General features: G+C 50.8%; 1 protein-coding gene across 1 annotated transcript; it reads left to right on the top strand.

Annotated features, from left to right (window-relative positions):
* The first annotated feature begins 26,390 nt into the window (after window positions 1-26,390).
* NCOA2 (nuclear receptor coactivator 2) lies at window positions 26,391-68,205 on the top strand. The gene is made up of 21 exons (XM_054394590.1): window positions 26,391-26,473; window positions 27,352-27,524; window positions 37,335-37,438; window positions 39,345-39,522; window positions 40,842-41,027; window positions 41,832-41,933; window positions 42,024-42,164; window positions 44,315-44,462; window positions 46,493-47,759; window positions 51,944-52,154; window positions 52,896-53,105; window positions 54,658-54,873; window positions 55,683-55,812; window positions 57,476-57,641; window positions 59,269-59,550; window positions 60,584-60,661; window positions 61,110-61,350; window positions 61,466-61,643; window positions 63,821-64,019; window positions 67,254-67,343; window positions 68,172-68,205. The coding sequence occupies exons 1-21, from the start codon at window positions 26,391-26,393 to the stop codon at window positions 68,181-68,183; spliced, it is 4,395 nt and encodes a 1,464-aa protein (XP_054250565.1). The 3' UTR covers window positions 68,184-68,205.
* Window positions 68,206-69,398: the final 1,193 nt, after the last annotated feature.

Below are 69,398 nucleotides of genomic sequence, written 5' to 3'. Positions count from 1 at the left end.
CAAAGCAGAGCCATGGGCATGGCTGGCAGCGGCAGGGAGGTGTGAAGCTTTCTATGCCCCCTGGCATTTCTGTGCAGCCAGAACTTGCCTGCAGCTTGCCTTGTAGCAGGGCATTGACTTGGTGAAGGTGTGGCCTGCGCTGCTCGAGGCTGGAGATGCAGCAGCTTTCCCCTTTGGTTCCACCTGCACTTTAGCAACACTTGAAACAGTTCAAATGTTTTCTCTCTTGTCATATGTAACTTACCCCACTGGTGTTCAGCAGGAACAAAAGCAGTTGCCTCATTTCTAGGGTTTCTGCAGAAAGATCCTCAAACCAAAGAAAGCAAATGAGTCATCAAATTTAGTCATAAAGTTGGAGCTGCTTTGAATTTCAGAAGTGAATAGCCTTTTGGGGGCAGCTTTTTTAGCCAGCATTAAAAATTCTAGATCAGGTCCCCGTGCCTGTATCTGTACAAATCCATATGCAGAGTGTGTGCTGCCCGAGTTCCTTGGGTTTTAGTAAATCAATCAGGATTATCTTATTTCAAACTGGTGTCTGAATGCTGTATGCTCTTTTTGACTCAGAAATCTATGGGATTAATATATAATAATTCTTTGTTTCTGTATTGTAACTGCCACTGGAGGTTAGTCTTAAACCATTTCACATTTAGGGAGATGATGTGATAAAGAATCTGTTCCTTCATCTGGGTTCCATAGTAAGTTCTGGTGAGCTGGCTTACAGGAAAAAGAAACAGGACGCTTGGCAAGAAACCCAAGAATAATAGAAACCAGGCAGCTCCACTGGAGCCAGAATACTGAAGTTACTGTTGTTGCTTTTCCCCTCTTTGCTGCAAGACTCACAAAGCCTCCATAACTGCTGCACTGTCCAGCCTGAAGTGTGTGGTACATGGTGTCCAGCTGGCCAGCCTGGAGAGTGAAGAGCCACTGAGGCTGTAGAGGAAGAGTGGGGCTTGCTCTGGCTGCACTGGGAGCTGCTTCTGTTCCTGCACCAGGGCCCAGGCTGGGCAGGCTCTTTCACCTGGCTCTTCTCTAAGCCACTGAGGCTGTTCCCCCTTTTTACTACATCTTCTCACTGGCTGGCTGCTGTAACACTGTGAAATGTGGGAAGGCTGGCATGTTGTGCCCTTGCCTTTGTGGCTGGAAATCCTGGCCCAGCCCGTGATGACTAATCCTGTTTGCTGATCTCCAGGAGAAAAGGGGAGAGTCTGATGGCAGGTGGGGGGTCTCAGAGGGTGTGCTGAAGGGTGGGATGACTGCAGGGAGAGGGATGGGAGCTCTTGGGATGGCTGAGAGCCCTGGTGTGAGAGCCTTGAGCATTTCTGTCTGGAGTACTGCAGTGCTGTTTGGGGTATTTCCACCAGAGGAAGGATTTGTGCTCAAGTAAGAGGTCTTGAAAAGGAGATTAAGTTTTACAGATGCAGCCCAGGGGGTAGAGGAGAAATCAGCACATTAGATCAGAGCTGTCTAAATTTGAGGCACCAAAACCATGGCTGCTCACAGGGTATCCATTAGAAACTATTCTCTCCTCCTTCTCATGATGGGTTTCAGGCTCAAACCCTACAGTTTCTGGAGCTAAGCACACTCCTGGCGTGGCCAGGTGCTGTAGAAGAGGACATTGTATTCAAAGAGGCTCACCAAAGGGCAGGTGGTGTGGGTGCTTCTTGTGTCAGCCTTGGCTCCCAAGACATGGATGTCTCTTTGTATGACTATGAGCCACAAAATCGAGGGTGCTGTGCCACAGCAGTGGGAAGCTGCAGGTGCTGTTGTCAGAGCTGGTAACTCAGATTTCTTTCTTTTCTTTTAAATAATATGCCTCAAGTCAATAAACCCCTTAGAATCCAGGTATAAAGTTGCTGTTCATTTTAATCTCTTTTCCAGCACAAGGACAAGCTGTGAGCAGCTCATACAGTGTACTGTGGAGCTGTAACCTCAACAGGGGAGCCTATTTATTTGCATAAGAACCATAATGTTTTATATTAGCTCACAGAGCTAATATAAACAGAGACGTTTTATTTGAACAGATTGAAATAAAAGAGCAGTGCCTGGAGGAGACATTGTGCTGCTGCTGGTGTCGCAGCACTTACAGGGATATTGCAGTTCTTGGGAATTAAAAAGGGAAGCATGATTTGGGGAGTTTGGATGATGGAAAGCTCTCGTATTGTGGGAAATTATGTTCCTAGGAGGAGATAAAGACCAGCTTCCCCAAGCAAGCTTGGTGATAGAGTTTGTGTTCCCATCCCTCATCAGCTGGGGCCAGCACAGTAATCGTAGCCAGCACACTGCTGGAATTCTGGTCTGGCTTTGGTAGGAACAGAATACTGCTGGAGGTGTCCAGGGAATCACTTGTACTGCAGAAGTGGAAAGTTAGAGAAACAGCAGAATGGAGTCTTACCTCACAGTGAATGAACGGGCTTGGGTGAGTCTCTGCTGCTGGGTGGATGTTCAGCTGGCTCCAGTCCTTCTGGGAACCTAATGGTGCTGGGAAGGTCAGGCCTGGTGATCAGCTCATACCCTGAGCCCCACCTTTTCCCTGAGGTGCAGCACTGATGGTGTCTGTGCTCACAAATCTCCCAGAACTGCTCCTGGAGCCTTCCCAGGCATTTCCCTGGTCAGTGCTGTTAGGGTTTTATTCCACCGAACTTGCTGCATGCTGCCATGGTGAGCCCCTGAGCGCTGCCACGAGGGTTGGGTTAGCTGCTGCCACACACAGAGTGGCTTTGGAGCTCTGCTGGCCTTCAGATGGATTTTGGTCTGCAGGAACTGAGTCTGTTACAGCTGCTTACAGCTGAGAGGCAGCTACCAGTGCCTGGCACTCCTCATCAGCTGGGCAATGCCATCTGAATGGAAATGTTCTTTTCCTTTTTCTTCATTGAAAAAAGTGCTTTGCTGACAGCAAGCGTGGTCCACTGCCAGGTGAAACAGTGCATGAAATTCTGCTCCCTTGCTTAAGGAAGGAGCTCTCCATAGTTTCCATGATCAGAGAGTTCAGTTTCATTCAGCCTAATAAAATATTTTCTCTAAGTTGTAGCTAGTGATCAAACCACTAGTCTGGTGCTTAGAAACAATAAGATAATCTAACTGTTGGAGCTTGATAGCCAGTTCTGTTACTTATTGAATTCAAGGTAGAATGGAATTATTTATTGGTCATTTCTGACAGTGGAAGAGTGCTTCTAATGCTTCCTTGTTTGACACTGATGGGGAAGCTTCTCGCTTGATGTTGGTGACAGTTGTGGGTGTTCTAGCAGTGTGCCTGTGGCTCATGGACAGGTTTGGCCACAGCTCATAGGTGCTCTTTGAAAACGAGGTGTGTCAGGTGTCTCTGGGCTGAATACAGCCTCACAGGAACAGGTGGCTGTTCCTTGGAAAGAATTATTTCTTACTGAAAAGCAAGCCTCAGAGTGCATCTCCTGCAGCCAGCTGTGAGCATGCAGAGCTGGTTTTCTCTTCCCTTGCTCTGCTCTTCTGGGCCAGGTTTGTATCCAAGTGTCTACAAGAGCCATCGAGCAGTTCTTGTCTTGTTTGTTCTTCAGAGCTGAATAAAAAGATCTGTAAATAGGATTTTGCTCTAAAAGAGAAAATTTCCTCCCTCTGTATGTTACTTGCCAGTGTGCTGCATTTGTTTTCCATGCTGAGATAAGTAACTGCTAAACAGAAAAAAGGAAAGAAGGTCCCCAGAGCTCCAGAAGGTCATTTCCCTGTGGCAGGGGCAGCAGCTCCTGGTGCAGCCACCCTGGAGAGCTGACACATAACCTTGGCTCACTTGGTACAAATGTGAGGGAGATTGAATGTGCTTAAATTGTCTCTGGGAGCCACGTGTGACCTTCACTGGGAGCCAGGCTAAACCATTTCACTCCAGGTTTTTGTGGCCTGGAAGTATTTTGTGAGCAGCTTTAGCTTTTTGAGCAAGCATTGGTGCCTCTGGGATGGAAAAAGGGGAGAGTGTGGCATTGCCAGCCTAGCCTGGGAGTCACCAGGCCAAGAAAGATGAGAAGCCTTGGGGAGTGGGGCTGAGATGTGGCAAGGGCACTGAAGGCAGGGATGAAGAACAGGGATCAGAGGATATGGCTTGAGGAAAAGGGGCAAAGGACCTTGTTCGGGAAAGTCTTCTTCTATAGAGGACTTTGAATATAAACAAACACTCCGACTCCACCAGAAGCTCCCTGAGAACACCTCTTCAGCCATCACCTGTGGCTAGCAGAGAATCGTTGTCCATTTGCAACCGGTCTCCTCCTTTGCCACAGGAGCTGCACGGTCTGTCACTGCAGGTGTTGGTGTGACCCCATCGGACCAGGCTGGGTGTCTCAGTGCCTCTTGTCCAGAAGCAGTGGATGCAGCGTGGCCAGGAACGTCACAATGAGCTCAGCTTTGCAAAGCCCTTTCCTGGCCCTGCACTGGCGCTCGATCGGCTGAGCGGCTGCCGCTCAGCTCGGCCCAGCTCGGCTCGCAGGGTGGAGCTGCTCCGGGCATGACTCGGCTGGAAGCGGTGTGGGAGGCTGTGCTCTGCGGTGCCTCCCTGCTGCCAGCTGTCAGGATCCCGGCCACTGGCAGGAGGTAGCAGCCGGTGTGGGGCTCAGCGCAGCTGCTGCCTGGGAGCAGGACCCCTCCCCGGCTCTGCTCCTTGCTCCCTGGGTGATGCTGGGTGAGTGGCTGGGCCGCGCTCTTCTCCCTTTGCTTGCTTTCTTGTGGATGACTTGAGATCCTTGGATCCAGTTTGGAAAAGTGCTGAGCACTGATAATGGCAGGCAAGGCAGCAGGGGCTGAGGGTTGGAAGTGCTAAATAAAGCACAACGTAGTGCTAACTGCTGTGAAAAATGAGGTCTGAGTTGTGCCAAGCTGCAGCCAAAGTTGCCTTCAGATTAGAGAATCGGTTTGACCTTAAAGCTGTCGCTGCCTTGGGAAGGAAGCTGGGAATCACAGAATCACTGGGAGTCAGGAGTAAGAACGTGGCTGTGGGCCTCTCTGTGGGGTTGTGAAGCTCTCTGCTACACACACAGGGAAGTGTCTGTGCCACTTCCCAGACAGTGGCAGGCTGCAGTAAGTAGGGCATTGTCCCACACACCAAAGAGCAGGAATGAAGCAGATTGCTGCTTGGGTGAGTGGTGGCTGTGTGGTGGATGAAGCTGAGGTGCCATGAAAGTGACACAGCTGTGGGGTGCCCCATGGCACAGAGACAAGCAGAGGTTTGTCCAGAGCTTCACTGCTGCCTGGCCCTGCTGTGGATGCTTCCCTCTGCACCTCAGGATCAGTGTAGGTGTTTGTATTGTGGGATGCTGTGGGGTGCAAGAAGCACAGTGGGTTTTGTTGTGCGTTTGATCAGCTTGGATCATCTCTGCACACCAAACACGACACCCAACCCCGGTGTTCCTCATGGCAGGAGCCCAAAGCCTGCTCCCTGCATCCAATACAGAGGGCTGCTGGTTTAGTGCCTGCTGCCAGAGCAGCTTGAGGGCAGCATTTCAGCTGCATCTCTTCAGGCTCAGGGGCTGCATTGTCCCAGTCAATGCCCAATGCTGTAATCAGTAGATAAGAGAGGGGTTTCTGGCTGAGGCAGGGTTTAGCTAAATACTCTTTTAGCTTGGCTAACCTGAGTGCAAAATCTATGACAGGAGGTCAGGTTTTATGAATTAACAAAGAGTGGCCTGGAAATGCTGCCAGCAAGTTTGCCAGGGTAGCTGCTGCCCTGGTGGGAGAGAGAGAGGCAGCAAGATCTGGGAGGCCTTGAGAGTGGCTAAATACTGTGTGAGATGCACAGAGAAAGGGTGCAGGTTCCCATCCAGCCTGCTCATGGGGCTCTTCTGCACGTGGCTGGGAGCAGTGTTTGGGAGTGCTGCTTTCGGGGAAAGCCCAAGGTGCTTTGGTTTGGCTGCTGCTGTGTAGTGTGGGCCCTTCCTGCAGGCTGGAAGTGCAAGAGGGGGCCAGGGAAAGCAAGCCAGGTTTCGAGCAGCAGCAAACAATAAAGTTCTGTGCCTTACCCAGGGTGCTGGGGCTGCAGTGCTGGGCAGCAGCACACCTTCCAAAAGCATCCCAGCTCACACAGCCCACTGCAGACAGGTGTGGGGCTGTGGATGGATGGGCTGATGTGGAGGGAGGAAGGGCAAGAGAACTTGTGCTGTTCCTAGATATCCCGTAGAACAGGACCAGCAGTAGGTGCCCACTTTATTGCAGTGACACATCTAATCCAGCATGGAAAATGTTCTCTGTTTCTATGAAGGGAGGAAGGATGTCAATGGAAGCTCATTCTGAGCTAAAGCATTTTGAAAGCTGCTAATAACAGTGGAGTTTCTACAACAGAGAAGTCAAATTCCTTTGGGTTAAGTGGAACATCTGTTGAACAAATTGGTTCAGTTTCATGAGGCTGTTGCTAACTGTGAGAGGTAGCTGCTGTTTTACAAACCCAGGGAGTCTGAACCTGACCAGATCCCTTCATGTCCTGTTGCTGGAGTAGCTCATTCTGAAGTGCTAGGATTTGGTGAGTGCAGCAGTGCTGTGGTAAATACTCACAGTTCAAACTTTACCGCTCCTTTAATGGAGCTTTGCCACTGGTTTTGATCAGTGTTATTCATATTCTTTAAGGCCCTGGCTGTCCAGCTTTTACCAAATTGGTAGTGATGAAGGATTTATTAAAAGCCTCTTTGGGTGTTTTTCTGCCTGCATTTCCTTGTGCCTGTAGGGTTTTTTCTACCTGGTTTCCTTAAGGATTTAGCATGTTAACCAAATTTTAATTGCTCCTACTGCTCTTTTCTTGTTTTGGACTAATTCTTCTTTGCAGTGTCACAGCTGTGGGAAGAACCTCGTAGGTGGCAAGTCTGTGATTTCATGTGGTGGACGTTTGGAGCATCTGAAGTCAGTGAGCTGATTTCAGAGGAATTCTTGAGAGAAAGGGAGAAATGAAAACCAGTTTCTGAGGTTCTGGTGCCATGCACCAGGAATCCTTTAGTTCAGTCTCCTGCACATAGAGCTCACAGCAGAGTGGTTTCTCAGGTGCATCTCCTGGCAATAGCATCAGTGGCAGGAAGTCACAAGCCAGGTAACCTTGAGCCATCAGACAGAGCTGTGGGAGCTTTGCTGCTGAGCAGTCAGTGCACAGAACGGGCTGTGCTGTGCTCACAGGGAAGAGCTGAGCTCAGAGGGCAGGGAACGTGGACTTCTTTGTATTCCATGTGTTACAAGGGGAGCACCAGGCTGGCACTCAGTGGGACTGTCAGCTGTGGCATCTTCAGTTCGTGGTCAGGCTGGGACTGCTGGAGTAGCTCAGTGTGTGAAGGATGGCAATGGAAGCTGGTGAAACTTTCCAATGTTACTTCAGCAGGTCAAGCAATTTTGAGGTATTTAAAGCTTCCAAAATAGCCGTAGTGTTAATGAATAGCCATCATGTTAATTAATAGCCATAATGTTAATTCTGTGGTGATTTGGTTTTCCTCTGTAAGGGAGAAGCTGGTGCCAGTATAAATGAGAGGGACAGCAGTGTGGGATGCCATTGCTTTGGGAGATTGCTGGGTTGAGCAGGAAGGGGATTGTGTAGTAGAGGCTTGTGCCCCACTGCTGGTGTGAGATGTTCAGAGTCCCCTTGGGTCAGCTCCGTCCTGGCTGCAGCTCACTGCAGTTCTGGATGATGTGCATGACATGAAGCGAGGGGGAAGTTCTGTGGCTGAAGTCCTGTGGCAAGGCCTTTTGAAGTCTTGTGCAGCAGCTGTGGTGAAGCTGCAGAAAGGCTCTTTGCCTCCATCGCATTTGTACGATCCCCAGCAGCAGAACTGTTCCACTGTGAGCTGTCATTCAGCTCATCTGGGCTGCTTTCCTTAAGACATTTTTCCTTTCCCATACTAGGAATGATCACATTCCTTTGGGAATAGGCTTGCAAAAGTCTGGCCTTGAGTGCTTCAATAGGAGGCTCCATTCAAAAGACAGCCAAAAGAGGAGGTCAGTGAAGCAGCTTTAGACTGCACCCCATGAGTTGGACTTTGTGTTCTTCCTTGTGTGGGGGACAGTGCAAATGCTGAGGCTTCTCTGCTAAGGACTTGGGTGATCTGGGGTGTGAGCAGTTGTCTGTAGGGTACTTGGCTCTCACACAGGATGCCACAAATGACAGCTGGAGAAATACAGTGGAAATGAAATGGGGGGCAGCGGGGAGAGGTTGTTGTAAGCAAGAATTATCCCATTTTATCATCAGGAATTACTGCTGGATGTGCTGCTGCTTTTCAGCTGAACACTGCTCAGGCCCTGCTGTAGTCCCTTAGGAGCATGCCTGTCAGTGGAAGAGCAGAGCACTGATTTATGCCACTGCAGAAGTTTGGGTTGTGAGATCCAATTAGCATAAACAAGCAAAGTGAAAAAAGGGCACAGGAAGCAGGGTGCTGCTTGTGAGGGTTGTTAAATGCTATTTTCAGAGTTATCTCCTGGTCACAGAGCCATTTCCTTTGCTCTCTGCCAGGAGGGCTGTGTGACTTCTCACGCTTGGTGTCCATGGAATGGGATGTTCCCTTGGCACACAGAGGAGTTCATGCCCTCCTGTGCTAAACAACAAAGCTCCATTGCCAACGCCTCGAAATGCTGTGCTGAGAGGACAAAGCTGGATCTGCTGGAGCCTGGCTGCTCGCTCTCAGCGTGACCATCACCATGTCACCGGGCACCCCCCATGCCCCAGGTGACAGCTGGGGCTTCCAGCCTCACATGTGGAAAACATCTGTGTCTGCTGGTGCCTGGGGAGGACATGCAGGTCCTGCAGACAGATGCTTGCCAGCAGCACTCCAGTTTATGCATTGTTTTGTCTGCAGGTTTATAAAGTGTCAGACAAGTTCATAAGGCCACCTCAAAGTTGAGCCTCTGAACAGCTCTGGTCCCAGCAGCAAAGCCTTGTCTTGGAACCAGGAACTGCCCAGGGTGATAGAAAGTTGCAGAGTTTCAGCTGTCATAAATGTGGTTTCAATGCAGTTGCAGGAGCAAAGCCCAGAGTAGTTACAAGCAGCTTACTTCCTCCTCCAGCCAAAGCACAAACAGCCATGTAATGAAGGATTCCTCAGGATTCTCATTCCTCATTCTGAGGAAGGATTCTCATTCCTCAGCTGGGTTTGGTGCTCTTGTTTGGTCACTCCACAGAGAGCTGGACTGGCTCAGGACTGTTCTCAGGTGTTCTTGGTCATGACCAGCCCTGCAGATGGACAAAGCAGGGTCTTTGGTCACTCCTCAAGACTGGCAGCAGTAACTCTGTGAGCATGGCTGGCGTGTGGCCAGGCTCCCTGGAGAGGAGTGAACCCTGCCAAGCTGGCTCCTGGCCACCACGAATTGCATGGGCAGCAGAACCTGCTGCAGAGCTGGGAGACAGCTCTTTTCTTTAGGGACTCCCCTCCTTACATTCCATTACAAATTGGCTTTATTCAAAGCCTTTTATCATTAATGTTTTGAGGCCTGATTGCTCAGCTTTTCTGGACAGCTTTTCTCTGAGTTAATTCACTCATCCTGCCTTTGCCTCTGCTCCTGCACTTAGCAGGAGTACAAAAGGTTTCACGTATGGCTGGGGCTGCTCAGGGCCTTTGAGTCAAGCCCTGACTTCCCACCCAGAAAGGGGCTGTCATCACTTTTATCTCTGCTGATATCAGGCACTTGAGTAGCAAATACCTCCTGAATATTGCCCACAATATTCTGCTTGCTGGGCAGAGCTGCTGAGGAGCCTTGCCAAGGAAAGCTGCCTCTCCTGTGCGAGCTTCTCCAGGGACTCTGCCTGGTTACTGAAGCTGAAGCACTTGTTGCATAGGATAATCCACAGTGGCGCTTTTCTTCTTCTCCACATGAGGGATGGCAGTGCAGTTGGTAAAGCCCTGAGAGAGACCTTTAGGCAGAGCTCAGCAAATGTGACTCTGCCCTGAAGCATTTCCCTTCCCCTCCCTCAATTTCCTCACCTCTCAGATGAGCAGGGGAGAGCCCTTACTGCAGACCATTGGAGTACCACACAATCATAGTGACCTTCTCTTGAGTTTGTGCAAGAAGGTGCATAGTCCTCAAAAGGACAGTTTCCTTCTGAGCTAGCCAAGGGTTTCCCTTCTTCAGGAAGGGAAGTAGGGGCAGTCAGCTCCGTGCCATGAATGGGCTGCTCTAATTCCTAAAGGAGTATAGTCCAAACAGTTTGGGCCAAGACCAACCTACAGGAAATTTCTATCTGCTCTGCTTACCAAAGGAGATGGAGAGCAGCTCTGCAGCAGCAGCTGCTGCCCAGTGACTGGACTGGCTTGCCACAATCCAGTCTGGAGGGCACTCTTGGGGAGTGGAGGACGGTGGTGTGGAAGGGGGTCAGATAAGGGGGTCACATAGAGAAGCCTCTCTTCTCAGCTGGTCCAATCTCATTTCCATGGTGACTGTGTGACAGCATTTCTGGGGTAGCTGCCTATGGCATTTGCAGGCTGGTCAGGTCAGTGACTACCCTGAGCACTAGGAAGTGAGATCTGTGAGAATGAGCTGGTGGAAGGTTCTGCACCCAACCTCCAGAACGTGAATGCAAACCCCTTGTAATAAGCAACTTCTTTTAATAGAAACCCACATCCTCCAGAGCAGCTTGTGAAAGGGCCCTTATCAGTCAGAAGCTCCTGGGCCGTAGGAGCAGCATCTTGATCTGCGAGAATCAGCAGCTGAGTTTAGGTGGAAGCACCTAAAGGTGCCCTGACAGAGGGAAAGGTTAGAGTATGAAATAATCTTACTATTTGCCTGGGAATCCTGGTAATGGGAAAAGAGAAGCTTTGACAAATGTCCCAGCTCTTTTCAAAGCTTTCACCTTTCTAGACTCCGAAGTCAACCGAGCAGATGTAAATCTGTGGGAGCTCAGGCTTCGTTAACTCTGTTGTTTGTGGGACTCCTTGCTCCTTAGATATTTTAATAACAGTAATATCAGCAGCATAAATGTCTCCAGCTGATACATTTTTGCATATTTAATTATGTAGAGATTTTCTTATGACAGTCTTAACTTCCAGAGACAGTTTTTGTTTCCCTGTGAACATTACTTTCAGTGTTTGCAGGGCACCTTCTCTCCCTGCTGGACAAACGGAGCAGTTGCTTCCCCTGCTTTCCAAAGCCAGGCCAGGCAGGGTGAGCTCCTTCCAGCCCTGTTTGCCCAGAGGTCTGCAGGGCAGCTTGCCAGAGATGCTGGAGGGTTCATGGCACTGTGGTTGCACACCAGAGGAGCTGACTGGGCAGAGCGAGGTGGATGCAGTGCGCTGCTGGGTGTGGAAGTGCCGCCAGTGGTGCAGCTCCCGACAAGGATGCGCCGAGGACCTGTGGGTTTCTGAGCTGCCTGCCTGAAACACAGGAACCGCTGCGAGCGGGGGCAGAAATGACGGAGCGCAGACTGCGATTGGCTGTGGAGAAGCGAAGCAGGACAAACTTTTGACCCTGCAGCAGCAGCTGGAGCCGCGCAGAGCTTGCAGCTGGCAGGGGCTGGCGCCCCCCGGCGGGGCTCCGGCGCCCCCCGCCCGCGTTCCCGGCGCGGGCAGCATCCCCAGCTCGCACACTGCGGCTCTCACCGCTCCGCCTCGGCAGGGCCTGCTTGATTTCTCCGGGACCATCCATTAGCTTAGCAAGAATAATTCCACTTTTGTTGCTTGTGTTTGACTCGCTGGGTTCCTGACCAGCGTGCCAAGTCCATTTGGAACAAAAAAATCATTTGAGCGGTCTGGATGATTTTGGTGGTTCAGACTGCAGCGGCTTTATTGCTGAGCTTGAAAGAGTCAGGGAATGTTTTACGGCGTGGTGCTGCTGATGCGGGGCTGAAGGGACAAGGGGATAGGGTCTGGGAACTGCCATTCCCAGGCTCAGCTCCTCGTGTAGGTGTATGCTGCTTCCCGGCTGAGTTTGCAGTCTTTAAACAGCAAAGAGACCAGGAGTTCAAGTGCTCATGTGACAATATTGTGGCATTTAGAGAGTTCAGTGGCTTTTGGGTTTGTTGGTACCTGTGAAATGCTTCAGGAATGGGGAAAAGTAAAAGTCCGTGAGTTCCAGAGCATGATTGCCCTTTCCCTGCCCGTTTTGTTGGCTAAGGAAATCAGTGCACTGTTGGCTCTGAGTGGCAGGTCTGGAGTCGGCCAGGTACATCTGGTACAACTGGCTGCCTTTGGGGGGCTGCCTGAAGCGGGGGTGTCTGTGTCTGTGCGAGGGGACTTCTCCTAGGGTTGGTTTTACTTAATCAAGCTCTGACGTCTCTGTTTGGGAGCAGCCCAGGGTTGCTCCTTGTGATCCAGCCGCTGTCGCCTTTCACTCTTGGCTTTGCCTCTCGGCTGTAACCCGATGCTGTGCCAGATGTGGGGAGGTGCAGCAGCAGCGCTCCCAGCTCTCGGAGCGTTGCATGGGGGGTGTGGTTATTTCATTATATCTGCGGTGTACAAAAATTTTCCTTTGGTTTTCCATAACGGCTGCTATGGAGAGCAGAAATTGCAAGCACGTGGGAATAAGCTAAAGGGGATGCTGGAAAAGGCTGCTGGGAGGAAAGCAGTATTTTCAAATACTGATAAAATAAAGAGTTAGGGTTTTTTTTCTTCTTAAATCATGCTGAAGCTTGCACTGCACATAGATTGCTGGTTTATTTCCATCCCTTTTTGGAGACAAGTTGTTCTCAATTTAGCCATGCCCGTACCTGCAGCATAGAGCTGCTGTTGCTGCAAGCTCTAGGGCACTTAAATGGCTCAGTGACTGCTACCACCCGAGTTTGGTGTGGGCACAGGAGAGTTTGAGACTTCCCTGGTTGTTAAAAGACAGTGAATGAAAACTTCCCCCATGCCATGCAGTGCACACTGTCAGACTTCATTCCTTCTTCAGTTTTCTAACCCTCCCTTCACATTAAAAACCTCACCACCAAAATAAACTTTGTCGTTTAAAACCATCAGCCACCTCCACCAGGGGTGGGGGTTGGCAGAGTCACCCAGCAGGTGTTCATCAAACATCACTAAGATGGTGTCCTTGTGCTGCTCAGGACTTGTGGGAGCTGGGCTGTGGCACGGCAGCTATTCCTCCTGCAGCCAGCAGCAGCCAGCTCTCTGCATCGTGGCTGCCAACCTCATGGAGGGCTTCTAGGGTTGTTTTACTCCGGAGATGCAAAACCCAAAAGCAGCTGTGTGGAGAAAATGTTCTTGATACATGGAGCAGAAAGGCAAATGAATTGATGTTTCATATTGGAGAAGGGAAGACATCCTGGCCAGTTATGTTCTTTTGTGGGTTTTGAGGTACAAAGAGGCATCAAAATATTGTTACTGAAAACTTATTGAAGCATTGTGGATAATTTCCATATTTTCACTAATTGAACAGAAATCTAACTGAAGGACAGGCACTTTCCACAGGCTTGGCTAGGTTTGCGTTCCAGGGGCTGAAGTATCTCCAACGATTACTTAATAAATACAATTTCCATCTGTATCAAGGCTTTATGAAGCGTGGCAGCACATCACCCAGACTGAGGGCTGTGTTCAGCTTGTACCACCCTGCTCCTTCTTCCCATTGCTATCTGCTGTGTGTGCAGAGTGCACTGCCAGTGACGTGCTGCATTTTGAAGTTCCTTGCTTCGTGCTGCAGCATCACACAGACACTCCTATTTCCTACTCATTGCTGGAAATAAAATGGTTAAAGTCACTCCTCTGGTATTGCTCCGAGATCAGTACGAAGGTTTCTGTGATGAGTGGCACACCAGGTTCTTATCTACCCTTGGTAAGTGGGTGAAACGCCTCCTGCAGAGCACCCAGCCGAGCTTCCTTCCAGCCTTATCTACATATCTGAGTCACTTTTCTTTGGTGTTCTCTCAGAGGGCTGACAGAAGCCAGCATTTCGTAGACTGCATCTCACAGACAGGTACAGGTAGAGTGTGATGGGGAGTTTGCTCCCAGGAGACACCTTTGCAACGCTGGTGGCATCTTGCCCCAGTGTCCCATGTCAAAGTGTTCCTCACCTGCAGCTAGACTTGCCTGGTCTAGCTCAGGGCTGGAGGCAGCAGAGCACCATCCGCCACACCATGAATATTGGGGTTACTGCCACAGGAACATCCTGGGTATTGAAATGGTTTTAACTCGTCATTAAACCATGATCTAATCATTACCAAGTAGCAGACAGATTGTAGGTGGAGTGTAACGCAGCTTTATCTGCATGCTGCTCTCCAGGCTAAGTGCTGGCTTTGGAACTGGAGAATAAAAGCAGTAATTTGCCCATCCAGATGTAGCTAAAGGGGCTGGTTGTCAAGGTAGATCTAACTGAGTGAACAAGATGCCCCAAAGTGCCAGGGCAGTGTTGAGCTTGGCACTGTGCTGCATGCCTGACACAGGTGCCCGGAAAATGACAGGAATGGAGGTACTCAGTACCTTCATGTTCCATGGGCATGAGGACTAGATTGATTCTGGGCTCTAGCAGAAGGAGGAGGGAGGAGAGGTGAGTTTGTACCCCTCATTGGCCAGGGTGCTGGTTCTGCCTCCTGGCAGCCAGTCCCAAGGCTCAGCTGGAGCACTGGTGGGATGCTTGCAGATATGACCACCTCTGGTTCATAAGCTTGTGATGAGTTGGTGAAGGTTATAGGGGAGAAAAGGTAAGGACCTCAGATCCAGAGGAGGGGTGGGGAGCTGCCTGCCAGGGGCTGAGACTGTCCCAGCCCTCCCTGCCCACGCTCCTGCTACACACCAGGCAGGGCAGTGGGGCTGAACCCACCCTCAGCATCCTGATTTCTCCCTGACTGTGATGCTGCTGCAGCTGGGTGGAAGTCTCCAGACTTGTGCTGGCTTCTTGTAAAGCCTGCCCAGGGATTTTTGATGACACATCACATTTGGTTTGCTGTCTGGAGGACTCACTGTGCACAGAGCAGTGTATTTCATTTGGCTTCTGTTCTGAAACTCCTCTCCTTTCACCGAGGCTGCTTGGCTGTGGATGACTTGGTTGGAAGATAGCACAGGCCCCTATCTGCCATGCATCTGGTACCTAAATGGAGTAAATTCATCTTGGAGAGGCTTGGGAAGAAGAGAGGGGTTTACAGTGCTTCCTCTTTAATTAATCTCAGGAAAATTCTGGCAAATCTGAGTTTTCTTGGTGCATGCTGCATATCCTTAACTCCACTTCATTCTGATTGCACAGACAGAAATCAGAGGGTTGATTTTTGTTGTTTTCTTTTTTCACAGTGATGCTTTGGTTTGTGAGTAGTCAGGTTTGGGGTTACCTCATTTTAGCACCTGCAGAGTGAGGAGTGTCTGTGGTTTGTGATTTTTCTGCCTTTCAAAAAGCTTGCTTTCTGCCAAGGAAACATTCTGGTGGTGGCTTTAGTAAAACCCAGCTTTGAAGTTCTGACCTGTTGTGAAAGTGGTTTGCTGCCAATGCTTGTAAAGCTCTGGTGATAACAGTGGTGATAATTTTTTTTTTCCCCTGTAAACCAGAAATTTTGACCTTGGCACTTGCAGAGAGCAAGGTCCCTCTGTGCTGGCTTAGAGCTACCTCCTTCTTTTGGGGAAACAAACACAAGCAAAGCAGGGAAGCAGCCTAAGCCTTACTTGTGTTAGTTTTTTGGCTAACGGGTAAAAGGAGCTTGGGACCGACTGTGTTCAGAGGGCAGCTGGACAGGGAATTTAGGTAACTTCTGTGCTTCTAAGTCCGTAGCAGCCTGAGACAATGTAAGGACTCTGTCCTGAAGAGTAAAGAATATTTTGATCTTACTCCAGGAATGCACATACCCATGATCTTTGCTGCTAGGGACATGAATGGAGCCTTGGACTTAAGTTTGGTGAGGCAGCTCAGAGAGTTGCAGTGTTGAATCCTCAGCATTACTGCCCTGTTAGCTACAGGCCAGCTGGGGCTTCACACTGCAGCATGAACATTTCCCGCTGGACTTGGAAGTAGCAGCAACTCACACAGATTGTGTGCAAGTGGCACACACCTTCCTGCTGGGATCTGCTGCTTGGATACCTGGGCTTCTCTCTGTCAGTTTTGGCCTCTGGAAAGCTTCGGGAATGGTCTTCAGCTGAGCTAAGTTAGAAGCAGTTTCCCAAATCCGAGTGGCTATCAGAGTGTCTGTGGGGACCTTCCAAAACAGCTTCCCAAACCCACAGATCCCACCACATGCAGTCAAGAGAAAAGCAGCTTCCAGTGTCCAGGACTCTCCATGGCCTTATCAGTCAAAATCATCTCTGCAGCATCATCTGTCTGTCAGGTGAGACAGATGCCTGGCATGGAACAAACCCAGGAGGTGGTCTCGCAGTGTTGCTCAGCCAGTGAGTCTGGTGGCTTGTCCATGGACAGCGGCAAAGGCTCTGTGCTTGGTGCTGCAGGTGGCCCCGGGGTCATGCTGCTGCTGGGGTACAGGCTGGAAGCACAGAGCTCATAGCTGCTCCCATACTGCCTTGGGTTGTCTGTTGGCTTGTGGTTGAATTTCTGAAAATGAAAGCCATAGATGACTTAACATCCAGATTATTTCTCGGATCATCTCTGGCTACCTTTGTCACGGTGCTGCTAAAGCTGCCAGCAGATGTTCTCCATCAGCCCTCTTTGGCTGGCTGTTCTGCTAGTCCTGCTGTTTCCTCTGTAATTTTGGGAAAGTGCCCAGGAGCAGGGACAGTTAAATTCAGGGCTTTGCTCCTCTCCTGGGGTGCCCTCTTTGCTCAAGGTAAATGGCCTAGACTCTATTCTTTATTATTAACTTGAAGCTTAAAAGTGTGGGTTCTTAAGAACCTGGGACAGGCAATTTGTAAGAACCTCAGTAACTGCTAAGGGTGATTGTCCAGGACTTCAGCAACTGGTCCTGTGAGCTGTGAAGTTCTGAGATGAGTCCTGCGAGCTGTGTATGTGAAAGGTGGAGGTGGAAGTCTCTCTGTAGAATCAAAGTGACCAGGGAGCCTTGGCTTCTCTGCCCCTTGTGTCATCTCCCGCTGCAGCACAGGTGCTCAAGCAGCAGCTTTGGGAGAAAGGAGGCCCTGTGGCTGATGCTGTTGTTGGGTCAGGGCAAGGCAATGCTCTTGTGGAGGGTTTGAAATGTGCAGTGTGGCCAGGGCTGCTGACTGTGTATGGAGGGAAGTTCTGCCAGCCCTGCCTGTTGCTGTTGGTACCACTTGTGCTGAGCCTGCCGTCTGTTTGCAGATTTTCCGTGTGGCCATACAATATCACACCAATAGATATGGGGGCTCCCAGGGAGGGACAGGGTTTGCTGTAGCTTCTTAGTATTTCAAAGCAGCAGGCTGAGCTCCTCCTGGGCTTTACCCTTCAGTCAGACCTACTTGGCACCTCACTGTATGGAAAACCTTGAAATAAAAATGAGGTTAAAAACTATATTTCTGGTTTGGACTTCAGTCTGTGGAACTTTGAAGAGTTAGCAGTAGGCCCAAGCCCTGAGATGTTTCCTAAGGTCCACTTCACTACTTAGTGCTGAGCACACAGGGGGCTGTGACTGGCCGCAGCTCTGCTCAGGTAGAGCTCTGGTAGAATCTTGCACCTGGTTTCCACTGCAGGGAATTCTCTGTGTACCTAAACTGTGCTGTTTGTGTCCTTGGAGGACATGAGTGTTGTCATCCATGGATGAGAGCTGCCACTGTCACTGCTGGTACTAGTGGCACACCTTGTGGCACACTTTGTGAGACAAGAGGTGAACAAAGCCCTGTTCTGCTGAGCTGTCCCTGCTCAGCTGCTCCTTGGTGCCCCACACTCTGTGCTTCCTGTTAGTACAGCAGGGGGATCTGTGACCCTCACCACGGAAAATTGGAAGTTCTTGGATTTTTACAATACTTGGGCTAAATCCCTATTTTGTGGCAACATCCTCGTTGTAAAGAGGAGCACAGAGCAGTTGTCGTAAAGCTGGCCTTTGTTTCTTATCAGAGTATCGAATGATTTGATTGTCATCAAATTAATTTCAGCTGCTGCTGCTTTTACTTTCACTTTTGTTTTACTTGGTAGACTGCAGGCTCTGCCTCTTGCTTTTTTCACAGGCGGTGTTCTCTCTGACAGCCTGTATGGTTTCCAGGAGTACTTGTGAAGGGTTCAGCTGAGCAGCATTTTTCTCATGGTTCTGTCAGATACGGATAGAAGTTAGCCCCATATGGTGGTGTAGCCCCAGCTGGCAACCCAACTCCTCGCAGCTGCTCCTTCAGGCCTCCTCCAGTGTGATGGAGAGGAGAATCGGGGGAAAAGAGTGCAACTCATGGGCTATGGTGAGAACCGTTTAGTATCTGAAGTCAAATATTATTATAATAATTAATAACAGCATTTGCTGCATGATCATCCCCTTCCTCCTCTGCAGTTGCATGTTTCCTTATCGCTGCTCAGACTGCTCTTTTTTCACCCCGTTCTGCGAGAGAGCTGGGCGCTGGTGGGAGCCGAGGCATGGGAAGAGTGTTTATTGTAGCAGAGCTGCGGTTATACAAAATATAAAGTAATCTGGTGGGAAAAGAGTGAGTCTAGCATGCCAGAGAGCCAGGATGAAGCATGGTCGATATGCAGTTTAGTCTGCCATGGGATGTTTTGGGCAGCACTTGTGCCCCGCGCCGGGCCCTGCCCGAAGCCTGGCAAGGCCTTGCTGCCGTGGCAGAAGCAGCGAGCGGCCGCGCTGCGCTCCTCCGCCAGCGGCAAGGCAAGGTGCAGGAGCTGCCGAGCGCCCCGCGGAGAGCCGGCGGCAGGGAGGCGGCCGGGGGGTGCCGGCTGCCCCCGGAGCGCAGCGCCGGCCCTGGCGCACGTGACTGCGGGAGCGGCGGTTCCTGAACGGGGAGGAAGCGGCGGAGAGCGGCGCGGTAGCGGCCGCAGGAATTTTCGAGCACTGCAGCGTGCTGGCTGTCACAGGGGCATCTCCCCGCTCAGCAGTTAGGGGATTAGCGGGGCCCGGCTGTCAGCTGTGGCCAGGAGCGGATCACAGGACCATAAGCTGCTGCGTGCGCCTCCGCGCCCCGCGTGTGCTGCGGTGTACAGCCACACGTAACCGCAGGCCTGCCTTGGGCTGAGAATTCACCAGTTCCTGGCTTTTGCTAGTGCTCTCCTTTCCCTTTTTTCTCCCTCTCCTCCTGTTTTTCACACAAAGCCATGTGATGGATAGGAAATGTATCCACGTCTTGATCTGAAGACACAGAGAAACTAAACTGGAGAGATCTGCCGCCAGCTGCAGGGGCTGCGAGCCCAGGAGGTGTGTTGGAAGTGACATCATTGTCCACGCTCTCCTTGCACGTAGGTGTGCTCCGGGATGCGGGGGGCAAGGCAGGGGTGCTGCTCTCGGGGCGTGTGGAAAGAGTTGGTTTCCTTAGAGCATTAAGGCTTTCAGGACGATATTTCTAAATAGCAAGTACAAAGAAATGATGATGTAGGTTTGCTTCTCCAGGCTTTGTAGTTTTCCTCCTTTTTAATGGCTACAGGTGTACTTGTTGTTGCCTGTGACAGTTTTATGGGTTTATGAGGCTAAATATATCTCCGTGCACAGGAAATGTTTTTATAAGCAAGTTTTCAGGCGTCCAGAATCCTGCACAAACCCAGCTAGAGTTTCCCACTGTCAAGACAAGGTGGAGCCCGAGGCTGCTTCTTTCTCTGCAGTCATTATTGGTCAATATTCAGTAGTTTCTGGACACATGAACAAGTACAGATAAGTCAGACGGAGAGGTTTGTACACTCAAACTTTCTCCTTCTGACCAGAGCTGAGGCAGACGAAGCAGTCGTTATGTAACTCCTCTGGGCTCTAATCTGAGCAGTTTTCCTTACGGGGCGTGATCCCTAAGCAGAGCCACACAGCTCATCTGCAGACCTTGCATTTATCTCGTGGCTGTGCATGCTGATGTCATTGGCTGTCTTGGCGCTATTTACCTTCCTTTTGACCTCGGGAGGGCAACATTTAATGCTGAAACTACTACTACTAATAATATGCTCTGGAAGATGTTCTAGCCGCTGGTATTAGGTGAAGATGTTGTGCTATGTCCCTTGCTCGGGAAGCCGTGGCAAGCTTGGTGGCTTTGATGCCACACACTGAGCCCAAGCCCACAGTTACAGCACTGAGCCCAAGCAGCAGCACCTGGTCCCAGACTACAAAGGAGAGCTAACCCCGGGTGTCTGGGTCTGTGTGGGAGCACTGGTGCCACTCCTGTGTGATGGTTTGAAACTGTCTTTTTAATTTTTCCTTGCAAAGTTCAGAACAGAGAAAGTGAAAGAATGTAAATAAGTCACTATTGGGTGTAAAAAAGCAAAATACTGATTGTTCTAAACACTTCCATTGGATAGATAGAAATGTTTAAGAACTATTACCCAAAACAAAGTAGGCATTCTGCACATTCTGCGTTCGGCAGTGGGGGCAGTTGCTGGGCTGTCTGGCTGCTGTTTCTTCTTCTCTTCTGGCTGAAGATAACACACTGACCTTGGCAGCTAAGTTGTTAACTTTCTGCTTAACTAACTCTGCTTCTCTGTCCAGGGGGGTGTGGGGGGGAAGCTCCTGGGAGAGAGAGGCCCCTTTGGGAGGGTCCCCTTGGGGGGAAGCAAAGGGAGATCGATTGTGCTCTTTCTGTTGATTGTATATATTTGTGAATTTTGTATATTTGTATATATTCATTGCATTTCATCGTAGATTTTAGACTCTGCTTGTAAATACAGCTTTTCATTTGCTTCCAGACTGGGCTAGCCTGGTTATTGTCGGTGGGGGGGGGAATTTCAGCTCACACTGACACATCCTGTGTCCTGCCCGAGGTGCTGGGCAGGATGGTGATGCTGGGTACTGCTGGTCACTCGCAGGGCACTGCAGCTTGCTCCCGGTGTGCTGGCCTGGGTTCATCTCAAGGTGCTGGTGGGGACTGCCCTGCTTGGAGCATGGCTGATAATTAACTAAATCCATACAGGAAATACCCTGGTTTATTTTATGTAGGACCTTGAAAAACTCGTGCTGCTTTGAGATAGGGGTGGGGAAGGAAGATGTTTTCCAGGGGAACGTGGTGTGTGTTTGAAGAGACTTGATGTCACACCGGGAAGGCAGAGCTAGGAGCCACAGCACCTCACTGCTATTTATTTGCTTGTTCTCTTTTGTCCTTCTTTGATTGTTTGGATTGCTGTGCACCCACATGGGGATGCGGAGGCCCGGGCGGGCGGTGCCGCGGGGCAAAGGCTGCAGCGCCCAAGCCGCGGCAACAATGAAACTTCCTCTGCTGCTGCTGTCCTCTTCCTTCACTTCATTGGGGAAGATCTAGAGAGATAGTGGGGCCCGAGGGTGGTCACTGAAGTGCTGTTGCCAAGGTTCTATAGGAAAAAGGGGGTTTTGCTGCCGCTGCAGACGCTCTCATTTGCCCTGTGTCTATGCAGTGTGAGGTCATGAGGAGCTCTTGCTCCTGTTCACATGTGGATGTATTAAGCTGTGAGGTTAGGGTGTGTAGGCTCCTATGCCCAGGTTGATCAGATGTCCCAGGTGTTTGCTAGGCACTGTTGTGTGGCTCTGACATGATTTCCTCTGCTGGGTTTGATTTGTGTGCTCACTAACACTGTGCTTGGTGCTCCCCACGGCTTCGCCAGGAGTTTTAACTGACACCTGACACATCTGTGCTCAGCATAGAGCTCCAGTTGTGCATCTGGGAGGTGGTGCAGGTATCATCTCTTCTCCTCGTCACTGTCTTCTCTCACAGATGTGTATGACCTGGGTTGTGCTTCAGACTTCAACGAGAAAAGAGCCCTAAGTGTCTGGGGTTTTGTGCTTCCCATCTCCTGCACTGCTCCAATAGAAATAGGGCTGAGTGGCATGGTTACTGGTATCTACACCCACTGAGGTGCCTGCTCCTTGTGCAGATACAGGCCAGACCCTTCTGTTCTCTCCCATGACATCTGGACCATGTCCCTGTCAGCAGGGCTGGAGAGGACGCCGGGTTTCCCAGGGGAGAAGCTCTGCATGTATGTCAGAGTCAGGGGGGCAGGGTGAGCTGGCTCCCTGCTGAAGAGAATGACTTGGGGGTACAGCTTCCAGGGGTGCTGCGGGGTGCTGCAGCTCACGTGGGCACAGAGTCACCTTCTGGCACTGCAGTTTGGGGGTTAATCTGCAGTTTTGAGGGAAGCTTTAATGTTACTAAGCTGCATTTCTTTTGTCATGGAGTGTTAAGATTCAGAAGCAGTTGTTGGTAACAGGAGAGAGGTAGAGTCCCAAGTCTGCAGCTGTGGTACAGAGCCTGGAGTGCTTTCTGCAGCAGTACCACCTGCCTCCTCTCACAGAGTGTGGGGAAAACAGACCTTTTCCTCTGGAAAAGTGGAGTTTGAGCAAACCTGTTACATGCTATATAAAACAAACTACTTTCTTTGGTATTTTTCTCTCCTGTCTTATTAAAGCCTAGTTCTGCTATTCTGGCACATATTAGAGGTGGCTGACACAGGCTAATCCGTAAGCAGCTGGGTGAGTGGCTCTGTAAGAGCCTTATCCCATGGGAATGCTGGAGGTAGGAGCTAGGAGCCATTCCACCCTGCTGGGTCAGCCCAGAGCGGGCTTTGCAAAGTCCCAGCAGGAAAAAGGAGTTCTCCAACCTGTGTGCTTGAGTAGCTGAGAAGAAACTCCTTCTCCTTCAAGATTCTGGAGGGGTTTCAAGGAAGCCCAGTTAAATACCAATCTAAACCAGTGAACATTATTGTCAGCCACTTCGGGGGCTGTTAGAGCGTGTGTTAAAGAGCTGCTGCTCATTTGCAGCTAATGTGTTTATTAGACAGCCTTCCCGGTGGCATCTCCAAGTGTCTGTCAGGTAAAAAATTCATGAGCATGGTCGGCGAGTGGGAAATGCCTCTTGCAGCACTCTAAAGCCATTACAGAGGAGATGCTGAGGAAGGAGCCTTTAACTTAAACATTTGTTTATAGTTTGTTGGCTTTTTGTAGGGTGAGCAAGAATGTGAGCAGTAGGGGCTGGAGCCAGTTTTCTGCCCTGTTACACACAGGCTCCGTGGCCATTGCTAGTAAATTACCTTGCTCTCCTTAGTGACAGCTTGTGGAGCTCAGGAGTTAGGCAGAGTTCAGTATCAGCATAACACTTGTTTGAATGTTGCCTGCCGTGGCCTTTCTGTCTCTTGCAGGTAACAAGTCTCATTGTCAGAAGGAACAGGCCACAGGTGAGCTCAGGCGCTGGTACAAGTCCTCTGAAGGGGACCAGGGTCTCCCAGCTTGCTGATGCCACCGTTCTCACGGGAGCTCTCTGTAGGGTTCCAGGTGTGGGCAGCTTCAGCTGTGCTGAGGGTGGCAGTGCTCTTGTAGGCAGAAGCACACCTCGAGTAGAGGAGTTCTGCTTGGGGGAGGATGATGATCAGTGTGAAGTCGTTTCTGATTTGGAAATAAAGGCAGTGAAGAATGGGGTGGTAAGCAGGAAAAGCACAGCCTCAGCAGCTGCCTGTGACTGGCAGCTTCCCTCCAGCCCCTGCCAGGATTGACGCAGCACCTCAGTAATCCTGAAACTGAGACTGAAAGCTCCTGCTCATGGGAACTGCACAGGAAGGAGCAAGAATGGTGCTGGATGGAGCCTGGAGCTCAGCACTGAGCACAGCAGGGACTGGTGGTGTTTTTCAGTTGCGCTGGCAGCGAACTTGTGACACTTCCCCCTGCCCTGTGGTGTGCCCAGCCTGTGGCCGCTGGCATTGCTTGAGCTGCTGGGTGCCAGGGACTGCAGGCAGCCAGCCCCTCCTGAGCTGTGCTGCTGGCTGATGGTGCTGAGGGGTGCTGGCCCAGCACTGCCACCTGACTGCCAGCTCAGGGGGCTTGACCTTTTGTTTGCTCCTTTTCAGATGGAAATAGCAGCTTTGAAGGTGTAATCCTCATTTATTCTCTAACTGCATTTGTCAGGCTTACCATAAATCTGGCATTTAACAGCCAGGGCTGGAAGATGGCCTGCCCCGATAAGAGAGGCAGTGCTCATTGTCTGCTGCACTGGCTCTGCCTGCTGAACCAGTGGGGCTGCCAGGGTCACTCCTGGGCTTGGAGGAGCCCTTGCACAAGGACACAGCAGGTTTATGCCAGCTTTTCTTGCTCTCCTTTGCAGGGCCTCTTTTTCTGCTCTTCTCCCATGTGTTTTATTTTTGGGTTTGCATTGCTTTGGGGTTTTGCCCTTTGTCTGGTGAAAATGTGTTTGCCATTGCCTTCTGATGAGGTGAGGTCTCTCTGTGCACTCCAGCTCAGAGTAGTTGCTGGTGGAGGATGTGGCAGGGGATGTGCTGTCACAGCAACAGCAGAAACTTGGGTTGTTGCTGATAACAAGAACAAATTAATGTGAGCCTTTCAGGCTCTGTCCTTCCAGTCTCGCAACATCTGGTTAGGATCTCCCAACTGGTTAGGTCTCAGTGGCTGTGGGTATAACGCATGCTGCCCAAGAGTTTATTCCCTTCGTTTCCCAGTGTTTGTCATTTGCCTTTAACAGTTAGAAAAATCAGGGAGGGATTTTTGTTTGCAGGGGTTTTGGTAGCAGTAAAATGAAGAGAGCAGAGAAATGAACTTGTGGTGTTACATGTGAATACAAAAAATATTTACTTACCTGTGATGGTAAGTAAATGTGGCCCAGGTTGTCTGCTGGAGCCTAAAATTAGTTCTTTAGGTATTTTTAGGAACTGTAATTCTGCTTCTCTAATGATCTCCTTCCTCCTATCAAAGTGCTGCAATAAGTCTGTTTATCTTTCCACTGCTCTGTTGCTCCTGGTTGATGCCCACTGGAATTGATGCGTGAGGGACATCTTGAGTCAGCTTCAGAAGCTCACCTCTTAGCTATGGCTGTAGGGGGGTTGTAGGACAAGTGGAAACCCTTCCTGTGTATTGGGAAGAAGAATCTGCTGTTGCCACTGGGGGCAGCGTGCTGATCCCATGCGGGGGGTCAGGTGTGGGTGCTGGAGAGCAGTGCAACTCCCAAACAACTCCCAGGAAGGAAAGGTCTGGCTTGACACTTGCCCATTCCAGCTCAGCTGTGGGGGAAATGCTCATTCAGGTAAAAGAAGCTTTAGCTCAGCTTCTGCCAGGTCCTGATGCTGCTTTGTCATTAACAAAGGTGTCTCTGTGCCCCTCTGCTCGGTGCAGTGCTCATGCTGGCTTTGTTTTCATTCATTCCCACTTGGGTTAATCCTTCCCTGCTCCATACCAGGCTCAGTAAGGCTTGCTCACTGCTTCTGGATGTTTGTTTCTGGACACGCATGCTAGAGTACATCTCTAGTTCTTCTAAAGCACTAAATGAACCCAGCTGTTCCATTTCTTTATCTTTCTGTTCTCTGGAAATTGCTGCAGAGATGTATGAAAGGAGCAGAGGAGCAGGATGATTGCTGCTTCCTCACCTGAGGTAGCTGCCTGCAGATGAAGTTTACTGGAGTAAACCTTGGAGCCTGTGGCTTGTCACTCTGCTGGCAGTGGCTGCAGTTCTCAACTATCACCTTTCCTGGAAAAACTCAGGCTTCAAGCCTGGGGCTTTTATTTTCTGCTCTGAGAAACTTTCATCGTCTTATAGGTGATGTGGTTCAGCACCCTCGGAATATTTGGAGCAACTTCAGAAGTTCAAAACTGTTAGGAAACTCTTGCTTGGTGTGTGTGCATTATTTTAAACCCACCAGGAGGTGGTGAGTGAATGAGCGTGGAGGGGGCTAGGGCAGAGCCTACAGGCAGCCTGTGCAGTTCAGCTGCTCCTGGGCCACGGGTGTCTGCACCTCTGATCTGGCCATGCCATCTAAATTCATCAGGCTTTCCCCTTCTCACTTGAAAGCTTCCTGAATGCCCTCTCCTGGTGCAACGTGTGCCCAGAAATACTTTGAGAAATGTGGGGTTGGTTCCTTGCTTGTGCCACATGAACTCTGTGGAGGTGCCCAGACCCTGTGGAGATCTCCATCAAGTAGGCTTAGACCTCGAGTGTGGATCAGCTGCTGGGAGCAAACCCAGGTGTAGCTGCTGTGTGTCTAGGCACACAGGGAGTAAGGAAACCTCTGACATTGTCCTGGTGGGGCGGTGGCATGTGCAGGCTCGTCACCAGTTCCCGGGTGAGCTCTGCTGCTGCCAACTGTTCTGTGGCACTGTACTGTCCTTGTGCAGGCAAAAGCTGCATGTGCTGCCTTCTCCTGGACCTGGGGTGCAGGTTTTATGTCAGCTGTTCAGGTCTGTTGTGTTTTTTTGTGTGGTTCTGTGGCTTTTCCTTTGTCTTTCCTCATTAAGCCTTGCAAAATTGCCATGACAGTTTAGCAGCCCAGACACAAAAACCCTGCTCCCCTGTTCCTACATGACTGGTCACAATAAAAAGATGGTAGCCCTTTACTAGGCCACCACAGATTTTCTTCTGCAGGAGTTCTGTGCACTGCTTTATGAAGCTGCAGAGCTTTCAAATCAAACTCTGTTTCAAATGATGTCAAATGATGGATTTGCCAGGTGAAAACTGAGCTGAGCATGGAATGAGAACTTTGGAGATATGAACAGGGGACTCTTCCGCCATAACCCTTTCTTGCACTTGCTTCCTTTTAGTTGCTGATATGTGTTCAAGATGAGTGGGATGGGAGAAAATACTCCAGACCCATCCAGAGCAGAGTCAAGAAAGCGCAAGGATCCTGATCAGCTCGGACCCAGGTCAGACCCTTTCTGTCTGAAGTTGTTGAAAGAGAAATGTGTTTGAAAATGTAATGTTGTCTGTGCAGGTATTTGTGGGTTAGACAATGGCAAACTAACCCCTCTGGCAAAGAGGAGCTGGGGCTAAACTCTGCTGCTGTAGTTCTGTGGTGCTGTGGGGGTGGGGGTGGGGGTGGAGGCTGTTGTCTTTTATCAGTGATTGTTGGTTGGGTTTGGTTCCAAGGCAGGGTCAAAATACCAAATGCTGGGGACAGTACAGAAGTGATGTAAAACCTTTGTTGGCTAATCTTTACTGGGATTTTTCACCACCTCTCTCGTGTATCGTGATCAGGGACTTAAACTATTGCTCAGGCTTGCAACAGCTGCAGGGACAGCAGCAGTGTGAGAGCAGAGCCAGTCCTGCACCTTTGGTGTCACTGGACAGCAGCAGTGTAGGAGCAGAGCCACTCCTGCACCGCTGTGCTCACGACTTCATTGTCACACAGAGGCAGAGGATTGCTTCTTTGAGTTAACTCTGTGATTCTGTTTTATGTTCTCACACAGTGTCACTGTAGACACTCCTTGGAGTCTCATGTGGAGGGCTGCTTGCAAATGTTCAATCCCACCCCTACAGTCCATTTTCTGGTTTGAATTTCAAGTGCCAAACCTCTTCTGAACCCAAACTATGAGTGCTGGGGAAGGCTTAAGTGATGTCTTTACTGCTCCTTTCCTTGTCCAGAGGAAACCTTTCTGCCTCAGAAACTGTTTTTGTGGTGGGAGTGGGCTGTGCTGTCTGGGTTGGTTAAACTCCTCTCAAGCCATCTGAGCTGCTCTTTGAGCTGGCCAGCAGGTGAGTGAGCTGACATTAAATCCTGTGTTGTTACAAATTCCTCTTGCAGCCCCAAAAGAAGCACTGAGAAACGCAATCGTGAGCAGGAGAATAAATACATAGAAGAACTTGCAGAGCTGATTTTTGCAAATTTTAATGATATTGACAACTTTAACTTTAAACCTGACAAATGTGCAATTCTTAAAGAAACTGTGAAGCAAATTCGTCAGATCAAAGAACAAGGTAAGAGGAAAGCTAATTGCCTTTGTGTGCTTTCTGTGTTGGTTATTGCTTTATTTTTGGCAGACCTGATAATCTCTTCAGTGCCTCTTTACCAAATTTCCAGGTTTTTCATTAGCTAGTAGTGGAAGATGCTGTAATGGCCTGGGAGTAGGGTGTGTGAGGTGTCATGCCCAGCATTTTCAAAATAAGCTTCACAGAAAGCTCAGGAGCTGCTGAGAGATGGGCAGAAAATCCATCGGTCTGATCTGTGCGTGTCCAGTAGTTGAGATCAGCTAGAACTGACAAAGGTCAAGTTGGCATCTGGCTTTGGGGAGAAAAAGACTACCTGAAGACTCCTACATGGATGAAGAATTCATGCAAAATAGGGATAGTCTGGGGGAGCAGGCTGCAAAAGCATCCCGCATGCCCCTTTTTCCTTCCCTTAGTTGGTATGAATAAATATTGTGGACAAAATTATCTGTGTCCCTTAAATGATGACATCATATCCTCAACTACAATAGATCTGAAACTGCTCTAATCTCTAGATAGGGCCCTTCATAAAAGTAAACCAGAGAACGTGACACTTTTCTTCCTGTTCTTTGTCTGGAAGATTAGTTCTGCATTTCTTTTCTTTTGGTGTGTTCCCTACTTCAGGGAAAAACCCAAATCCTTTAGAAAGTGTAAATTCTGGGAGGTGGGTTTTGGGGCACAGCTCTGCCTGGGCAGGTGAGAGCAGCACTGCTTAGGGCAGTTTCAGATTCTTGAGTAGGGGTGTGTTGGGTTTTTGATGCAGAGTATTTAATGCAGCTTCTTTCAAACCGTGTTCAGAGAAGTCCTCTAAAGGAACCTCCTGTGCTAACATGGCTGGGTAGAAAGAGCTCCCTGGCTGTGCAGAGGCTCTGCCCTTTCTTCCTTCAAAGACAGCCTGGATTCAGTCATTGAGGACTCAATGGTCAGTTCTCTTATTCAGAAGTTCTACTAGAAGGCTTGGGTTTTTGAGGGAAATGCTAAACATTCCTGACAAGTTTTCTTCCTGGTCTCTTCTAGGGTTGCACACCAGAGTCTGATGGCTTAGCAAGGCTCAGGCAGCTCAAGCACTGCCTCCGGCCTCTGAAAGCAGTACACTTGGGAGCTGCTGCTGGGACAAGGAGACTGCTCTAGGCTCCGGGAATGAGAATTGGGAATGAAGAAAGAGAGATTGATGTTCATTTCCCATGCCAGGCTTGCTGGGCTAGAGCTTGTGCTGTAGTAATAGTGGCTAATTGAGGGTAATGGTGCCCTGATCTATTTTCTATGCAAATAGATATTTGCAGTGCTCCATCTGTTATCTCTAGATCGTTTCTCACTGTGCACTTCAAAGATCCTTCAGTTGTGGTGTGTTCCATTGCAGTTTGAAAGCAAGTTATAAATATATGCACATGACTTGAGTTCAGTAGAGGAATTAAAGCTCTTTGGAAGATGTAACCATTGCCTGTAGTTTTAATCTGGATTTTGAGGTGGGTTAGTCCTTGGACAGATGAAGATGAGTTTCTTTACCAAAGCTTCCTTTTCTGCTGGCCACTTTGGCTGCATTGTCTTACAGTGGATTTTTTCAAGGGCTTCTGCATGGCTGTTACTATTTCTGTGTGCTGTGCTTTCGGCCTGATGGGATTTCAAGACTGAGTTAAGCGTCAGAGGAATTTGTGCTGTGAATCCAAGCCATTTAAGCAGAACGTTTACCAAAAAAAAAAAAAATCTACTACTGAGCTTGCTTTGCTGTCTCCTCTACCTACAGCTGAGAGGGATGCACTGAAAGGGGCTTTGATCTCCCTCTGCACATTGTAAAGCTTTCTGGCCAAGTACCCAGGGCTGTTGACTTTACTGCTTGCATGTCTCCAGAGAAGCACTGATGTGCTGAAGAATTTCAGCTAGGTTTAGGTAATGCAAACCATCAGCTGCTTCTCTGGCTCTGGAGAAAGGCAGAGCCACCAAGTGGGACATTCCCTGGGGCTTGCTTACTAGCTGTGTGTTGTTGGCCAGGGCCTTCGGTTACTCACAGGGTATGGCACCTCAGCTACACTGTGCAGCAATGCTATAATTAACTAATAAGGCTTGGAGGAGTAGCTGAAGACACCTGTGTGTGGCATATCACTGTGGCCATGCTGGACTCAGCTATGGAGACTTGAGGTTGTTTAGCCTGGAGAGGAGAAGTCCCTGGGGACAACTTCTTGTGACCTTTCAGCCCTTAAAGGGGCCAGGAAGGGAGATGGGGACAGGCTTCTTGCTGAGGTTTGCAGTGATAGGACAAGGGCAGTGGCTTTAAGCTGGAAGAGGGGACATACAGACTGGGCAGAAGGAAGACATTCTGTGCATGAGTGGTGTGGCTCCTGCACTTGTGTGGTGGCCCTGGGCAGTGCTGCTGATCTGACAGGGAAGAAGAAATTGGAGGGGTGTCCCAGCCCTCCATGACAGCTCTGAATGCCCTGAAAAATGCCTGCTGCAGTTCAGGACAGGTTCGGGGGGTGATGTAGGAGTCACTGTGTGAAGTGTTCTGAGATGCCTCAGAGAGGTCCAGCTGGACAGTTCGAGTGTCCCTTGACATCTGAGGATGTTTGAGCGTGAAGAGCATGAGCCTTTCGCTGGCACTGTTTCTTCTGAGGCACAATTTCCTAGAAAGACTTGGAACAACCTGCAATTCCCGTGGCCCTTCTGAGGGAGAGGCCTTCCAGAGACAGCTTACTCTGGGTCATGTTAGCTCCGGGCCATGTTCAACCCTGGAGAGGAAGTGTGCTTAAATTGATTCACTTGGAAATGAAACAAACCCCAGCACCCAAAAAAAGCCCAAAGAGGAAGAGATACCAAGGTTGGGAATTCTAAACATAGCTTGGAAAGCTCCTCAGGACCCTCATTTAGGCTTCTCTAGGTTTGTTTTGGTATTGGGTAGAAAAATATCCAGGTATTTTGTGCCAATAAAATAGAATTCTTCCCATCTTCCTTCTTCTGCACAAAACCTTTCACTTCCTTAGCTTGGAGGAAATATTTGAATGTTTGTTTTTCTATCTTTAGTTATTTCTCAGGATCCCTTAGTACTCCTGTCACTAGCTGTCAGAAATGGTATTTAATGCAGAATGTGTTTTCTGTGTTCTCCTGTTTCTGCCTTTTGTCTTGAAGGCCCTTAATGCCCAGCCTTTGATGGTTTCTCTTCTCTCCTTTTAACAGCAATTCCTGTGTTGTTCACTTCTTCCCCAGTTTTGCCCTCTCTTCCCTTCAAAGTGGCTGTGGCTGTAACTCTGAGCCTGGCGTCCGCATGGCAGGGACAGTTTGATTCCCTTTACTGTTGGTTCTCTGATGCTGTTTTTTCTCTTAATGCTGCAGTCAGAAATCACCAAATAGTTTTAGGGAACTTGTTGACAAATCAGTGAATGCTGCACTGATTGGTAGCAAGGATTGTTGTGATTGCTGTTAAGCTTGAAAGGTGAGTCCCCATCTGCCTAGCTTTTGGAGAAGCTGATTTTGGCTGGACCTTGTTCAGCTTGTCAGAGCATGGTGCTCAGTATTCAAAACACCTTTGCAGTTGGCAATCTAAACTGCAGAGATGCACAGTGAATTCCTTTTCCCTATCAGTGATAGAGGCAGAGAAGCCAGAGCCAGTCCATGAAGCCTCCATTGACTGTAACTGAAGGAGGAGATTTGCTTTCCTGGGCCTGCTATGAGCTGCGGTGCAAAGAAGCTTTCCCAGAGCTCCCTGCTGGCTGTGGCTGTTGCCATTTGTCCTTTCTTGGAGGCAAGGGATATAGGTCCTTTACCTCAACAGCTGAAACCCTTCCCAAGGATGGGGTTGGTTTCTTAGGTCGGTTTTTTTTGGTGATGTGTTGAGGCTTGTGTTGTGGTGTTTTGGGTTTGTTTGGGGGGTTTTGGGTTGTTCTTTTCCTAATGAGTGCTTATCTACAAATGGCTCAGAATTTAGACACTTAGCTCAAAAGCCAATATCCTTAAAAGCAGAGGCTGGGGCAGGCTTCTAATTCTGTGGAAATGATACAGCTACTAAAGGTCTCATCTGTTGGTGAGGGTGGAGTGAGGAGCAGGCTCTCACATTCCTGTCTGCAAGCCAGCAAGTCAGTTGGTAGACTGAAGGAAAAGGTCATGGGTTCTCTGGTCTGAGGCAGGGGCCTGGCTGCAGAGCTGCACTGTCAGCCCTCATGCCAAGAAGGGATGTGACTGGAATCAGCCCTTAACCTCCAGCATTTCCTGGTTGAAGCCAGTTGGCTCAGCAAACTCCATGCAGATGGGGCCAACTTGCTCCACATCAGGAGCTCGGACCTCGGCACAGCCCACCCCCAGGCCATGGAGCTTCTGTGGCTGCTGGTCACCCCTGCTTTGAGGAACTTTGTTTAAGGCAGGACAGTTTCTTCTCGGAGAACTGACAGAGCTGGCTGAAAAAACAGTGAAAGTGATGGTGTTTGTGTGCTGTTGTTTTTCTGTGCATGCTGAGTTCTTTAAGCCCAGGTGCTGATGCATTCTCCATGGCTCTGACACAGAGGAGGAGGAGCTCTTAGTGAAGCTATGAGTAGGTTCAGTCCACTGAGAGGAACCCATCTGTACCCATCAGTGCTGTTAGCAGGCATCAGAACAAATTGGTGTTACTAAGATTAAAAATGGTGTTGTCTCAATGTAAATCATCCACAAGATCAGCCAGGCTGTTCCAGAGTGATGAAAAAAGCTCTTTCCATTCTAGAGAGCATCTTTACCAGTGCCAGTGGTGATTCCCCCCTTCAGCAGCCATGCTGTGTTCATGACAGACCTGGAATAGCGTGGCCACTGCTGAAATGCATGAAATGAGTTTTAAGCAGTTTCAGAAAGAATTTGGGTTTAAAGATTCCTTTAAAGTGAGTACCATGCAGAAGTACAGAGGTTCTCATGGGAGCTTTTGGTTTCCCTTCTGCCTTCCATAGAGTAAGAGGAACATCTCTGTTAATGAGCAGACCCCGAGGTTGCACACTGCAGAGACAACACAGCTTAAAACAAAGGGCACTATGGGCACAGGCTTTGGAGGGCTGGGTAGAAGAGGTTAATGTCCACCATGTCCAGGGGTTCAACAGCTCATGGTGGCAATGGAAGCTTTAATTCCGTGTTTAAGAGATGAAAAACCACTTCCCACTCCCAACATGGTGGTTTGAGGTATCCTCACAGCTGAGAAGGAGACATGGGGTGAGGAATACCTCCTGGATCCAGGATTGCTTTTGGCCTCTCGGTTAGATGTCACTTAAGTGGCAGAGTGGCAGCTGTCCCTTTGTACCTGTACTGACAAATAAAAATGCTAGGACTAATCTCAGCAGGGAGCTTGCCTCCCTTGCTGTGTTTGTATTTTCAGTGCATGCTGGGGATGGATCAGGAGAGGGCTCCTGGAGAGGAGACTTTCTTCTTAAGTAGCAGCAAGTGGGTTGGAATTCTGGGCTTGAGTCCCCAGTCCTCAACTTAGCAGATCTTGGTGACCTTCTGAGGTGATCTTAGGTGCATTAAGGAGTAAACCTGGGTACAGCAGGTAGGTGTTCTGCAGATGATGCTCTTGCTGTAAAGGACATTGTCACTTCAGTTGCGCTGTTAAGCCCAGAGTGAGAGCTCTGAAAAGCTCTTTCAGTGCATTTGTAGGGGGTGAGGTTCAGCCTCTGGATGGAGCTGGGTGCTGGGAGCACAGCACTGACACCCCAGCTCATGGGGCTCTTGGGGCAGGGGAGGGAAGGGACACACATCCACCGCTGCCAGGGATCCTCTTCCTCAGCTCTGAGAATGAAGAGGGGTGGTGATGACAGAAGAGACAGGCATGGTGGGGCGTGGGGAAGAGGAGCAGCCCAGGTGAAGTCAGGGAAGTGCACATTGCAGTGTGTGGATAGAATGTGCTTGATCTGATTGAAACAGACAGGCTCCTTTTTGTCCAGCACTTCAGTTTTATTCTTGGTGGACTGAATTTCATTATTTTTGTCCCTGTTCCAGTTTAAGTGAGTGGGAGGCAATTATTTCCCAGGCTGGACTTGTTGCAGAAGTTGTGCTGGGTGACAGAACTGCTGACTTGTGTGAAAGTGATGGAAAGCTGTCAGAGTTACTGAGGGAAATGAAGCTGGTATTGATGTTCTGTGTTGTTACCTCCCTTTGCTGCTGCTGCTAAACCCATCCTGCCTCTCCACTGCTTGTTTTACTTTCAGCAGCAATGAAAATTTTATGCACTGGCTACTGATAGTGAATCTCCTGAGAGCAGGTGGTGCTTGGAGACTGCCAGGAGAGCTTCCTGGAGTTGGGCTGGGCTGGGCTGGGTAGGCAGGCAGGTGGGCACAGACATGTCCCTGTGGCAGCAAGGGGAGCCCAGCCCAGCCATGCCAGGCAGGGGCTGTGGCACGGAGCTGGCGAAGCCACGCTGCAGGGGTGGTGCTGGGGAGCAGTGCAGCTGTGCTTCTGTAATGTGCACTGCAGGAGATTTCAGCAGCCTGCTGATGGAGCCTGCACTAATGGTGAAAAGATAAACACGTCTGGAGAGCACAGGAAGGCCTCATGTTTTTATGTTAGCAGAATGCTTCCTAATGAATAAGAAGGTGCTGCTGGCTTCACAGAGCCATATGGCAGCTTTGCTAATTTTAGGCTGGTGCAGATGCATAATTCTCCCTTGTTTTACCTCCTGGAACCTTCCTGAGATGTTGCACGCTTTTTCCTGTGTGACCTGATCTATAGTTTCTAGGGGAAAATTGGCTTCAGGAGTCTGGTGTCTCCTGGCCAGCTCCTAGCATAGCAGCAAGCTCTGCTCAAAGGGGTGGCACAGGCTGCGCTCCAAGCTGATTGCTGCAGTAGCTGCTGTGTCTTGGGCTCTGGAAAAATGAGTTGTTTTCAGGGAGGAAAACCCACCCACCTCAGTGGGAGTGATGGGGACTGGGAAGAGAAGGTGGCACCCAGTCACACAGCTCCGAAGTGCGGTGGCAGCTGAGCTGTCACAGCTTGCAGGGTGCCAGCACTGCTTCTGGTGCTGCACCCACCCTGCTCTTCAGCCACTTGCACACTTCTTCCTCCATTGTTTGGGTTTGGTTTTTCCGTGGCAGTTCAACAGGGATCAGAAGGGCCACACAGGGTAAATGGAGTGACAAACATGGGCAAGGCAAGACAGGAGCAGCTGGCTGTGGATGGAGGGGATGAGCTGCTTTCAGGGCAGAGGCATTGGGACGCTGGATTGTACATTTAAACATGGCCTGGCATTTACAGGCAACTGCCAGGGGATGCTGCTGTTGGCTGTTACAAGGATCTCTCTTGATCCTGCGATTTGCCTGCTGTTCAGAGTTGAGCTTTCTAGCATCCCTTGTAAGAAATCTCTCTGGTTGTGTTCACTCCCCGTTAGTAGGTAGGCGAGGGGGGATGATTTGAGCTGGCTGTGCCATTTCAGTAGCAGTTCCAGAAAGTGACGAACAAGAGGAATTATGAAGAGCACCTGAGAAAACCTGTTTCAGACAGTGCTGGGGAGTAAATTGGATTCTGCCTGTCACAGGTTTCTTCCTGCTGATCTCATTCCTCAGCATTTGTGGAGCACAGGTGCAGCCCTGGCCAGAGTGTCAGCAGCAGCTTGTTTGCTTCAGAACTGCATTTTGGTGTTGCAGAGAGCACTGAGGGGAAAGCTCTCCACAGAGAGCTTTTTTTGGGGGGTGGGGAGGGGTGGGGGTGTGTGTCTGTCAAGCTGGGCCTCACCTGTGGGAAGGGAGGGTCTGGAACGCAAGCCCAGCAGTGATGCCCCTCAGCAGCACTGTCGGGCTACTCACAGGAACCAGAGAGCACCCCCAGAGGTGGAGCTGGGAGCATGGGAAACAGGGAGGCTGCATAAGAAAAAACATATCAGGAAACTTCAAACTATTGCTGTTAGCTTCTCTTCCTCTGACTTACTGATTTCTGTTGGACTAGTCTGATTTCACAAAGGTTTGCCGTCCCACTCTGGAATGAGCTGCAAATAAAGCTTGAGGCTTCCCTGCTGAGAAGTGCTCCAGCAGGTATCTGTGAGGGAGTTTTCTGCTCCCTTCTGTCTGCTAATGCAGAAAAGTAAATACAGTTTGTGAGCGTTGGGGAAGTGCCCTGCTGGAAATATCATTGTGTGTTTTAATGTAGTACTGCTTGCACCATTGTGCGCATGCCCACGTTCCACACATCACTGAGTTGCTGTGTAACTGCCTGTGTTTGTTCTTTGGAGGAGCTCTCTGAGGAGTGCTTCTATTTTATTTAAATGTTTCTGTCTCTAGGCTAAGCTCTTAATTGAGCAGAGCTAATAATTATTTCATGTGAAGTTTAATCCTCTGTAATTTAGCTGAGATGAGCCCGATACCTAGTATCCACGTCCAGGAGCGTGGGCTGGGTTCTCTCTCGAGCAGAGCAGCATCCCCTGTGTGGAAATGCAGCCATGGGCAGCCCCTTTCCACCTGCTCGGCTCCTCTGCTTGCCGGGGCGGTGAGTGGCCGGGAGCGGGAGGCTGCTGGCTGGTGCGGGAAGTTGCTGGCCAGGGCTGTTGCGGTGTTGGGCAGCTTGAAGCCGGGAGCACTCCCTGTTACCAGGAACAAATGGGAAGCAGTTACCAGCACCCACTTTATTAAAAGCTTAGCCCTATTTTTGGTATCTTTTGGGATTCTTTCACAGTTTCTAATTTAGAGCCTTTCGGTGTTGTCCCATCACATGGTGCCAGCTCTGCTCTTTGCTGTGTCTGTGCAGTACGTACTTATCCCCTAGCCTGTGCCAGGGAAGAAGTCCAGGGATCTCTATCTGCAGACTGGAAGACGCTGGATGCTTGGGTGTGTTTCAGTGTGTGACTGATGCTTTCGTTTTCACTGTGGGTGATGTTCCAGAGCCCTTTGCTCTGTCTTCACATGGTGCTTTCAGCAGTTCCTGCAGTGAATCTCCTGGTTTATTGTTGTAGAGAACATGAATCTTTGTGACTATCCTTTCGGTGTGCTTTCATGATTATTAATCTATTGCATGATAGTAAAAACACCTTTTGCTGTTCTGGATGGCAGTCTCTCCCTGGCTGTTGCAGAATGGCTTGCCAAGCAGTGGAATGTTTTCAGTGTAGAGCTAGCAACAAAAAAATTCTTATTTCATTAACTTTCAGAGTGTGTTTTCTGCAGAGGTTTTATGACTTTTATTACTTTCGCTTTAAACACCACTGTCATCCCTGGAGTACAGAAATGAAGGCAGTCCATCACTTGAGAGGAAGTGGAAACCCTCTTGATTTGAACTGTCCAGTGTGCATGACTGTCCCTTACCTCTGGAGCTGGGACTGAGCTGGGATGCTCTGTAGAACATTTTGTCATATGTGGCTTTATGCTCCAGAAACCTGCAATCATCCTTTCTTGCCTTTGACGTTCAGATGCAGCACTGAGCACTGCCTTTAGCAATGTACTGGAGAGCAGGGTGGTCTGAAAGCTGTGAGATAGTGCAGAGGTTGGAGGGAGGGGGGGCACGGGAATAGCCCCGAGCCCACTGCTGCCCAGGACAGGACAGAAGATTGTGAGATTGTGTTTGCCCTGCTAAACAGAGCAGTCCTGGGCACCTTGTGCAGCCTCTGGCAGGTTGGGGTTTCCGTTCACCTCCAGCCTGGCTCTTGCTCATGGCCCCTCCACAAGGAGCCCTTGGCTTTGCCTGGAGTTCTGGTTTGTGCTTTAGCCAGGTGCCAGCAGAGGAGCAGCAGGAATCGTTTGTGCGGCAAATGCAGCGGCTGTGCCTCTGCTGGAGCGCTACAGGAGGCTGTTTCATCTCCTCCATGGCTGGACTGGGTCCTGGGGGGCTCTGCCTGTCACTGAGCCCTGCTCTACCACTAACACAGCCTCTTCTCTGTTGCAGAAAAAGCAGCAGCAGCTAATGAAGATGAAGTCCAAAAAGCAGATGTGTCATCTACAGGTCAGAGTGTCATCGACAAGGATGCGCTTGGGCCGATGATGCTTGAGGTGAAGAGCACAGAACCCTTTCTTTATGCCAGTTCTGCTCCCCTAGAATGAAGGGCAGGGCAATGGAATGAAACAGTGCAGCCAGGGGTGCTGCCCAAGACCAGCCAAGGGGCACAAGCCCTCCTGGCTCTGCAGGATTGTGGCGGTGAGGAGCAGGCAGCAGACTTCTGTTGGTGATGAACTGACTTGGGGTGGGGAGGGGCAAAGAAAGAGAATCCTGCAGCTGTGACCACTGACAGGCAGCAGCTGGCAGCAAGCCCTATATGTTTTATTGTCCCACATCATGGAGAGCTGGAAGATGAGCACTGACTGCACCCCCAGGAGCACACTCCTGGGTGACACCTCCCTGGTACTGCACGGGCTCATTGGGCTGTCGGGTGGTATCTCAGCACCTCTGCCCTCCAGAACAGGAGAGGCTCTAGGAGGGCTGTTCAGGACGTGTGTCAGTTGCTCAGTTCAGGTGTCTGGGTTTAGCTGTTACTTTGATACTCCAGGAGGCTGCTTGGTGAAGCTCAGTTCCTAAAGGTGTGACTGGGGCTGTTGGGTGGTTTGTTAGCTGGGAGCCTGATGGCAGCTGCTGTCCTTCAGCCTGCTGCCTTATCTGTTTAAAGCTCCTTTGCTAGCTGTTTATTCCTGCTCTGCCTGGGGACTTTATCTGTAAGGAAGAATAAAAGTTACTTTAGGTAAAACACAAGCCCTGGATCAGGCTAAAGGAAACAGCTCTGGTGGCACTTCAGGGAGATGTGGGCAACGTTTATTGTTTTTTTTCCTGGCATTAGTTTTCAGCCAGGTCCAGCTCCTGGTATCTTCAAACAGCACAGGGAGCTGTTATGGTGTAGAAGGGATTGGCTTCAAGCAGTGGTGAAGTACAGCCTGAGACTAATCCATAGCAGAGCTGCTGATAGAAAATTGTATTAGAACCTCAATTAATTAAATCTTGTAGATCATTGCTAGTTAAACTAAACAGTAGTCAGCAGACAAATGTAATGGATGCTGGAAAGCACATGGGGAGGAGGGAGCTCCCCAAAGAAAGGGAATGAACAGGGGGAGCCAGGAATGATCAGAAACAAAAGGGAGGTGATGGGGGAAACCAAAGGCAGAGACTGGAATTTGTGGCAGTTAGCAGGAGCAATGAAGATCTCTAGTTATCTTAATTTGTAGAGGCACAGGAGAAGTCTGCACTTTACATTTCTTTGTGTGGTTTAGAGCAAGGAAGGCATTTGGTAACCACTGGCTGAGCTGCCCTGCTCTCACTGTGCCTCCCCTCTGGCAGTCATTAACTCAGGTCTTTGGGGAAGCATCTCTGGAGCTTGTGTGGTCCCATCTCCTGCTACCAGCAGGTCTGACTGGAGCAAGTGGCTCAGGCCTGACCCCAGCCAAGGGCTGAATATCTCTGGGAAGGAGATCTCTCAGCCTCCTTGGGCAGCCTCTTCCCATATCTGTCCACCTTTGTGGTGAAATTATTTTTTTCGTATCTCCATAAAGTTTCATGTCTTAAAACCTCTGTTGCATCTCATCCTTTGCTTGTGGACATCTGAATTGAGCCTGGCTCTGCCTTCTCTACAGCTTTCTGCTGGGTGGCTGAAGGCAGAAATAAGACCCCTGTTTAGGCTTATAGGCAGGCAGAGAGGCTGCAGCCTCCTCTGTGGTGTTTGCTGGTTGGTTTGGGGCAGGGGCTTGGTTTGTTCCCATCTGTGGGTCTCGTTTCCATGTGAGGTGTGCACCCTCTGTGCTCTTGCGCTGCTGGGGTGCAGGAGTGGGTGCTGGAGCTGAGAGGTGCCCTTTGCTGCTACAGACAGTAAGAACTGGGGGGGCTGTGGGAAGACCCAACTGTTCATTTCCTGGGTATCTTGCTGTTAACCTGTCTGTCTGGCATTGTGTTCCTCCCTGCCCTGCTCCCCGCCAGGCTCTGGATGGGTTCTTCTTCGTGGTGAATCCTGAAGGCAATGTTGTGTTTGTGTCTGAGAACGTGACTCAGTACCTGAGGTACAACCAGGAGGAGCTGATGAACACAAGCATCTACAGCATCCTGCACGTGGGGGACCACAACGAGTTTGTCAAAATCCTGCTGCCAAAGTCCTTAGGTGTGTCTCCTTCCCTCATTTCACACCATCACTTCTTCAGCTCTGGTTTTATCACTCAGCCTTTCAGCAGCTGGTGTCCTGCTGCTGCCTGCATTTTCCCCGCATGTCCTCCATCTGTTTCTGCTGTACCTAAGGCTGCATGAGTGACCCAGGCTGTTCTCAGCAGCACCCTCTACTTCTGCCAGACTCTGCTTTGGGAAGGTTACTCTTAATAACTGCTGACTGATGTTTGTAAGGCACCTCCAGAGGGTCTCTATAAAGACTTAGCTATGTGAACTCTCAGTTCTCTCTCTGGGCTGATTATCCCAGGAATGGCTCAAGAGAGGGGGAACAGAAGAGAAAAATCAGATGCTAGAGTTTCTGTTTCAGTAGGTTTAGTCTCACCAATCTTTACCCTACTCTTTCGAAGGCTGTTTCTGTTGGTTGCAGTCAGGTTTGGTTGGTGTTAATGTCTTTGGTTTTTGGAGGAGACGGAAAGGCAGAGTCAGTGCTGGGCACTTCCTTTACTTACAGCACTTTACAGAGCATTGTGCATTTCACTGCAGCTTTTCATTGCTTCACTTAAAAACCCCAGAAGAATCAAACATGCAAGTGGCTAACCCCCATAAATGCTGCCTTTATTGTTCTTTATGACTGAAGAGGGCAAGTGGAGAGTATTTTAAACATGACCCTGCTCTTTCCACGTGTGGTGTTACATTAATTGCCTCTGACTGGTGTCCAGTACCTATATTTGTGCCTCTCAGGATTGTGTTTCCTTTTTTACTTGTCTTAAGCACAGTGTTAGGCTTTAGTTTTATCCATTGCTGCACCCAGGTCACTCCCATCCCTTCATTCTGCCCTGCTGGAGCTGTCTTTCAGTGCATTCCCAGTTGTGTTGCTTCCTGGTTCAGAGGTGCACAGCAGCTCCGGTCCTTGCTCTTTGTGACCTGGACGTACATCCTCACACACTGCTGCTGTCTGCTTTGTATTGATCCCTTCTGAACTCTCTGGACAGAGCCTGCATGCTGCCTTGTTTCTTCCAGGTACTTGAATGACCTTGATCTGCCCAGCAGCCTTTCACTGGGCTAGGTCACCTTTACCCCCACCAGTCCTTACACTTCCATCCTGCTTTTCTGCTGCATCAAGTCCCTTGACCAGAGCCCTGAGAGCTGAACAAGGCAGCCATGCTCCTAAATCTGAGAGTATTCTGGTTTGCCTCCTTCTGTGCTGCTGGAGGCTCTGGAATCAGAGTCCAGCTGGTGTCCTGGTCAGTGTGTTGTGGGAGGGCAGCAGAGGTGGCTGTGCCCACTGGCTCTGACTCTGCCCTCTGCTTTGTGCAGTGAATGGAGGATCCTGGTCCGGAGACGCTCCCAGGCGGAACAGCCACACCTTCAACTGCCGCATGCTGGTGAAGCCCCTGGCTGACTCTGAGGAGGGCCATGACAGCCAGGAAGCACACCAGAAATATGAAACTATGCAGTGCTTTGCTGTTTCTCAACCAAATTCCTTCAAGGAGGATGGGGAAGGTAATGGCCACCTGCAGCCTGTGTTCCCAGTTGCTGTGTTATTGTGGGTCAGCAGTTTCGGTGCAGCTGATGCAGTGAACTCCAGCTGGGAGTTTGTCGTTTTGCATGTAGCTATAGGAGTGGTCTTCCTTCTGGGATCAGGAGTGTGTCCACTTGTCTGCACCTCTTTGTTAACCCAGTTGAAATGGGGAGAACCTCAGCTTTTCCTGTAAGGAGGTGCCCTGTGTCTGTGCCACTGCAGAGTCAGAGCTGACTGGCAGGAAAGTTTTGATGGATGATTTTTTGAGTTCTTAGAATTTGAAGACAATTGTGGTTGGCTGTTTCCTTTGTCATCTACACTTCAGCAGATAAATTTCGTCAGGTTGTGTTTAAGTGTTCAGATAAGTAAAAATGGTCATTGTGAAGCTACTTTCTCAGGAACAGCAAGCACTGGGGTGTGTGTCAGAAGAGTGGCTCAGGAGGCACGAAGTGGTGAGTGTTGGAGAAGTACGCTCTTAGATCCTTGTTCCTCTCTTACCTCCTGAGAGGTGCAGCTGCTGCAGGTCCATGCAGAACCCCCTGCCAATAATGATAGGCTGTGGTGGAATCCCTCATTGCTTTGCAGAAAGCAAACCCAGCTCTCCTATGTTGGTTAATGTAGGAAATAATGAAGGTGTACAAAGTTGAGGATGTGCTTTTGTCAGTACCAGATCTGTCCTTTTGGCCCCAAAAGACTCCAAAGACTTGTTAAAAAACATTTCTGAATTCTTCATGGAAACAAACTCTCCTTCTCTATAAATTCCTGAAGCAGTTCTTCTCTCTAAGATTTGCAGTCTTGCTTGATTTGTGTTGCAAGAAGAGCTCCAATGAAGGAAAGACCGCTTCTGCCTTCCTCAGAGAGTTTTACTACTCGCCAGGATCTACAAGGTATTGTGGACTGGAGGGCTTCATCATTCTGGGGGGTTGGGTTGCCCTCGAGAAGGAAGCTTCTATAACAAATGCTTTGTCTCATTTCAGGCAAAATAACTTCCCTGGACACAAGTACCATGCGAGCAGCTATGAAGCCTGGCTGGGAGGATTTGGTGAGAAGGTGCATCCAGAGGTTCCATTCACAGCACGAGGGAGAAATCTCTTTTGCCAAGAGGCATCACCAGGAAGGTTAGCTGGCAGGGCTTTGGCACTTTCTATGTTTAAACTTTCTCGTTTGCATCTCTTGGTTGTTTTCTTTGTTATGTTCTGGAACAATCAGGAGATGCTGCCAGTCCCTTTCTTGAGCTGCTTTGCCTGTGTCTCTGGAGAGGTTTTGCACCCCTCTCCTGCTTCCTGTGTCCTGCTGCTGGTTACACTGTGTCATACTGGAGGGTGCTCTATGTCTTCAAACCATCAGTTATTTCAGAAAGGAAGACCTTTGTGTGTTGCCCACCAAAACATTCATGGCCTGTGGTTCTTTAGAGCCTCAGCTCACCCCTTGCAGTTCACTGCCCTGTGCTCCTTTTCTCTGCAAAAATGGACTTTTGCTGCCACATCTCCTGTGAGAAACCAAAAGGGTATCCCTGTTCTGCCTGTGGCAGTGAGGAGAGTGAGAGGAGGAGGAACTCTGGAATTGCTTTGCTGCAGAGGATCAGCAGTGGAGAGGAGCAGTGCCTGAAATGTTTCCTTGCCCTGCAGCATCGCAGAGCAAAACAAGGGATGCCTTGGACAGCAGCTTTGCACTTGACTGAGGATCCCTTTGCGTTTCTTAAGTCATTCTGGTTTGAGAGTAGAAGCAAGGAAAGTGATGATCCCCTGCATGTAATTAGCGTGAGCCAATGTCAGCATTGGCTTGGTGAGCAATAAACCCCGCAAGGTTTTCAGCTTAACACTCAGCATAAAGTGCAGCATCTGTGGCAAGTTTTTATTGGCCAGGGTCAGAAAAACAGCATTTCCTGCAGAGGAATGGGGAAGCATTCTTGTTTGCTTAAAGAATTTGTTTGGAAAATGATTTAAGTTGAGATTTCACTTGTATCCTGTTGGCATTGAGTGCTGGAATTTCCTGGTGTGGATGTGATGCAGTTCAGAGCCCTGGCCCTGCAGTGCCTAGAGGTTGAGCTGGAACAATGACAGTCCCAGCAGTGAAATTCGCCTCCGGGTTGTTTCACTGTTTTAGGATTTTGTTTTTCTTTACATTTTTACTCTTAAACAACCAGGAGGGGTTTTTTCAATCGTGCTTCCTGTTTTCTCACTGCCTAAATAATACTTTAACCCTGACAGAACAATGTATAGCAGTGGGGGGAGGAGGGAGCAGGGGCAGGGGAGGGAAGCCAGGCTGAGGATCTGGGGACTCTGCAGAGGCTGCAGCAAAGCCAGGCCAGGCAAGCCCTGCATTGCCTTAGCCAGGAAGTGCTGACAGCCCACAGGGTGCAGATCAGATGAGAACTATTAATTAAGAAAAAAGCCACAAGGAAACTGAAACCACAGCCAGTGTGTGTGAGTGGAAAAGTAGGAAGTTACAAGTATTCCTAGGGCTCCAGTCCTGTTTTTTTCCCTGAACCATGACAGGATAGTGCTGAACTGGTGCCCTGGTGCCATCTCTGCAATCCTGACATGACAGCTTCTGGCCTGGGAGCTGCCAAGGATCAATGGCAGGGAGTAAGCAGTAGGACAAATGTGCGGGAATTTGCTCTCCATGTCACAGAGGTCTACAGAAGTTAGAGAACTGAATTTGCTGCGGTTCAGATTTACACTGAAAGCTTCAGGGCTGCAGAGCTTGGGCAGTGGAGTGAGTGCCAGAGCTAAAATGCAGCCAGGTCTAGTGCTGGGGAGGGCAGCACAGCCTGCTTTGGGCTTAGCAGTGTTTGTGTTTGTCACTTATTTCTGCTGTATAGTTTTGTATTTCTTCTGTTAAAAGTAATAATCCCTCGCTCCTGTTCTCATTTGTGATTGCACCACGCAGAGATTTATGTACTTGCTAAATGGAAGCAGTGGTGAGAGTAGCTGTCACAAGGGGGCTTGAGCAGCGGATCAGGGGGTTTCTGTTGGTCATCGTGGTATAGATGACACCTGTGGAAAATGTCTGAGGAGCAAAAGGAGACAGACAAAGAGGATGAGAAGCGACATGGGCATGAGGGCTTCTCAGAGTGTCTGTGCTGTGTGTGCTGCTCACCCCTGGTACGCAGGATCCCTTCTACAGACACATCCCAGAGCTTCTTTGTGAGCTTTTGTCTTGCTGGTTTGTGTGCACTGGCACAGTGTCTGTGGTGCTGGTGTTGGTGGGTTTAGGGCAGCACTCCCCTGTTGCTGTGCTGTAACTCCTGCTCTCCTTCCTGCAGTGCTGCGGCAGGGGCTGGCCTTCAGCCCCATGTATCGCTTCTCGCTGTCCGACGGCACCATCGTCTCAGCCCAGACCAAGAGCAAGCTCATCCGCTCCCAGACCACCAGTGAGCCCCAGCTCATCATCTCCCTGCACATGCTCCACAGGTAACCGACTGCTTGGGCACAGCCCTGCAGAGACAGGCAGCTGCAGAGGTGCCGGGGGATGGCTGAGGCTGGTGGGTGTTCAGCTGAGCCAGAGCTGGTAGTGTGAAACCAACTCGGTAGTTGGGGTTGAGCTTACGGCAGGAAGGGGCTGTGAGGTCAGCTGAGGGCTCGGAAGTGGCCTGCTGGACTTGCACACCACCATTTTCCCTTACACATGCAAGGTCTCCTTGGATCTCATGCTCTTGATGTCAGTGTTTCATTTCCTGTACTTTGCCCAGTGGACACCAGGCAGCTTCTACACGGCACCGGATCTGGCAGGCCTGGGCAAATGGAATTGCTGCTGGGTCTGGGCACTCTGTACAGTGTGCTGTGACCCTTGGAATGGCATTGTGCAGACCGCCTGATTTAAAGTCTTGTCTCTCTTCAGTCCTTGTCTTTCTGATGCTTGGGGTGGTAGCTCTCCTGTGTCCCATCCTGGGAACACCACCACTGTCAGTGGTTTATGCAGAGGCACAGGCAGCAGCATGTTCAGGTCAAGATTAAGGAATCACTGAGCTCACAGCTTCAGCACGGAGTCTGAACGAACTCAAAAGTGATTAACTCTTTTTCTTCAATCCCGACAAACTCGCTGGTTCTGCAGCTGTTTTTGTGTCAGTGTTGTCTCAGGTTTTTATTTGATGACTTTAATGACTCTGCTGTTTCCCTACATCTACATCATCACTTTTCTTGAGAGGAGGAAAACAGCTCTGAATGGAGTTTAAAGTGAAACCATTTCACAGATATTGTGGATGTGGAGATTGGCCCAGCCAAAGGCTGCCTGAGATCTGCTCTTTGTGGGCTGCTGAACATACTTGAGAATTGAGGAAGTGCTGAGCTTTAAATTTAAACAAGCCCCATTAAGTTCGAAATGGTAACTGCAGACATTACTGGGTGTTAGCAGAGCACTGGTGCTGTTGTGTTTGTAATAAGGTGTTTAGAATCCACATTCTCACAGTTGAAGGTCTTCACATTTGCCATTGCACCAAAGGGACCAAATGCAGGACTCCAGTCCTTCACTTCCGCTTGAGCACAATGGCTGCACATCTCCTGTGCCAGCAGGGATGGCTTCTGGCTCATATTAGGGATGCTCCATTAGTATTTGGGTTTGGAAGTCCAGAGGTGATTTGATTTTTCTCAGAACCTCATTTTGTCCCTTCCTAATCTACTCGACTCTGTCTCTTTTATAGCTTTTAGCATTTGGGAATATCTCTGATAGTTCTGATTGAGGTTGAGCACAGAAGAAGTGAATTGCATCCTGCTGTAAACTGATTAACATCCACTGGGGGAAAGAGAAGTGACCCTCAGGTGCTCTTACAGGAGCTTTTTCTCTCAGTGTCTGTCTCTCTTCTCTTTCCTCTCTCTTAGAGCCTCCATCTCTGAATGAGTCTCAGCTCCCCTGTGTGGTTTTTCCTTTCTCCTCCTCTTCTCCTGAAGGCCCCTGCAGGAGGGCTGCTGATGGAGCCTTCCCCTTTCCAAAGCAGCATCCAGGAGTCCTCCTGGCTCCCATGCTGATTTGCAGCAGCACCAAAACACTCTGGCAGTGTAGAAATGGGACCTTGCCAGCTTGCCTTTCAGTCTGGACTTGGTGGGCAGAGAGCCTGCTCCAGCACACAGCTGGACACAGCTGGCCTGTGCAGCATGGCTATGTCTGGCACACAAGTGCCCTGGCATCGCTGCCAGCCCCATCAGTTAGCTCTGGCCCAGTTGCAGAGACACATTCAGGGGAGAGTCTGAGGTTGTAACCTCTGCACATCTGGTGGCTGCCATTCGAGGGAGGCATCCTTTTGGTCCTCCTCCCTCCCACTGTTTTACCGCTGGGCTGCTGGAAGCATGCTGCTCGTGGGCAGCGTGTTGAGAGCCGTGGGCCACCCGTCTGCTGCTCCCTGTTTTAGGATGAGTTGGGGGGCGTTGCTTCTTTTCCTGTGGAGTAATTGCAAGTTGGCCACTGTTGTTTGTGCTAACCGGTTGATTTTCTGCCCCTTGCCACACAGAGAGCAGAACGTCTGTGGAATGAATCAGGATTTGACTGGACAAGGAATGGGGAAGATATTGAACCCAATTAGCTCCAGCAGCCCTGCCCATCAGGCCATGTGCAGTGGGAACCCAGGTCAGGATATGACCATCAGTAGCAATATAAATTTTGCCATAAATGGCCCAAAGGAACAAATGGGCATGCCAGCAGGCAGGTTTGGTGGGTCAGGGGGAATCAACCATGTGTCGAGCATACAAGCATCCACTCCTCAGGGTAGTAACTATGCACTAAAAATGAACAGCCCCTCACAGAGCAGCCCTGGCATGACCCCAGGGCAGCCAAACTCGATGCTTTCCCCAAGGCATCGTGTGAGCCCTGGAGTGGCAGGAAGCCCCCGAGTTCCCTCCAGCCAGTTCTCCCCCGCCGGGAGCCTGCATTCACCGGTGGGAGTCTGCAGCAGCACAGGAAACAGCCATAACTACACCAACAGCTCCCTGAACGCGCTCCAGGCCCTCAGCGAGGGCCACGCCATCTCCCTGGGGGCCTCGTTGGCTTCACCTGACCTAAAAATGGGAAACCTACAAAATTCCCCTGTGAACGTGAACCCTCCCCAGCTGAGCAAGATGGGCAGCCTGGACTCTAAAGACTGCTTTGGGCTGTATGGGGAGCAGTCAGAAGGTACAGCCGGGCCAGCGGAGGGCAGCTGCCATTCAGGAGAGCAGAAGGAGGGCGAGGGCAGCGTGCCGCTGGCCGTAAGCAGTGAGAGGCCCGAGGGACAGAGCAAACTGCACGATGGAAAAAGCCAGACAAAGCTCTTGCAGCTGCTGACCACCAAATCGGATCAGATGGAGCCTTCACCTTTGTCCAGCGCCATGGCCGACGTCAGCAAGGACTCCACGGGAGGCTTGCCTGGGTCTGGCTCGGCACACGGAACCTCGCTCAAGGAGAAGCATAAAATTTTGCACAGACTCTTGCAGGACAGTAGCTCTCCTGTAGACCTGGCCAAGCTCACGGCAGAGGCCACGGGCAAAGAGCTGAACCAGGAGTCCAGTAGCACAGCTCCTGGTTCAGAGGTGACTGTCAAACAGGAGCCAGCCAGTCCTAAGAAGAATAACAATGCACTACTCCGCTACTTGCTAGATAAAGATGATACTAAAGATATTGGCTTACCAGACATGCCCCCCAAACTGGAGCGGCTGGACAGCAAGACAGAGCCCTCTGCCAGCACAAAGCTGATGGCCATGAGGACAGAGAAGGAGGAGATAAGCTTTGAGCCCAACGAACAGGTAAGAGGTCTTGGTGGTGTGTGTGAATGAGATGTCCTGGGCCTGCGTTCCCACTGCCCAGCTGCCCCTGAGAGCAATTTCCTGACACTTCAGGAGGCTGTGATCTGCTTTTGGAATCCAGCCTTGAGTTTTCCAGTTGTGTTCTAAGCTGTGGCCATCACTGTGTGCAAAGAACAGGCTCCGCTGGGAGGAGCTGGGTAACACTGGGACTGAGCGGTGGGGAGGCCAAAGGTGCCACTGCAGCTGGGCACAGCCTTGCCCAGGTCTTGGTCAATTCAGGAGGCTCCTGAGGTCTTCTCTGTTTCAGCAGTTGGGGGAAATTTTCAACCCACCACAGGCAGACTTTGCCAGCTGTAGGAGCAGTTGTTGGTTGTCAGCCCTTGCCATGCTCTGAGGGCAGCTGAGTCAAATCCCACCCATTGCTACAGGGCTGCTGCTCAGCTCCGAGCTGTGTTGTGGTGCCTGCAGAGGGAGGGCTCAGCTCCTCCAGAGAACTTGAGCTCTGCTGGGCTGGAGAGACAGAGAGCAGGAAACGCACAGCTAAACTGGCAGCAGTTTGAAATAGGTTTCAGTTCCAGCTCAGATCCTACACATTGAAGAGAACACTGGGGTGAAGGCAGAGATCCTCCAGTCTTCAGGGCTTGATACTGAACAAAGATGTAGAATTTAGTAATCATCTAGATTCTCCAAGCAGAGCAAAATCAAGGCCTTCAGATGGTTTACTCCTCAAGAATTAATTTTCTAACAGAATGAAAACTTCCTCTTTAATGATCTCTGTCGAGCTGACAGGAAATGGATTAGCTTATGAAGGTTTCATCCTAAATGGAAAGACTAACCCTGGAGAAGAGAACTTCAGTATCTGCAAGCATTTGAAAAGCAGGTCCCCACTATGGTGACCTTTGGGAAGTGAATAGTCTGCTTGGTTTTGCTATTTGGGCTTTTGTGTTTCTGAGGTCAGGGGCAGGATTTTTGAGGGGCTTGATGCATTGCTCTTTCCTCAAATCTGAAGACAGAGGTTGTCTCCCAGGAGAGAGGGAACCCAAGGTGCAGGAATATCCAGGGGATGGGGCAGGTCAGAGCAGCACGAAGCAGTACAGGAGCCATGGAGAGTGGTGAGGCTGCAGGGCTGGGGTTCCTTGGGAGAAGCCAACTGCTGCCGAGATGGAAGGCTGCTGGAGAGTGACAGAGGGGCTTTTGTGGCTCCCCTTGGTTGTAAACAGAGATTTAAAACCTACTTAAAATGCAGTGGAACCTGGAGCTGAATCAACAGGAGTGCAGCGTGGAGCAGCAGAGGAAATGGTGGGGAATATGAAATAATGTCAGCATTTATCTAGCTGAAGGCCAGGCCTTTAAACAAATAACCACTTTACCCCAATTAGAAAATCGCTGAAAATATTTAGCATGAAAAACTCTTCAGCTCTGGAGACGTCTCCCACAGGAAGTGCTCCTTGCCTAAATTTAGATCAAAGCTGGAACTATTTAGTAGAAGAGCAGAACACAGATTCTTGTGCTAAATTCTTCCATCCTCCTGCGTCCTTCCCCCGCTTCTTCCTCCCAAACGTGGAGGAGCCGTATGTTGGGGCACCTCTTTTGCAGGGTTATTGAAAGCCTCTGCTCCCTAGGGAGTTGTGTTTTTAGGAGTGGTCACCAGCCTGCAAATTCTCTGGGAGCTGCAGTGGGATGGCTCTGGAGGGGCACTGGGGTGCCAGGAGCCAGCGGAGCTGTGACGTTGTCTCCTTTTGCTTCTGGTGTGACTTTCTGGGCAGGAAATGCTTTGAAGTGCTCCACTGCACTAAAAATAGCAACTTTCTAGGTAGTGTGTTTAGCATGGCTTCTGCAGGGAGCAGCCAGCACCAGGAGGCCCTTCTCAGGTGGCAGAGCATTTCCAGTGCCACCTCTCCCTCCTTTGGTGGGAGGATGGCTCTCAGGCTCCAGGGCTACTCCAGCAAAGGCGGCTATGGGGGAGAGGATGAGAGCTGCCTGCGCAGCACCAGCAACAGCAGGACTGTTGCTGTCAGCACCAGGAGTTCTCTTCTGTCACAGAGTAAAAGTGTCCACCTGTGAAGTTCAGAATGCAGCTCTCAGTGCAAGCCATGGGCATTGCCCGTGGTGGATCTCTGGAGAGTTTAGGACCTTACCCAGCCCTTCACAGCCCATGGAAGCTAGTCTTTGACACATCAACTTCTGTAAAGCCAACTTCAGGAGGGGGAGCTGCCTTTGAGCAGGGCAGACAGCAGCTCTGTCAGCAGTTAATGCTGACTCTGCTGGTGCTGAGTGCTGAGCCTGTGTGCAGTGCAGAGGTTTCTGGGCACCATTCATCTGCTGGCCTCTGGCCCTTGGTGTCCTGTGCAGGCTGTGGTGATCGCCTTGCTAGAGATAGTGAAGCTGTGTGCACCACAAGCTTACTCTGCTGTTTAGCACTTGGTCAGGCCTCTGTGCCTTTCATTCATGACAAATAATTGTTTTACAGGGAGGCAAGGGTGTGCCTGCTATGTACATGAAATTCAATGTAGCCCATTAACAAAATAAACACAGAACAGTCACACACAGTCAAGGGGAAGTCCCAGGAAGGTAACCAAGTCAATATTTTAATGCAGTGTTCTGCACAGTGGTGCCCTTGGAGTGTGGGGCTGGAAGGGCTTGGGCCAGCGTGGCAGTTTGGTGTCAGTGCTGGATCTGTCCCAGGGCATTTGCAGCTGAGAACCTCATCAAGGGATAGAGTCCTGGATATTGGCTGTGTTAAGCCAAAGGAGAGAAGTTGTGCAGCTGTGTTATGGCAGCACATCTGCTGTATCTTTGCCACCTAAGAGCATCCTAGGGACTTCCCTTGCTGACACGCTTGGCTGGATGTGTTCTCCTCTGGCTTTTGAGTTGAGGGTTTGGGTTTTTTTTTACATCAATGTTTAAAGTAAGAATTGCAGTAGCCAGAATACACTGAGGATGAAAACTGGAGCTGTAAGGATGGCAGAAGGCTGGAACCAACCCCCCAGGGAAGCTGTGGGTGTTCTGTCACTTTTCTAGAGACTTCTGTAGGGAGTCACAGACACTGATTCTACCTTGAGGCTTTCAATCTCTCCCAGTCCTCTGGTTCTGTGATTTCCAGTAACACCAGCCCCCAGATCCCCCATGTGCTGCCTCTTGATGGAGTAAACTCCTTCCTCCTTTGCACCAGAGATCAGGTTTCGCTTGTGGGCACCTCCATGGTGTCATTTCTCAGTTTCCCCATCATTAGGGTGGGCTGCTTGCCCTCTGCCCCTTCTGTCATGGCACATTTCCTAGCAGAGGAGCTGGTTTGGGGTATAGATGCTGCTGTGAGATGTTTCAGTAGCTGGGACTGGACTGCCTGTTGGTAGTCATTGCCCTGTTGAAAGGTTTGGGGTTGGAGAATTCACTTATAATCATTTCCAGACAGCACATTTGAATCCTGGAGGTTTGTAGACAGAGAAGCTGTGAAAATCCATGTGAGAACAGCCTGCAGGTCAGTACTGCTGGCAGCATAGGGTGGATTTGATTTTTCCCAGTTTTTATTTCATGATAATTTTCTACTGAGTTGCATGTGCCTGGATCTCTCTCTTTTCTCTTACTGCAGAGAAGTTCTTTTCAATGATTTGGGAAGTTGTGAGCAAAACAAATCCCTAAGCCTGGTAACTAGCTGACAGCTTTTACTTTATAGAACCTCATTGAGATGTTTCCTGCCAGTTAACTCCTGCAGAGTGCTTCAACGTGGAGATTTGGACTGAAGTGGAGAAGAGGGGCGTGGGGAATTGTAGCTATGGAGCAGCTCTTCCTTTGTGTGCTTTTAGTCAGTCATAAAGAGAACAAAGGTGTGATTGTGCTGGAAGGAGTGTTGCTTACACCTCCAGGAACCCATCTTCAGCACTGCTGGATCCCTTCCCTTGCCCAGCAAGGGGGCAGGGAGAATCCCCTCCTTTTCTTGAGGTGTGGTTGCGTGGATCCCCGAAGCACGATGCTAGGGCTCTGAGAGGGTGCCAGTGCCACACTGGGCTCCCCAAATGCAAGGCATTTGAGCCCCAGGGAGCCTGCTCAGTCCCCTTCCAACAGCTCTGTGATCTTCTTCTGTGGTGGACTCCTTGCAGGAGCTCCCCAAAGGCAGTGTGGGCATAGTGGCTGTAGGACACAGACCCTAATGGTGACGTGCCCTGGGGGTGTGCTCTGTGTTGCAGCCTGGCAGTGAGCTGGATAACCTGGAGGAGATCCTGGATGACCTGCAGAACAGCCAGCTGCCCCAGCTCTTCCCAGACAGCCGCCCAGGTGTGCCCACGGGCTCGGTCGACAAGCAAGCCATCATCAATGACCTCATGCAGCTCACCAGTGACAGCAGCCCTGGCACGGCTGTGCCCACCCAGAAACCAGCCATGAGGATTTCACAGAGCAGTGAGTCCACCTTCTGTGCATGCCTAGGTCAACCTTGTGAACCCCCAGAGCATGGTGGTGCCCCTGAGTCTGCCAGGGAGGAACTGGGGAGCTGGTCCTGATCTGTTCTTGGATGATGACCTAGTTAGGGAATTCATCATCCTGGTGCTGTCTTGCCTGATGACATAGCTGAGGAGCTCCTCATCCTGGTCTGACTTGTGTGATGGCATAGCTGGGGAGCTTCTGGCCCTGCTCTGCTGCTGTGTGATGGCACAGCTGGCCCTGCCCTGGTGCTGCGTGGTGGCACAGCTGCCTCTGGCTCACTCTTGTGTGGTGGCACAGCTGGCCCTGCCCTGGTGCTGTGTGGTGGCACAGCTGGCCCTGGCTCACTCTTGTTTGGTGACAGCACCATCTGCGGCCATGTTTTGACACACGTATGGAGGTGGTGCCAGATGGACACAGCACCCTGGAAGTGGTGCCTTCTGAGGAGCCTTAAGGGGTACCCTCCAAAGAGATGGAACGTTCCCAGCTGCAGCCACAGGTGACCCTGCTGCTGGAATGGCTTTAGCAGGACCCAATTAGTCCTATTAGAAGCTGAGGCTGAAGTGCCAGGGAGGGCTACTGCAGAATAGGACTGGGGTGTGGGTGAGCAGTGCAGAAGAGCCCAGCCAAGCAAGTGGCCTGGGCTCAAGCCTTTTCTCTTGGTTTTTAACAAGTTTCCATTCTTGTAACTTTGCTTTTTTCTTTGTTCCTCCTGCCTAGCTTTTAATAACCCACGAGCAGGGCAGCTGGGCAGGTTGTTACCAAACCAGAACTTGCCACTGGACATCACACTGCAGACCCCAGCAGGTGCAGGAACCTTCCCACCCATCCGAGCCAGCAGCCCCTACTCAGTGATCCCACAGCCCGGGCTGATGGGCAGGACTGAAGGGATGATGGGAAGCCAAGGAGCTCTGGGCAGCAGCAGCACAGGTAAGAGGCTTTCCATCTCTCAAAACACCCTTCAGCAGCAGACTACAGCATGTGTCACTTAGTGTGGGAGTTGTTGTAAGTACTTCCCAGAAGCCTGGAGGAAATCCTGTTTCACAGGCAGTTGTGCACTGATGTGTTTAGTGTTTGTCTGGAAAGCCTCTTCCTGCTCATTCTCAGTCCTGCCCTTCATGCTCTGCTTTTCACCTGCCTGAAAGCTTGCAGCTGAACACAGTTAGTCTGTTTATGTCAGTGCTCCAGGTTCAGATGAGGCTTAGATAGGTCCAAATCCAATCATCCTGCTTCAAACAAGCAACCAGTGAGCTGCTTCTCCAAGGGGTGCTTCTTACCACAGGAAGTGTTCAGTGCCATCCTTTTATATTTGGTTTGCATTGGTGTTGGCAAAGCTGATAGACACCAGCAGACCCTGTGTAAGCATTTTAGAGGTCAGCTCATAGCCTTCCAGGTGTCCTATTACTTTCCTGCTCTGTGTACACACTAGAGGGTGTTACTCATCTTCTGCATACATGCTGAGGTGCTACCTGTGCCCCTCTGTGTGCTCCAGCACAGCACTGATTTCAGCTGGCAGAGCTGGCACACAAATGGCACAAACTTGAGGCTGCCACGAGGAAGGAAATATGCAGCAGCTGACACAAGGGCCCAGCTCAGAGGGGTTTTCTCCTGGACCATGCATCACCAAGCAGTTGAGCTGAGGGCTGATAATTGGTTCTGTATTCATTTAGGGATGTTGCAGAGTTCAAGTGGAGAGACCAAGAGTCCAATCTGAAATCAGAGCTTTATCTTCTCTCTTGACAGTTATCTCTGACAACTGAGGTGCAGAGATGCTGTGAATGGTTGACTTTGGGGGGAATGATTTTTGTGTTGGGGATGGGTTTTTGGCTGCTGGGAGTACAGCATTCTGTGTATTCCAAGTGTAAATAAAGTGTACCAGTTGTTTACAGTAGGTGTAGGAGGACTTCCCCTCTGCTAACGGTAATGATGCAGCATCTGCCAGGAAGTTGCTGTGGGTGATTTCCCTGCATGGGGTCCAGACTGCCTGGCTGAGCCCCAGAGCTCAGCTGCCTCCCTTCTGAGATAGAGGACTCACCAAAAGGTGTCTGCAGAACACAAATTTGAATTCAGTGCTAGCTTGTTGAGCCTGTGTAGTGCTGACAGGTTGCTCCTCAGGTCTGGGTTCGCACTTGATGCTTGGAAAGTGAAGCCCTGGCAGACAGCAGCAAATGTGGCTCATTTCCTGAGGAAGGAAGCCAGGGCTCTGTACATGCCCTGAGCACCTGCTGCAGGCTACCTGTAGGAACACGTCTGCCAGCAGTGCTGAGGAGGCTGCAGCAGGGGCCTCCTGCTGTGTAACACACCCCTGAGCAGGCAGTGAGACGTGGTGCTGGGGCCCAGCACACCTGGAGGGGCAGCCCTGGGGCAGCGGGCTGGAGCAAAGCTGCCGTGGTGCCACGGCCGAGCACAGCTGCGCAGCAGTGGAGCTGCTGGAACTGTTGTGAATCATGTGCCAGTGCCTGACTGTTTGGCTTTCATGCAGGCATGATGGGTGGCAGTGCCCCTCGGCCCACCATGGCCTCCGGAGACTGGGGCGGCCCTGCCCCCGCCGCGAGAGCGAGCTGTGCACCGGCAGCCAGTGCCATGAGCCGCCCGGCACAGGCAGGCATCATCCGCACCCCCACCACCAGCCTGCCCCTGCGCGCCGGCGCCCAGCCCGCACCCAGGCAGATGCTGCCGGCACAGGTCATGGGCATGGGTAAGTCAGGGCCCCTGGGCATGGCTGGGCTCTCAGGGCTGAAGCAGGGTGCGGAACAAAGCCATAAAAGCCCTCACACAGTGCTGGATTTGCTGAGAATGCTGTCCAGGGCGGCTGCTCCTGTGGAGCCACTGAGTGGCTTAGCTTGGAAGAGACCTCACAGACCATCCAGTACCAGCCCCCTGCCATGGGCAGAGACACCTCCCACTAGACGAGGTTGCTCAAGGCCCCATCCTGCCTGGTCTCAAATGTTTCTGGGGATGAGGTGTCCACAACTTTTCTGGGCAGCCTGTTCCAGTGTCTCACCACCCTCCTAGTAAAGAACTTCTTCCTCATGTCCAGTCTAAATCTACCGTGAAGTGGAGGGAAGGTGTCAAGCCCTAACTTCTAGCACATGGACTGCTGGGAGCGTTTCCTGCTGCTCTGCAGCTCCACAGTGGTGGCCATGTGGCCATGGAGCTGCTCTTGTTCACTGCAGCCTGGGGCTTTTTGAGAGGAAGCGCTGGAAATGTTTCCTTATTCTGGGTCACTTTCAGAGCAAGTACCTTATGGAAGTGACCCCATGTGCAGCCCTTTCCTTGTGCTGATCTTAGCAATTCTTGCATCTGTGATGTCGTAGCCTCTCTGTGATAGCTCTGAACCACTCTGAGAGTTCTCTCAAGTTTCGAGAGCAATAGCTCACAAACAGTCACAGTGCACTCCAGTGCAGCCTTACTGAGTCCTTCCAGGCTCGTTTGCTCTCAGTGTAACAGAGAATGTGCAATCAGATTCTTTCCCCAGCAGTGATGTGGTTGTTTCTCCTTGCTTAGGGCCATCTGAACTGGAGATGAACATGGGAGGACCCCAGTACAGCCAGCAGCAGGCACCTCCCAATCAGACTGCACCATGGCCAGACAGCATCTTGCCCATAGACCAGGCAACCTTTGGTAACCAGAACAGGTCAGTGGGTGCCACAGCAGCACAGGCAGAGGTTTCACAGGCCTGTGTCACACAGCTCATGAAAACAAAGCTCTACACCAAGCACTTGCTGGGTGTGCGTCAGCCCAGGGCATGCAGGGCTCTGTGCTCATGGAACGGGCACTGGTTCTGGAGACGCCTGCAAAGCTCTTTGCCCTGCATCTGCTGGAGGGGCTGTGTCACAGTCCAGCGCTGCCAGCCACCACCTCCACCTCTCCAGCATTCGTGTGGGGAGGATTCTGGCTGATGGTGCTGCTGTCCCTAAGTGTGGCAGAGAGCCAGGGCCTGCGTAGCTCTGGTGTCACTGTCCATGCAGCTGGGCAGCGCTGGGGGTGGTGCAGGGCATGGTTAATCTCTGGTTTGTTGGTGGGGTTTAAGTCACCTGGAAAAGGAGAGATGAAGTGGCAAGCAGGCTGCCCCTTCCCTGCAGTTAGCTCTTTCTCAGGGAAAGGAAGCCACAGTCAGCTCAGCTAATTAACTCAGCTGGGATGGATTAATTTGATCATTATTAAGTGATCTGATTGGAAGGACTTTTATTCTTTTTTATTGCCCTTCCCTTTTACTGGTTTATAATTCCACAGAAACTTCTCTATGAGACTGATTGCTGTCTGTGATGTTTTGAAGGTACACCATTCTATGTCCTTATTTTTGTTTTTGCAGTCTAGGATCTATTTAAAAGGACACATTTTTGATGCTTTGCCTGCCTGCCATGCCTTGGTCTATAGGTGCACAGCTCTTTCCTTCTGCTGAGCTTTGGCACAGATCAGACTTCCATGGCAACCACAGATCTCATTATGGAGACTTAACACAGAAGATGTTTCTTTGTTTTTCCAAACAGACATGTAAAAAAGGTCCACGTACAGAGCTGTTTCCTCCCTCCGGAAGTGACACCTTTTGTTGTCCCAGGGTAACTGCCTGGGATGGGGTTCTGCCATGATGCCATCCCATGGCTGCCCTTGCTTGCAGAACACTTCTGTTGTAGTCCTTGAGGTGGGCAGGATCTGCAGAGACAGCACGCTCTGCTCCACAGTATCCAAGCCCTGGCTGACACCGTCTGAGGCAATAACCAAGTGCATCACATGTGCAGTTCAGCAGAGGAGCTGAGCTGATGCAGTGGTTTGCTGCAGACAAAGGGGGGAATGTCTTGTTCTCCTTCACGCCTCTGGCCACCTCCTCCAGGTGTTTGATTCATGTGAGCCCCAGGTAGTTCTCAGGGCCCTCTGTGACCTCTTCAGCTTGCTTAGTCTGATGGAAAACCAGTTAGGAAGAGTCTATGGGGATAGTTCTGTCTGCTTGTGGCAGTACTTAATCTAACACCTAAATTCAAGGTTCCAATTAGCTAAAAAGAATTACTGACTCTCCAGTGCTCCTCTGTTGGCCCTGTAGCATGGAATCAGCACTGGGGTGTCCCTCTGGTGCGCTGCTCACTGGTGGACCCTGAGCTTGTATGGGCTTGACAGGCATTAATCACACTCTTTAGTTGTTGCTTTGTGTAACTTCATCCAGAGTAGTTTTCTAAACAAAATTGGCAGTGATTAAGATAATTTCTGTCTCCACTTGTTAGCTCAATTTGAGTCCTAATCCTCTGATAGTAGTTCTCATTTCCCAGCAGCTGTTTACCAACGCTGTGTTCATGTTTTCACAGGCAACCCTTTGGCAGCTCACCAGATGATCTCTTGTGTAATCATCCTTCATCAGAGTCACCAAGCGATGAGGGTGCTCTGCTGGATCAGCTTTACATGGCACTAAGGAATTTTGATGGCTTAGAAGAAATTGACAGGGCTCTAGGAATACCAGAGCTAGTCAGCCAGGTACAGTGGGGCCTTGCACAGCATGGGGTGGGCATCATCTTTAAAAGTGGTGTTGCCAAGGTGGAGGTAGAATGTGTGTTGGAAAAGGAGAATATGAAACGTTTCTTGCAAGCTAGGATGGAGTTACATATTTTGGTAGGAGTCCATCTAAGCAGCTCAAGGCCACCTGAAAAGCTTCCTTCAGCTGAGCCACTGCACTTTATGCAACTGACCTGACCAGCCCCCCAAAATTAACAGGCTTCTGCTTATCTGCTGGTCAGAGGAACAGCTCTGTGTGGAAGAAAGGTAAGATCACAGCCAGCAACGAGGTCTAGGAAAGGAGAAAAAAGAAAATGAAGCCCTAGGAGCAGAGGAGCAAGACCAGGACCTGTGTGTGATGGAGGCAACAAGCTCTTACCTGAGCAAACCTGTAGTGTGTCCCTTCACCCACATCTCTTCAGTGGTGTCTGGTGAGGGACAAGTTCCACCTGCAAAAAAGGCTGGTAAGGAAAAATAAAGACTGGGGGAAGAAAAGTTAGTGCTTGATGGGTGTAGTATCAAAAGTGCATTTCCAAACCAGCTCTTGGTGTCTGTGTAATGAGTGAGTGTGGGGGGAGACAAGCATGGCATTACCTACTGCATGTCCCAGCACCCACCAGTGCCCAGAGCATGCCTGCTGCACCAGCTCTGTGCTGCAGGTGTGCAACAGCACCGAAGAACCCTGCTTTGGACAGGAGAAGTCTCATCTCCAAGCCTGGCTGGTACCACCCAGAACTCAGTTGGGTGCTAAGCTGGAGATAGAATTTATTGATGTGCTCAGGTTTGCATGCAATATGACACAGCTTGTGGAGTACTACCACCAGAAAAACCCTGAAGGACTGATTTCAACCCCAGTGGTAAATACCTTTCTCTGTAAGTATATCTCAGTGGAAACAGATGAAGGCTTTTACAGAGAAATGTTGCACTTTAGAACGTGTTTTTAGGAGATCCATCAAATATTTTATAGGAGCTTAAAGTCTTTCCTGAGAGCACTGAAATTTGAATTAACTCAGTTTCCAGGGTCAGTGTGGAATAAGCCATGAAACGATTCTGGCTAGAGTGAGTATTAAGGGAGTGTCTGGAATGGAGCAAGGTTGTGTGAGCTTCTTAATGCTAATGGTTAATCAGGTGGTGCCCTGAAAGACTCAGGCACTCTGCTCACATTGGCCTTTGTGAGCATTTCAGGCCTCTTCATCTGAGGTCATTACTTTGTTTAAAGCTGCTGATAAAAATCTGCCTTCATTTGTAACATCTTTGGGTCTGTCTCGGATTCAATGGCAAGCAGAGACTGGCACCACTTCACTCCAGCCTTTGCCATTTCAGGCTTTCTTTGGTGGCATGGCTCTGTTAAGAACTGACGGAGGCTGGAGGGCTTTCTGTTGAACAAGAAGAGAGGAGGTGTCTGTCTCTGTGAGCACATTGATACTTTAAACCACAACTCTCTTCGTTTTGAAGTTTCGTGTGTGGGAGCAGATATCTGTGGGATTTTCTGCCCAAGGACATCACAGGCTCTGAGGTTGGCACTGCAGGGTGGCTGTGCCAGCTGGCAGCCCTGAGCAGCCACATCCCAGCCCCACCAACCACTGCTGTCACTTTGGTGTCTTTGCAGAGCCAGGCCGTGGACCCTGAGAGCTTCCCGAGCCAGGACTCCAGCCTGCTGATGGAGCAGAAGGCACCAGTGTTCTCCCAGCAGTACCCAGCCCAGGCCCCCATGTCGCAGGGCAGCTATGGGCCCATGCCTGACCCTGGCTTCCACGCCATGGGGCAGCGCCCAGGCTACGCTGCAGCGCTGCGCATGCAGCCCCGGGCTGGGCTGCGGCCTGCAGGCATGGTGCAGAGCCAGCCCAACCAGCTGCGGCTGCAGCTGCAGCACCGGCTCCAGGCACAGCAGGTACAGGCAGCACCTGTCCCAGCATGGCAGGGCTGGGAGGGACTTCGGGGGGGCATCCAGTCCAACCCCTTGCTCCAGCAGGGCACCCACAGCAGCTTGCCCAGGTTCACAATGGCCATGGGAGTTGGAAGCTCTCCACTGAAGGAGACTCCACCACCTCTCTGGGCAGCCTGCTCCAGGGCTCCAGCACCCTCAGTGGCAGCTTGCAGATGTCAGGAGTGTTCCCTGCTTTGTTACAGGGAACTTGTAAACCTAAAGCAGTGCCCAGAAGGAGGAGTTTTGTGAGACACTGTCTTACACATCTGTGGAATCAGAGAGCTGTGTGCGTTGGAAAAGCCCTTTAAGCTCATCCAGTCCAACCATTCTCTAACTCTACCAAGGCTGGTGCTAAACCATGGCCTTCAGCACCACATCTGCCTCTTTTAACACCCTGCAGGGATGGGGATTCAGCCACCTCTCTGGGCAGCCTGTTCAGTGTTTGAGAATCCTTTCAGGGAAGAAGTTTCTTCCAGTGCCCAATCTAAACCTCCCCTGGGGCAGCTTGAAGCCATTTCCTCTTCACTGTCACTTGTTACTTTCCTTTTTTTAATCTTTGTTCTTTCTATAGTAAGGGACACAGCAGTGATCTGAGAGCCACAAAGATGATGCGAGGGCTGGAAACCCTTTGCTGTGAGGCCAGGCTAAGAGAGTTGGTCTTGCTCAGCCTGGAGAAGAGAGGGCTCCAGGGAGACATTCTGGTGGCTTTTCAGCACTGAAAAGGGCCCATCAGAAAGCTGGGGACAGACTTTTGAGCAGGGCCTGCTGTGACAGGATAAGGGGGGTTGGTTTGAACTGAAAGAGGCAGATTCAGACTGGAGGGAAGGCAGAGGTGTGACAGACTGGAGAGGGGAAGATGAGGTGTTGATTGGCTGTGCAAACCCAGGTCCTGAAGCCATCTGCTTGGGGAGCAGATACGGGTTCCTGGATGTGAAATTCCCTCCTTTTCCTTCTCAAACTTCTGGGCTTTGGTGTTGGGTTGTTCTTTTCCCTTTAGAATCGGCAGCCACTGATGAATCAGATCAGCAGCGTCTCCAACATGAATCTGTCTCTGAGGCCTGGAGTGCCAGCACAGGTGAGAGCAGCAGTGCTCCAAGCCCCTTGGCTCACTTGGTTCTCTCCTTCCTGCCCCTAGCTGGATGCAGCAGCGTTGCTGCCTGGCAATTCAGACAGCGCAGTGCAGAGCTTGATGCGGAGCAGCCTGGGTGATGCTCTGCTGTATCTGGCTGCTTTTTCTCCCTAGAGTCCTTCCCACAGCCCCTGGGTTGGGTGGCTGGGTCCTAGGGAGCTGCTCCTCATTTGCTGAGGACATGACTGCTGATGAGCTGCTCTGGGCTGCAAAGCAGTGCAGCATTCAGCACTGCTGTTGATGCAGTTCTGTGCTGCTGGCAGCCATTCCAGCACAAGCATTGCTGGGACTGCTTCCTGCCATTTCCCTGATTGCTGGTGGTATGGTGGGAGGGAGCAGAGCTGGCAGCTGCCTGGTGGTGCAGCGTTCACTGACGGGCGGTGGTCTCCCCCAGGGTCCCATCAATGCACAGATGCTGGCGCAGCGGCAGCGAGAGATCCTGAGCCAGCACCTGCGGCAGCGGCAGATGCAGCAGCAGCAGCAGCAACAGGTGCAGCAGAGGACGCTGATGATGCGCGGGCAGGGCCTCAGCATGACCCCCAGCATGGTGGCGGCGGGGGGCATCCCAGCCACCATGAGCACCCCACGCATCCCACAGGCCGGCACACAGCAGTTCCCCTTCCCTCCTAACTACGGTACGGTGCCCACCTGCCCGCAGGCACCCTGCCTGCCCCACAGCAGCAGGTGTGAGCCCTTGGCTGGTTCTGGCTCAGAACGTGCAGCGGTTAAATCTCTGCTTTTCTTCCTCAGGTATTAGTCAGCAGCCTGATCCAGGCTTCACAGGGGCCACCACTCCTCAGAGCCCACTGATGTCCCCACGGCTGGCTCACACTCAGAGCCCCATGCTCCAGCAGTCTCAGGCTAACCCTGCCTACCAGTCCTCTACGGAGATGAACGGGTGGGCACAAGGGAACATGGGTGGCAACAGGTAAATCCAGAACAGCCCCAGGTGAACACTCAGGGCAGTGGGGCCACTTGTGGCCAACTCTTGTTGGTGGGGTGGGGTGGGGTGATGGAGTTGCTCATTTGTGGTGAGCTGTCTGTCCTGAAAGAGGTTTCTTCTGGGTTTGGCTGGGTGAGGTGGCGCAGACTCTCTCATCCCAGCCAAGGGAAACCTGCATCCAGGCACTGCACAGCTGGCTTGCCACTGCTGGTAGGACACCGAGTGGCCTTCAGGAGCACCTCTGCTGCACAGTCACCTTTGTGTGGATGCATTTCTCCTGCACACCTTGTTCATGCTGTGCTCCCACACTGCTTTCTGCAGGGCTGGGTCAGCTGGGACAGAGCCTGTGCACTCCCTGCTGCTCTGGGGCTGTGGGGATGGGGACAGGGTTGGGGTGTCCCCTCCCTCTGTAAAGCTTCAGTGCAGGAGGCTCAGTCCTTTAGTGCCTGCACGTACTAGTGGTCAACATGGAGCTGTCCTCCCAGAGCACTGTAGCATGCTTCATGCATGCATTCACCAGCCCAGTTGAGGCCCATGCCCAGCTGGTAGGGCTGTAAGAAGCCCTCAGACCACACTGAGTGGATTGGGTGTGGAATGCTCTCAGCAGGCAGCAGTGAGCCTCCTGCTGGCAGTGGCCTGTGCTCTCCAGGGGCAGACAGAAGCTGGTGTACAGCCTGTGCCACCTCACAGTGGGGTGCACACAGCTGTTTCCAGCATGGTGCTTAGGTCATCCCAAAGTTCCCAGGTTGCTCCTGCTATCCCAACCCAGCACCAAATGTTTTTCCCACTGGCTGACAAATTTACTCAACCCCCAAGCAGGAGGATCTCAGCCATGAGGGCAAACCAGGCAAAGTTCCCCTGAAGCCAGCTGTCCCTCTTACCCTCAGCCTTGCCCATACCTCTCCTTCAGTGTCTTCCTGGAGCATCTGCAGGAGCCATAGTTCCTGCTGCCATGGCTTCTGCTGCCAGGGCAGCAGGGGCAGCTCCACCAGCCCAGTGCTTGGCTTGTTGGGCTGCAGCTCTGCAGCAGGGCAATGTCAGATGTGCTTACACAAGCCACTGAGTATTCACAATGCTCTGCAGTGTACTGTGCCGGCCACGCAGATAACAACCTGAAAATGGGGTTAGCTGGCCTGGAAAGACTTGGAATTGGAGGAAGGAGAATGGGGGGATTTTCCAGGCTTGGTCCCCTGCCCAGAATGCCCTTGTGCTCCAACCAGTCTCACAGCCTGAGCCTGATGGAGGACCCCAGTTTGAGGCTGAGATGAACCCTAAGTTCTGTTATCAGCTGTGGAGCAGTGCTACACAGGGCAGAAGGAGTCAGGGTGGCTGGTGTGTGCCATCTGCAAAGTTCAGTTGGCTGCAGAACCCCAGGGCTGTGGGTGGCAATTCCCACTCTGGCTGCTGGGCTGTGCTGGATGAGCAGGAAGGGCTGGCACAGCAGCAGCCAGGTGTGTTAGGGCAGTGTGGAAGTCTCTGGTATGGCTTCAACACAATGTGAAGGGAAGTACTGTCAGAAAGCACTTTTGACTGAGTAAAACCTGGCATGAGATCTTTCACAGCTACTGCTTCTCAAGTTGTTCTGCAGTGGCCTTAGAGGGTCGTTGTTCAGTCTTTATGTTGTGACTTGCAGTGCCACATGGTCCAGGCCTGCTCCCAGGTCTGGCGGGTGGCTTTCTGCACAGCTGCATGTTGGTATTTGTGAGCCCACTTGCCATGGCTGTGTGCAAATCTGGTATTGCCATGTGCAGAGAGCCTCTTCTGCAGCAGCAAAGCTTAGCAGAGAGGTCCAGTGTCAGCCTAGCACTGCTGTGCTGTGCCAGCCTGCAGGGAGAGAAGGAGTTTTCCTTCCCCTCCAGAAGGGCCTTTGCAAACATCCCCAGAGCCCATCCAGGAGGCTGCCTGGCTGCTCCTGCACAGCCATAGCAGAGTTGTGCCCTGCCATAGTTCCACACGCAATGGCATGTTTCTGTGCACAGACATGGGACCTTACCTTCTGAACCTCTGTTCCTTGGGCATTAATGGTGCTGAAAACAGTTTTTCCTTTGAAGTTGGAATCAAACAGCAGCAGATACAAATTCTAGTTTAAGATACTGGAAGAAGAAAGTAGTGGCTTCAGCATTCTGAGTCTGACACCTTGCTTTTTCCATTCCTTGCTGTAGCATGTTTTCACAACAGTCCCCACCACATTTTGGGCAGCAAGCAAGCACCAGCATGTACAATAATAACATGAACATCAGTGTGTCCATGGCAACCAACACAAGTGGTATGAACAACATGAACCAGATGACAGGGCAGATCAGCATGACCTCAGCGACTTCTGTGCCTACATCAGGGTTGTCCTCCATGGGTCCTGAGCAGGTGAGAACTGAAGGATATGAGCTGACAGCTCTAGAAGGTTTTCTTTGGCTTTCAGGAGTTTCCAGGTCTGCGGCTTTGGGCTCTCCCTGCTGTGAGCCATTGCATTTCTTGTACTGGTTTTCTTGAGAAAGAATGATGTTAAAAGGCTTTTGTTTTGAGCCCTGCACTCAGATAACCAAGGTAGCTGATGAGGTAGAAAGCACTTTGTGCATCTCAGTTGCCCACTTTGACCTAGCACCACTGTAGCTAGCACATAGTTGCTCCTGGTTGTCTGTTCTGGTGTAGCTCCTGTCCTCAGTAGGTAAGTTTCTGTAGTACCCTTGCAGGTCACCAGTGTCCTTGGTCTTCTGGAATGAGACTGAACCGCAGGCAGTTTTCTAGAGCTGCGCAAAGGATGCTGGTGTGGGCAGGCTGTGGCTTCTGTTGCCACTCTGTAGTACCAGACATAGGCAGTGAACCTCAAGAGCTATCAGTGTGGCACCTTCCGGAGCACAAAATCCACACCTTGTCTAATGTGGGGCACGTAAATAGGTTGCTGAATCAGTAGGTAAGGAACCTGTTCTGCTGAGAGGAGGTCACACACTCGAGTCTAGTAGACTGCCACTTAGGGAGTCTGAAGTAAGGAAACCCTGCATTTCTGTTTGTCAACCTGCAGTTGAACTCACACAGCACACTAATCAGTGTTTGACAAACAAGTCATAATTAGTAGGTTCATGTGTTGTTCAAAGCTGAACTCTCGTTTGTTCAAAACACAGACTTGAAATTATGAACTTTTCTTACAAATATTGACAGGGAAGTGCCTCTTGTGTCTAGAGGCAGCATCTTTGCTATGGTGGACAGCCCCATAACCCTCCTTCTGAGCCCATAAGGTTCCAGTTCAGAGCTGGTTCTGCTCTTGGCATGTTCATGTCCTCTCTCCAGCCTAAATTTGAGCAGAGCGTTCAATTTCCCAGTAGCGTCCTCTAGCCTCCACAGATCATCTCTTGTGTTTTAGAAAGAGCCATTCTGTCAGCCTGACTTCTTTGTTGTTTCGTTCTGGCTTTCTTGGGACTGTTCTTGTTAGTTAAGCTGCAATGTTTCAGTCTCTCTTGTGGGCTTGAAATTCCCTTCCCTTTCCTGCACCTGTTCCAGTTTGCATCAGTGTTTCCTAAGCACTAGAGCCATGTGCATGGCACTAGTTTCTCAGTTTTCCCTGTTTCTCTTGGAATACTCTGACAGATATAGCCCTAGGTCACATTTGTCTTCTACAGCTGCCACAGGCTGGTGACCTACAGTAATTCTGATACTCCCAAATCTGTCACCTCTCTGACACTCCCAGCTGCCAAGCCCAGTTATAGCAGACTCTGTTGTTGTGAGTCCCCAAGTGCATGCTGCTGCTCACAAAGCAATAGCAAATCCAGCGGGAAAGAGAGTGGGGACATGGAGCTGCCCACTCTGATTTCTCAGCTTGCCCATGCTGGAGCACTTCCCCAGGCACCTGAACTGAGGCTTGTGTGTTGCAGAGGAGCTCTGGGGGGTGTCCCGTGCAGGCTGCTGCTCCCACCAGCATAGCTGGCATGCTGCTTTTGCTCCCCATTGGACTGCAGATGTTTGTGTAACAGAGCAGTGGATCTTTGTGGTGTCTGATACCACTGCAGGCAGGACTCTTGCATCATCACTGCCAGGTTCTGTGATAGGAGCTTCACTGAGGCCTTTCCAGCTCCGCAGCTTGCTCTGTGGAACCCTCTTCCCTTCCCATCCCTGTCCGAACAGCTGTGATGCAAATTTGCAGTCATCTTTCTGGGCCAAAACTGTTGCTGATTCAGGATACAATTCTGTTTCTGCCTTTTCTTTCCCTTCCTTTGCCTGCCAAACAGAAAAGGCAGTTGTGTTTCTGTGCCTTCTGATGGATGCTGATCAGTAGCAGACACCGGTTCTCAGCCATGGATTCTGTTGCTTGGTCAGATGCAGGTGGATAAAGCTCCAAGGATGTCTTCTGCCTCACTTTCCAGACAGCAGCATGTGGTTCTCTTCCCTTCTGATTCAGATTTTTCACATTCAGGTTTTTAAATCTGCTCATGTGTTAAGCAGCAGAAAGCATCCCAAGGAGGCTGACAGCACTTGAATCATCTATTTCTTCAGACTTTGAATTCCTCTGACAAAGCTATGGAGGTTTTTAACCTTTCCTGTTGACCTCAGTCTCATCTCTGGCAGCATTTGAAACCAGCTCTGTAGGTGGTTGTGCCTTTAGCTTTGTGGTGGTTTGCAAAACCAATGAACGCCAACAGAAACAAAGAAGGACTTGAAATGAGAAGACTTAGGTGTGGTAAATCCAAGGCAGTCTCCTCCACTTGCTGCAGCAGGCTCTAGCTGGAGTGAGGCAGTGCAGTGGCAGAATCTGCTCCCTGGCAAAACAGCCTCTTGAAGGGCACATGACACACAGAACATCTCTTTTCCTTCCAGCAAAAGCTAGAGGGACATCTCTTGCACTTTTACCACAGCCACCTGCCAGGGGAGTAACCAAGAGAGCCAACTCTACAAAGGCTTCCTGGGAAGAGGCTTCCTTCCCTGCCCAGGGAAGCTGGGTATTCTGGTCTTTCAGAACCTCGCTGAGGGGCTGTGGTTTGGCTGGCACTGCTTCCTGCACAAAGCCTCTGACTGAGCAGTTCTGTCAGTCTGGGCAGCCACTGCTGCCACACAGCTGGGCATGGCAGACCTTTGGCTGTGCAGAAACTGTCACAGGTCTTTCCATGATGTCAGCAGACCACGGAGCTCAGCCCTTCAGGAAAACATGCTCCTGTTCAGTGCCACCTTCCTGCCATGCTTCCCAGCTTCTAGGGAAGCCACGGTCATTGGAACTCAGTCCACAGCTGGTGTAGTGCAGCCTGTGCCATCTCTTGGGAGGAGTGGTGTTGTGGTGGTGTGCAAGCACGTGGGGTGGGGGAAGTAGGTAGGTCTTTGTGCTTCCAGGACAGTGGGGGTAGGCATGTCCTCTTCAGAGGGCATGGCATGGCTGTTGGAGCAGCACAGACAGGGGTCACAGAGTCAGGGATACTCTTTGTTGCTGGCTGTGAAGCAGAGTAGCACGAGTCAGGGACGTGCTGTGTGAAAAGGAAGCTCCATGGAGTCACTGCCCTGACCACGGCAGGAAGGGTCGGGTGTGTCAAGGAGCAGAGTGCTCATCAGTGCTGCTTTTTGTGCCCAGCGCTCTCCTGGTGTGCTTCCTAACCCATCTCCTTGCCCTCTTGCTGCCAGGTAAGCGACCCTGCTCTGAGGGGAGGCAACCTGTTCCCAAACCAGCTGCCTGGCATGGACATCATCAAGCAGGACGGAGATGCAGCACGGGTGAGGAGCGGGGGGCCGCAGGCTGGGGACAAGGAGAAGGTACCCAGGGGCAGCAATTGGGGTGCATAGCTCTGCCTATGCTGAGATGAGCTATTAGTGTAGCCCCACCGGTGTTAGTGCTGCAGGCGGCAGGTGCAGCCCCAGGACGCCTCAGGCACAGGGATAGAGCTGGGTCTGCTGCTCAGGGCAGTGACATCCCTCCCGGCACCGCGCGTCCGGCACCATTCCGCCCCGGTTCCGCCGCTGGCGTCAGCGCTCGGGTGTTGGCGACATCTAGCGGTTGCGGCCGGCAGCGCTACCCCGTGCTGCTGCGGCGGGTTGGAGTAGGATGGGATGGGATGGTGTTGGGATTGTGTGGGATGGATAGGATGGGGTGGGGTGGGGTGGCTTCAAGCCCCACAGTGTGCCGTGTCCACCGGAGCAGGCTGGCTGGGCCCACTGTTCCTCAGGAGCCAATTCTCCTGGCCCCTGAACTATGGTTTCCCACCATCACCTGATGCGCAGGGCTGAGGGCAGAAGGATGATCTGCAGCAGGCACCTTCCCCCTGTGCTGCACCCAACAGCAAAGTGCGCAGTTAAAGGAACTTAAACAATAGGGAAAGTAAAAAAAATGGAGCACCTGGAACCCAGTCCAGGTCAGGTCAGTGGTGTCAGTGTGCACAGGAAGAGCACAGCTTTGCAGGTTTAGGTGAGGGTTACACTTTGGATCGGGTTTGCAGCAGCACACCAGGGTATGGCTGGTGGGCAGTGCTGCCAGCATCAACCTGTCCCCTCACTGCCCCAGCAGGAAGGATTCATCTCTTTCTCTCCACTGTCTCTTCTCTGCAGAAATACTGCTGACCCTGAGGGCACTTCGGTTGCTCCTTTCCTCAGCTGCTCGGGCTCCTGGCCCCAGACCCTCACCGGCATGAAGAGCTGCGTCTGTCTGCCACAACCCAGCTGAGCCGCAGGCAGGGCTGGTCCCTGGTCCCAGTCCCTGCTCCCAGTCCCTGCTCCCTTCTCCCCAATGGGAGTGCGAGGGTGGCCGCGGCCCAAGCAGCCTCCCCTGACAGTCTGGAGCTGGCGCACAGACAGAGGCTTGGTCTGTTCACTGCATTCACCTTAGTGCAACTTAGATCTCCTGCAAAGTAAATGTTGACAGGCAGTTGTCATAAACCATGTCAGATTGAATGTATTTAAATGTATGTATTTAAGGAAAAACAACCATGCTCTTATTCTCTCTCTTTAGTTCTAGACCTTGGGGTTTTTTTTGCTTTGTTTTCCCTGGCTTACTCAGTCTGGTGCAAAGGATTCTGTTCTGGCTGAAACTGGTGTTCAGACTAAAGCCTGCCCTGGGGCCTGGAGGTGACACCTGGAACACACAGAGACCTCCAGAGACCTCCAGCAAGCACCTCCTGCCAACAGCAAGTCAGAGAGGATGAACCAGTGCAGAAAACTCTGCAAAGCAGTTGTGACTGGGTGGAAATTTGTAAAGAGATGGAAATGACCCTGAGAGGGCTGCTGGGAAGGGGCATCCAGGGGAGATTTGGTGATGATGTTTGTAATGCAAGTCATGAGCCCAAAAGTACAAGCTACTTTCATTCTCAACTAATTAAATCCCTAACAGTTGGCAAATCCTGATTTTTTTTTTTTTTTTTCCCCACCTGGCTCTTGCCAACTCTGTCATCTTCCTCCTCTTTCTGATAGAGTCAAAAGCAGGATACCCTGTTACTTGCCCATGCTGGGCAGCTGTGGGTGCTGCAGGTCGATGGCAGTGCCTGTGCAGATGGGGGTGGCAGGATTGGTGCGCACAGTATACCAGAGCTGGAGATGTCTATACAAGGCATGAGCACTGCTGGCTCATGTCCCCTTGGCTGGGCAAGTAGCAGGCCCTGTAGCACCCACAGCAGATATCACTACAGGCTTCCCCACTCTCCTGTGTTCCTGTTTTTTTTTTAAAGCGGTGTGGGCTACAAGGACGTTTTGTAAGGTACCTAAAATCCAGTTTATATGTAAACAAGCAATAATTTAAGTTGAAAACTTAAGTGTTTCACTGTATAATTTTTGTGAGATATA

Source organism: Indicator indicator, chromosome 31 (assembly GCF_027791375.1).
Source record: "Indicator indicator isolate 239-I01 chromosome 31, UM_Iind_1.1, whole genome shotgun sequence".
In the NCBI taxonomy this organism is placed as follows: Eukaryota; Metazoa; Chordata; class Aves; order Piciformes; family Indicatoridae; genus Indicator; species Indicator indicator.
This window is presented reverse-complemented; position numbering and strand designations above follow the sequence as displayed.

Bases quoted from the DNA above. Each gene is read 5' to 3' on its own strand.
- NCOA2 (XM_054394590.1), top strand. From the start codon at position 26,391: ATGAGTGGGATGGGAGAAAATACTCCAGACCCATCCAGAGCAGAGTCA. The intron at 41,934-42,023 runs GTATTGTGGACT...GTCTCATTTCAG, and splicing joins TACTCGCCAGGATCTACAAG to GCAAAATAACTTCCCTGGAC. The intron at 57,642-59,268 runs GTACAGTGGGGC...GTGTCTTTGCAG, and splicing joins TACCAGAGCTAGTCAGCCAG to AGCCAGGCCGTGGACCCTGA.